We start from the raw sequence: 72,089 nt of genomic DNA on the forward strand, positions 1-72,089 counted from the left end.
ATGAAGCAAAGGAGAAGGTTTTTATTTACCGTAACAATCAAACTAAAAACATAAATGAATCATTTATTAACAAATAGTATTTGAATGGACAGGATAAATTTGACTTTAAATATCTCAGACAATAAAAACAGGTTGCACAAAATCTCAGCATTTCCCCCTCAGCAGATTTGTCTCTAGTTCCAGATTCTCACAACTCTCTGTATTTCCCAAAGGGAGAAAGAGTTTTACTTACAGATGTTGGATAGAAGAGGAAGTTTTGAAGTCTGTGTGCGAAGCTAAAAACCAATGCTGGGCTGTTGATAATCAAACGGAAGGACTGTGAAGAAAATGATGGGAAGACATTTTGCAAAGTCCCCTCCCCCACTCCCTCAGCTGTAGGCCCAGCGCGCAAGCGCAGAAAGAGTTGAGCTCCTTTTTGGACCAGCCAGCCGCCGTCGTGAGAGGCGGGGGAGGGGAGTTCACCAAGTGGTTTCTCGCTCTGACCGGAGCCGGTTGCCGTCATCGCGGAGAACAGTGATTCCTATTGGGTGATCTCGGCAGGGTACCATTGTAACGTCACAATAGGGAAGTTGGACAGTGCAACATCTGGGAGGAAATCAATGTCTCCCCCTTTCCATTTCTCTGCCCATTCTGGGGGAATTGTTCACTTGCAGGAACTGAAGAGGAAGGAAGTGAATCCAGGAAGGGGACAGACTCTGAAAAGGTGACAGACGAACATCGGAATTAGGAGCGGAGTAGGCCGAGGTATCTCGTAGATACATTAACATCCTTTAACTCCCTCAGTTTGACACATTATTTGTCTGGCTGACAGGAATGTTCACAATTAAAGGGATCGTTTTCCAAGTAGATGAATGAGTTTGAAATGAATAGTAAAGTAATACAGTACAGATGGTTAAATGGTACATATTGTATTATTTATGATTTCTAAAGTTCATTATAATTATTTATTGTCTTGAAATATATCGCAGTGTAGCTGCATTGTATTTCCAGTTTTAGAGACATAACAGCACAGCAGGTACACGAGTCCTGCTAACTCTACAGCAATCCAATCAGTCCCATTCCCCCTTTATATCTGTGTTCAGCTGAATAGAATAGAATTGAATCCCAACAGTGCAGAAGCAGGCCATTTGGCCCTTCAACTCTGCGGCAACCCTTGGAAAGAGCATCCTACTTAACCCCACACCTCCACCCAACCACCGTAACCCCACCTAACCTTTTGGACATTTAGGGGCAATTTAACATAGACAATGTACCTAACCTGCACATCTTTGGACTATGGGAGGAAACCAGAGCACCCAGAGGAAACCCACACAGACAAAAGGAGAAAGTGTAAACTCCACACAGACACTCACAAGAATTGAACCTGGGTCCCTGGTGCTGTGAGACACTATTGCTAAACACTGTGCCGCCTGAAAGGTTATTTCCTTCAAGCATCTGTCCAATTTCATTTTGAAATCATTGATCATCTCTGCTTCACCCTCATTGACAGTGAATTCCAGGTATTGACCACTCACTGCCGAAATAAAGTTTTTTCTCGCTGCTCCTATCTCTCTAATCACGTAATAGAGCACTGCATATTGCAACTTTAATAATCCACATGCAAACATACATTTGGGTCATTCAATCCATTATGTCTGTATAGGCTCTCCAAATGAGCATTATGATTTAGTACCAGTCTCCTGTCTTTTCTTTCTCTCTGAGAAATACAGGGAGTTGTGAAACTCTGTAACTGCATTTACTGCTTGTTCGCTTCCCACACCAAGTGGTGCATTAAGGCAGATTTCCATCTTTTTCTAAAGCTAGTAATTCCTGGGCAGCATGGTAGCATTGTGGATAGCACAATTGCTTCACAGCTCCAGGGTCCCAGGTTCAATTCCGGCTTGGGTCACTGTCTGTGCGGAGTCTGCACATCCTCCCCGTGTGTGCGTGGGTTTCCAAGGGTGCTCCGGTTTCCTCCCACAGTCCAAAGATGTGCAGGTTAGGTGGATTGGCCATGATAAATTGCCCTTAGTGTCCAAACTTGCCCTTAGTGTTGGGTGGGGTTACTGGGTTATGGGGATAGGTTGGAGGTGTTGACCTTGGGTAGGGTGATCTTTCCAAGAGCCGGTGCAGACTCGATGGGCCGGATGACCTCCTTCTGCACTGTAAATTCTATGAAAAGGTTGTGAGTCTGTCACAGGGAATGTCAACATGGCTGACCAGGAATCTCTCCCATTCTTACCGCCAGCCATTGGTGAGTCTGGAAGGATTTCCATGTTGATCCACTCAATCTGCTTGACTGCTCCCTGTACCCACTTCCCTCGACCATCAATTTCCGGGGTGGGACACGAACCCGAAGCTTCCTGCTCAGTGGCAGGGCACTAGTCACTGCATCTAGTGCCTAGTATGTGGAGAGGGAAAGTGCTTGTGATTTTGTGGAGCTATTTAAAGTCAAATTTATCCTGTCTATTCAAACACTATTTGTCACTGAATTCAGTGATTTTTAAAAAATAAATTTAGATTACCCAATTATTATTTTTTCAACTAAGGGGAATTCAGTGTGGCCAATGCACCCACCCTGCGGGGGTGAAACCCACGCAGACAGGGGAAGAATGTGGACAGGGGAAGAATGTGCAAACTCCACACGGACAGCGACCCAGGTCCTCAGCGCCGCAGTCCCAGTGCTAACCACTGCGCCACCGTGCTGCCCCATAATTCAATAATGTTGATTTTAGTTTGATTGTTACTGTAAAAAATTTAAACACGTGAAACCCCGTCCATCTTTTCCTTGGAGTCTGGAATTTGTTTATTTTACGGTTATGGTTTTCCAGGGGACTCAGCAACAGAGATATATCCAACGTTGTTTTATAGAACATATTAAGTATAATATTTATGTTTCAGTTATAGAATTTATTTATTTATATTCTTGTAATCTAGTATTGTCGCTATGTTATAGATTTCCAGTCCTAGACATTATAGTTCAGAAATAATCCATTTGGAAATTTGAGTCCATGTCAAATCTCTGCATTCCAATCCACTCAGTCCCATTTCCCCCTCTATATGCCCTTAGCCCCACTTGTTAATTTCCTTCCAAATGCCCATCCAATTTCATTTTGAAACCATTTGTCGTCTCTTCCATCATCCTCAGACAGTGAGTTCCAGATTATGACCCACTCGCTGTCTAAATAAACTTCTTCCTCACATCCCCCACCCACTGTCATAAACTAGAATTGCCTGTACTAAATGTTTATCCTGACAACTTTTGTCAAATCCTTTTCCAGAATATCAGAAGCGGAGGATTTGCAGACAGAAATCTCAAATCAAATGTCAAATGGAGAATTGACAGTCGCTCGATTGTCCGGACCTGAATATCATTGGCTTTTGAATCGAGAAGGAGAAATGTTTGTCTGTTCTGTAAACTTCAGAACATTTTAAACATCAGTGCGACTGAAAAAGCACCAAGACATCTACATGAGAGTGTTTCGGTGTGGTAAAGATATTTAACCAGTTCCACAGCCTGAAGAACCATCAAACCATTCACAGCCAAGAAAGACCATAACCGTGCTGTGTGTGAGGACACGTCTGCTGATCAGTGAACCTCGAAAGGGACAAGGACACCAACACCATGGAGAAACCGTGGAAATGTGGGGACTGTGGGAATGGATTCAGTTCCCCGTCTCAGCTGGAGATCCACCGACGCAGGCACACTGGGGAGAAACCATTCACCTGCTCTGAGTGTGGAAGGGGATTTACTAATTCATCTGACCTGCTGACACACCAGCGAGTTCACACTGGAGAGAGGCCATTCACCTGCTCTGATTGTGGGAAAGGATTCTGTCGCTCCTCCACCCTGCGGACACACCAGCGAGTTCACACCGGGGAGAAGCCATTCACCTGCTCTGATTGTGGGAAAGGATTCTCTCGGTCTTCCCATCTCCTGGTACACAAGCGAGTTCACACCGGGGAAAGGCCGTTCACCTGCGTTGAATGTGAGAAGGGATTCATTAATTCCTCCAAACTGCGGATACACCAGAGAGTTCACACTGGAGAGTGGCCGTTCACCTGCTTTGAGTGTGGGAAGCGATTCACTGATCTATCAAATCTGCGGATACACCAGCGAGTTCACACTGGGGAGAGACCATTCAAATGCTCAGAGTGTGTGAAGAGATTCAGTCATTCATCCAGCCTGCGGATACACCAGCGAGTTCACACAGGGGAAAAGATGTTCGTCTGTTCGGATTGTGGGAAGGAATTCTATCGCTCTGCCACCCTGCGGATACACCAGCGAATTCACGCTGGGGTGAGGCCATTCACCTGCTCTCAGTGTGGGAGGGGCTTCAGTCGGTCAGCCCACCTGCAGACCCACCAGCTCGTTCACACTGGGGAGAGACCATTCCTCTGCTCCGAGTGTGGGAAGGGATTTACTCGGTTATCCATCCTGAAGACACACCAGCGGATTCACACCGGAGAGAGGCCATTCACCTGCTCTGAGTGTGGGAAGGGATTCATTGATTCATCCACCCTGCTGACACACCAGCGAGTTCACACTGGGGAGAGACCGTTCAGCTGCTCTGAGTGTGGGAAGGGATTCACTCAGTCATCCACCCTGAAGACACATCAGCGAATTCACAAGTAATTACGGGGGTTGGATTCTGCTATTATTGCTGCTGTTAATCACATCCAGAACTGAACCATGTTCATTCTGACATTTGAGGCCGTGTTCATTCTGACAGTTGAGTGGTAGGGTCGGAGGGTTTCTTTCAGCTGGACTGGCCAGTCTCATGACTCTGCTTCCAGTGGGCTGATGTTCATTGAGCCTGGGAGAGCACATTTCCATGGAAATGACCCACAAAAGCTGATGAAGGACATTTTTATTCTGGACAGCAAATAGTGTTATTCCTGCCACTCCAATTAGATCTAAAATATATACGTTTGTCTCTGTTGCATTGAGTCTACAGCACAGGGTCAGGTCGGTTGGATCAATTGGTCTGTATCAGTATTTATGCTCCACATGAACCTCCACTCACCCCTCTTCATCTCCCCCATCAGCATCTCCTTCTATTCCTTTTTCCCTCATGTATGTATCTAGCTTTACGTTCAATGGATTCATGCTGTTCACCTCAACCACTCGCTGTGGGAGTGAGTTCCACATTCTCACCACTTGCTCGGTAAAGAGGTTTCTACTGAAATTCCTATTGGATTATTGAACCTCTGCATAATATAAAGACTTCCATCAGGTCACCCATCAGTCTTCTCTTTTTAGAAAAAAGCAACCCTGGTCTTTCCTCTCAGTTCTGGTGTTACTCTCATTGGGTAAAGCAGGGTCTCATTACCCTGTTCTGTCCCTTTACCCTTTCAGGTTTATTTCCCTCAAGTGTCCATCCATTTTCCTTGTTAAATCTTTCATTGTCTCTGCTCCCACCAGCCTCATAGGCAGCAGGTTCCAGCTCATTACCACTCATTGCGTTAAACACTTCTCCCTCAGATCCCCCAGCATCTGACCAGAAGACACAAATCTGTGCACCCTCATCTTTGTACCATCAGCTAATCGGAACAGCTTTTCTTTTTTCACCTCATCTAAAGCTGCCATAAACTTGTCCACCTCTATCACATCTCCACTCACCCTACTGTGCTCCAAGGTGAACAACCCCAGTTTCCCCACCCTAACCTTGTGGATAAAATTCCTCCTCCCTGGAAGCATTCTCCAAATCTCTTCTATACCCTCTCAATGGTAAGATTCTTGGTAGTGAGCAGAGAGATCTCTGTGTCCATGCACATAGATCCCTGAAAGTTGCCACCCAGGTTGAGAGGGTTGTTAAGAAGGCGTACGGTGTGTTAGCTTTTATTGGTAGAGGGATTGAGTTTCGGAGCCATGAGGTCATGTTGCAGTTGTACAAAACTCTGGTGCGGTCGCATTTGGAGTATTGCGTGCAGTTCTGGTCGCCACATTATAGGAAGGATGTGGAAGCATTGGAAGGGGTACAGAGGAGATTTACAAGGATGTTGCCTGGTATGGAGGGAAGATCTTATGAGGAAAGCTGAAGGACTTGAGGCTGTTTTCGTTAGAGAGAAGAAGGTTAAGAGGTGACTTAATTGAGGCATACAAGATGATCAGAGGATTAGATAGGGTGGACATTGAGAGCCTTTTTCCTCGGATGGTGATGACCAGCACGTGGGGACATAGCTTTAAATTGAGGGGAGATAGATATAGGACAGATGTCAGAGGTAGGTTCATTACTCAGAGTAGTAAGGGCATGGAATGCCCTGCCTGCAACAGTAGTGGACTCGCCAACACTAAACGCATTCAAATGGTCACTGGATAGGCATATGGACAATAAGGGAATAGTGTAGAGGGACTTTAGAGGGGTTTCACAGGACGGCGCAACATCGAGGGCTGAAGGGCCTGTACTGCGCTGTAATGTTCTATGTTCAAGGAGCCTCACATCCTTCCTAAAGTGTGGAAGAAGATTTTGACCAGTGAAGGAACAGGTTGGCGCAAAAAGAAGCCATTTCGAACTTTCTGTCTCAAAAAGAGAATCCAGAATGTTTGATTCTGAGAAATGAATTAAAAAATTAAGATCCACCTACAACTGAGTAAGAAGAGTTTTTTCAAAACCCCTCCCGCCGCACTGGCCGGATCAGGCAAGCCCCGTGTTGGAGGCAGCTACCACATCCTCGCTACCCTCTTGCATCCCCCCCCCCCCCCCCCCCCCCCCCACCCCCACTCCACTCCCCGCACCCCCCTTCCCGCACTACTCGGATGTAAAGTTTTCATTTTGTTTTACAATTCTCGTCTTTGTTTCAAATCACTCCTCAAATGTTTTGTCGTGAATGTAAACCTAATGTGCTTCTGTTAAAAGGTGTTTCTACTGTCTTCTGGATGTTGTTTGGGAAGTTATTAAGGATTACTTAATGTTATGTTCTTTGGGGGTTGTATTTAAATTGATGGTTGCGAAGATGTTCACTGTATGTTTTAAAAAGGTTAACTTGAGTTCATAGAATAAACATTGTTTTGCTTTAAAAAATACTTTGCCATTTCTGCTGTACCTGTAGAGTGGGCCGTGTGCTCCCTATACCACAATCTATTAAAAGTTGTGGGTCAGGTGAACTCCATGATACACTTTGGGGTTCTCTAAACCCTGGCCCATAACACCCCTTGTAAGAAATGTCTCCTGTAAGAAGTAGCTGTGTAATGCCCTTAAAAAACAAACTGAAGATGCCATGAGTCCGGTGGTGGCGGCTACCCTCAAGATTTGGGGGCAGTGGAGGCGACATAGGGGAGAAGTGGGGGGCTCGATGGAGGCTCCGTTAAGGGGGAACCATAGGTTCGTCCCGGGGAACATTGATGGGGGATTTCAGGGTTGGCACAGAGCGGGCATCAGACAGCTGAGGGACCTGTTTATTGATGGGAGGTTTGCGAGCCTGGGGGATTCGGAGGAGAAATTTGGGCTCCCCCCGGGGAACATGTTCAGGTATCTGCAGGTAAAGGCATTTGCTAGGCGGCAGGTGGAGGGATTCCCTTCGCTTCCCGCCAGGGGGGTGAGCGACAGGGTGCTTTCGGGGGTTTGGGTCGGAGAGGGGAAGATATCTGATATCTACAAGGTTATGCAGGAGGCGGAGGAGGCGTCAGTAGAGGAGCTGAAAGCTAAGTGGGAGGGGGAACTGGGGGAACAGATCGAAGACGGGACATGGGCTGATGCCCTGGAGAGGGTTAATTCTTCCTCCTCGTGTGCGCGGCTTAGCCTCATCCAATTCAAGGTGCTGCACCGGGCCCACATGACTGGGATGAGGATGAGTAGGTTCTTTGGGGGTGAAGACAGGTGTGTCAGGTGCTCGGGGAGTCCAGCGAACCATGCCCATATGTTCTGGGCATGCCCGGCACTGGAGGAGTTCTGGAAGGGGGTAGCGAGGACGGTGTCGAGGGTGGTGGGATCCAGGGTCAAGCCAGGATGGGGACTCGCGATTTTTGGGGTTGGGGTGGAGCCGGGAGTGCAGGAGGCGAAAGAGGCCGGTGTGCTGGCCTTTGCGTCCCTAGTAGCCCGGCGAAGGATCTTGCTACAATGGAAGGATGCGAGGCCCCCAAGCGTGGAGACCTGGATCAATGACATGGCGGGTTTCATTAAGCTAGAGAAGGTCAAATTCGCCCTGAGAGGGTCGGTACAAGGGTTCTTTAGGCGGTGGCAACCTTTTCTCGACTTTCTGGCTCAACGATAAGGTACGGGGGCAGTAGCAACCCGGGGGGGGGAGCGGACAATGACTATGTTACGAGTGGCGTACCACAAGGATCTGTTCTGGGGCCGTTGCTGTTTGTCATTTTTATAAATGACCTAGAGGAGGGCGCAGAAGGATGGGTGAGTAAATTTGCAGACGACACTAAAGTCGGTGGAGTTGTAGACAGTGCGGAAGGATGTTGCAGGTTACAGAGGGACATAGATAAGCTGCAGAGCTGGGCTGAGAGGTGGCAAATGGAGTTTAATGTGGAGAAGTGTGAGGTGATTCACTTTGGAAAGAATAACAGGAATGCGGAATATTTGGCTAATGGTAAAATTCTTGGTAGTGTGGATGAGCAGAGGGATCTCGGTGTCCATGTACATAGATCCCTGAAAGTTGCCACCCAGGTTGATAGGGTTGTGAAGAAGGCCTATGGTGTGTTGGCCTTTATTGGTAGAGGGATTGAGTTCCGGAGCCATGAGGTCATGTTGCAGTTGTACAAAACTCTAGTACGGCCGCATTTGGAGTATTGCGTACAGTTCTGGTCGCCTCATTATAGGAAGGACGTGGAAGCTTTGGAACGGGTGCAGAGGAGATTTACCAGGATGTTGCCTGGTATGGAGGGAAAATCTTATGAGGAAAGGCTGATGGACTTGAGGTTGTTTTCGTTAGAGAGAAGAAGGTTAAGAGGTGACTTAATAGAGGCATACAAAATGATCAGAGGGTTAGATAGGGTGGACAGCGAGAGCCTTCTCCCGCGGATGGAGGTGGCTAGCACGAGGGGACATAGCCTTAAATTGAGGGGTAATAGATATAGGACAGAGGTCAGAGGTGGGTTTTTTACGCAAAGAGTGGTGAGGCCGTGGAATGCCCTACCTGCAACAGTAGTGAACATGCCAACATTGAGGGCATTTAAAAATTTATTGGATAAGCATATGGATGATAAGGGCATAGTGTAGGTTAGATGGCCTTTAGATTTTTTCCATGTCGGTGCAACATCGAGGGCCGAAGGGCCTGTACTGCGCTGTATCGTTCTATGTTCTATGTTTGTTTATTTAATTTTAGTTTATTTTTAAGTTCTTTTGTTGTTCATTGAGGTTGGGGGGATGTGATACATACGGTCTGGGGGTGTTACAGTTATTATGGGTTATTTTGTTGCATTTCATTGTTTGTCGTTATGTTTTATATTTTCTGTAAAAAATTCCAATAAAAATTATATTTAAAAAAAAACAAACTGAAGAAATTAATTGAATGTTATAGAAGTGGCTGATTTTGTGGAAATGACTGGAATCTTTTCTGTGGATTGAAACAACGGAGAAACTACAAACGTGGAAGAAAATAAAGTCCAAAAGGTGAACTGTGAACCGTTCTACAAACTGAACTTAAAAATTCACATCTGAACTGCAATGTGGACTATCCTCTCGCAGAAAGAATGTTGGATAATAACTATTGTATGAAATAAAACTTTCACAAACACAGCAGCAGTAATATTCCTTCTTCAGTGGACAGTGATTCCTGGACATGGAATTCAGCTATTATCAAGCTGGTCTTGTGAACATGAGATGGATATTATGTGTATTTCAGGTTCAAAGTCAGTTAAACAAAAGGAAATATAGGACTTAGGAACAAGAGTAGGCCATTTGGCCCTGCGAGCCTTCTCCACCATTCAATAAGTTCACAAGCTATTGTTAAGATATACATGCTATGCATTGGTAAGACTGGGGAAGGTATTTAAAATGCAGACCACAGCTATTTTGGAGGATTACGGAATCATGGATTTTGTGAAATATAGAATCCATAGGATCCCTACAGTACAGGAGGCCATTCGGCCCATTGAATCTGCACTGGCCCTCCGAAAGAGCATCATCCCTTTTTTCCAAATAAGAGGCAATTTAGCATGGCCAATCCACCTACTCTGCACATCTTTTTGGGTTGTGGGGGTGAGACCCAGGCAGAAACGGGGAGAATGTGCAAACTGCACAGACTGTGACCCAGGCTGGGATCAAACCTGGGTCCATGGCGCCCTGAGGCAGCAGTGCTATCCACTGCACTACTGTGTTGCCCTAAGAGCACCATCCCAAAGCCCATTCCCCCAACCCGTCACCACAACGAACTGCACATCTTTGGACACTAAGGGGCAATTTAATTTGGCCAATCCAGCCAGCCTGCACATCTTTGGACTGTGACGAAACCAGATCACCCGGAGGAAATCCACGCAGACACGGGGAGAATGTGCAAACTTCATGCAGACAATCACCCAAGGCTGGAATCGTACCAGGTCCCTGTGAGGCAGCAGTCTTAACCACTGGGGTGCTGGAGTAACATTACTGTCCAATTTAATATTCACATAATATATTTGTAGATCAGAGACTGAAGGACAGGAACTTGTAATCAGTTTGGAAATAACTCCAATATCTCCTGTTCTCAAACACTTTGTCTTGAAAGTTAACAAATGGGATGACGCCACATCTTAAAAAGGCAAAGTCTTTAGTTCAAATCGTCACCGTGCTGTCAGTGGAAAGGGTTAACTTCTCTGCCCCAAAGGTGTTAGAACAAATATTCTCAAATGCGCACAACTGTGTTGACTTTGTGTAACTTTATTTTCAGATAAAAGAAGAACCAAACACCATTTTAAACTTTTTGTCTTGAATTGAAAATCGCTTATTGTCACGAGTAGGCTTCAATGAAGTTACTGTGAAAAGCCCCTACTCGCCACATTCCGGCGCCTGACCGGGGAGGCTGGTACAGGAATCTTCAATTCTTTGGGCATTTTTCTCAGCTTTGCCCAAATGTGTTTTTCCCTCTTTCTTCAGGCACCTTTCCATTGATTCAAATAAAAAGAAAGAAAAATAAAAGTTAAACAATCAGCTTTCACAGAGAACCAAAAGCTTCAACATTCTTCCACCCAAAGAAGTTAGAGATGCTGGAGCTTCCAAAGCTTGTGAGATCCAAAGCACAACGTTAAGGCTAAAGTTTAACTTCAGATAATCTAACTTTTCACTGCCTTTTACAATTGTACAAATAAATTGCAATTCATACTTCAAGATTTACTTTCACTCAGTAATAACGTCCCTATTTCAGCAGACTCCAGATCAAATCCCAATTGTTCTCTTCCCTTGTTGCTGGTGTGTGGAGAAGATCATGTTCACCGTAGATCTGTCAGCACAGAAACCGCACTGTGCTTCTGGATAAACTCAATCTGCAAGTAGATGAATCTTTTAAACATCACCCAAGTCCAAAGATGTGCGGGTTAGGTGGATTGGCCATGATAAATTGCCCTTAGTGTCCAAAATTGCCCTTAGTGTTGGGTGGGCTTACTGAGTTATGGGGATAGGGTGGAGGTGTTGACCTTGGTAGGGGTAGGGTGCTCTTCCCAAGAGCCGGTGCAGACTCGATGGGCCGAATGGCCTCCTTCTGCACTGTAAATTCTATGTAATCTATGTAAAGTGAAGGTCTCCCCCTGACTCTAAGGAGTGAGATGTCCCTGTAGTTGATGCTGTCTCCTCTGTCACTGCTGTTTTTATTACATCTATTACATGTTCCGTGGACCAGTCTCACAGTCCAAAAGGGGAGAGCAGCAAGATGTGACAGTCGATGGGACTTTCTCTGTGTGAGCAGTTCAGCCGGGCACCTTACAGCTTGCTCAGCAATCAATTGCCTTTTCCAGTTCAAATGATGAGGGTTCCTTGTCCAACTCAACCATGACAGGAAGCTGGAGGAGAGTCAAACAGAGACTGGGAGATGCCCGTCTCACAGGGGTACAGCTCACTGTTGTGTTCAACCCAGCACCTCCTCACTCTCTCACCATGACTTACACTGAGCATGCTCAGAGCACACAACCACCCTGCAGTTGCGCACTGGCCTCGTACACTCACTGATAGGGAAATGTCTGCAGCGTGGGGGATTCTGGGTAACACAGCCGCCATAGAGCAATTAGTAAACAGGAAGATTCTATTTCCCAGATAGCAAAATAGAAGATCCACAGTTAGGCAAGATGCTGGGCATGAAGCACAATGAGAGGTTTGGATACTTTATCTAATACAGAAGCACATTATTCTGATAAAATATCACTGAAACATGGGCAGCAAGCAGGCTGATCTACAGTATGTACAGTATTTACAACACCTGGGACACGGAAAATCATCTCATCAAACCAGTGATAGGTTTGTTTACTGTTCATAAATGTGACTGGGTCACACTCACGATTCATGCAAAATGCAACTCCCCAGGTTCACTGACCCACTCCCTCCAGACCTGTTTTCACTCCAAGGGTCTTGATATCTGCCTCAGTCTTTATCCAGCCATGTATGTTCAGCTCACACTGCCCAACAACCAGCTTCTCCTGCACTGGGGCACAGGGTATCCATCACCAAAAATCTGTCCTGGTCCACCCATATCGACGCTACCACCAAGAAAGCACAACAGCGCCTATACTTCTTCAGGAAACTAAGGAAATTTGGCATGTCCACACTGACTCTTCCCAACTTTTACAGATGGACTACAGAAAGCATTCCTATCTGGATGCATCACAGCCTGGTATGGCAACTGCTCGGCCCAAGACCGCAAGAAACTTCAGAGAGTAATGAACACCGCCCAGTCCATCACACAGACCTGCCTCCCATCCATTGACTCGATCCACACCTCCCGCTGCCTTGAGAAAGCGGGCAGCATAATCTCAGACCCCTCCCACCCAGCTTACTCACTCTTCCAACTTCTTCCATCGGGTAGGAGATACAAAAGTCTGAGAACACGCACGAACAGATTGAAAACAGCTTCTTCCCCGCTATTACCAGAGTCCTAAATGACCCTCTTATGGACTGACCTGATTAATACTCCACTCTTGTCTGCTTCACTCAATGCCTTTGTCTATATATCAACATTGTGTACCTTGTGTTGCCCTATTATGTATTTTCTTTTTAGTTTCCTTTCTTTTTATGTACAAAATTATCTGTTTGAGCTGCTCGCAGAATAATACTTTCCACTGTACCTCGGTACATGTGACAATAAACAAATCCAATCCAATCCAAATCGAGGGAGCAATCTGCCTCTCTTGCATTGGTGCACTGCATTTCCCCCATAACACAGTGGCATAGAAAGGTGACAGCACAAAACAAAGGCACTCAACAAATTGTATCTGTGCCAACTTTCTGCAACAGTCACAATCCCCTGTCATTGGCCCTGAACTCTGCAGATATTTTTCTCCTCAAAAGATACGAACAGATGAGCAAGGAGCTGGAGTTGGCTATTCGGCCCAGTCTGCTCCACCATTTAATATGGTCATGGCTGATCTGATAGTAACAGATAGTTGTCCAATTCTCTTTTCAAGGCATCAATTGAATCTGCCTCCACCACATTTCCGAGCAGTGCATTCATGATCCCACATGCAGCACAGAATGTTTTTCTTCACATCATAAGACATAGGAGCAGAATTAGGCCACTCGGCCCATCGAATCTGCTCCGCCATTCAATCATGGCTGATATTTTTCTCATCTCCATTCTCCTGCCTTCTCCCCATGACCCCTGATCCCCTTAATAATCAAGAACCTATCTATCTTTATCTTAAAGACACTCAGTGATTTGGCCTCCATGGCTTTCTGTGGCAAAGAGTCCAACAGATTCATCACCCTCTGGCTGAAGAAATTCCTCCTCATCTGTTTTAATTTCTCCTCATCACCTGCGGAAGGAACTGTGCCCTGAAAGCTAGTGAGTAGAAACAAACCTGTTGGACTTTAACCTGGTGTTGTAAGACTTCTTACTCTGTTTTAAAGGATCATCCATTAGTCTGAGATTTTGTCCTCTGCTTCTAGTTTTACCTACAAGTGGAAACATCTTCTCCATGTCCACTCTACCCAGGCCTCGCAGTATCCTGTAAGTTTTAATAAGATCCCCCCATATCCTTCTAAACTCCATCGAGTACAGACCCAGAGTCCTCAACCATTCCTCATATGACAAGCTCTTCATTCCAGGGATCATTCTTGTAAACCTCCTCTGGACCCTTTCCAAGGCCAACACTGCCTTCGTTAGATACGGGGCCCAAAACTGCTCTTAGTACTCCAAATGGGGTCTGATTAGAGCCCTATATAGCCTCGGACGTATATCCCTGGTCTTGTATTCCAGCCCTCCCGACATGAATACATTGCATTTCCCTTCCTTACTTCCTACTGAACCTGCACATTAACCTTTTTAAAACATTTTTTAAAAATTGAATTACCCAATTCATTTTTTCCAATTAAGGGGCAATTTAGTGTGGCCAATCCACCTACCCTGCATATCTTTGGGTTGTGGGGGAGAAACACACACAAAGACGGGGAGAATGTGTAAACTCCACACGGACTGTGACCCAGAGCCAGGATCGAACCTGGGACCTTGAGGCTGCAGTGCACCTCCACGTTAACCTGAAGAGAATCTTGAACAAGGTCTCCCAAGTCCCTTTGTGCTTGTGATTTCCTCAGCATTTTCCCATTTAGAAAATAGTCTATGCCCCCATTTCTCCTTCCAAAGTGCATAACCTCACAGTTTTCCACATTGTATTCCATCTGCCACTTCTTTGCCCACTCTCCTAGCCTTGCTCAGCATTGCTTCTTATTCTAATCACTTTAAATGAATGCCCTTTTTATAATCTTGCCCTAAATATGGCTTGCTCGATCAAACATCTATTGCAGATCCTTAGTTTTAATGTGGTCAAGTGCCTTTCCATTTGAGAACTGTTCAATAAAGATATTAGAATTATTTGTAGCTAGGGCAGCAGGTAGATCAGTGGTTAGCAATGGAACTACTGCGCTGAGGACCCGGGTTTGAATCCCGACCCTGGGTGGAGTTTGTACATTCTCCACGTGTCTGCATGGGTTTCACCCCCAAAACCTAAAGATTTGCAGGTTGGGTGGATTGGCCAGGCTAAACTGCCCCTTAGTTGGAAAATAAATATAATAATTGGGTACTCTGAATTTTATTTTTTTTAAAAAGGATCATTTGTAGCTTCCCCACCAATCAGTTTTTTCCATTATCCTGAAGTGACCTTACTTTTATCGGGAATTAACTGAAGTGTGTTCCTAACCTCTCATTATCTAAATTTCCATTCACCACTTTTCTGTCCACCTGACCCAGTCCATGGCTTTCTCCCTCATTGTCTAAAACACATCAACAACTTTTGTATAATCCTGGTGCATACATTTCAGTCTAAATCATTGATATATACCGGAAACTGTGGAGCCCCACTGGAAACAGACGTCCAGGCATCATTCTGTCCCGGATGTGACTAACAGCAGCAACAACAGCTGAATCCAAACCCTGCTGCTGTCTGTGAACTTGCTGATATCTGTTCAGGTTGTTTGACTGAGTGAATCTCCTCCCACACACGGAGCAGTTAAACAGCCTCTCCCCAGGACCACTCCCACATGTGGGCGACGCAGCAGCACAGTGGTTAACACTGTTGCTTCACAGCACCAGGGCCCCAGATTTGATTCCCGGCTTGGGTCACTGTCTGTGCGGAGTCTGCGCGTTGTCCCCAGTGTCTGCGTGGGTTTCCTCCGGGTGCTCCGGTTTCCCCCAACAGTCCAGGTTAGATGGATTGGCCATGCTAAATTGCCATTTGTGTCTTAAAAGGTTAGGTGGGGTTATGGGTTAGGTTGGAGGTAGGGGCTTAAGTAAGGTGCTCTTTGCAAGGGCCGGTGCACTCGATGGGCCGAACGCCGTCCTTCTGCACTGTAAATTCTATGATTCTGTTTCAGTGTGAACTCGCTGGTGTTTCCGCAGATTCTGTTTACTTTTAAATCTCTTCACAATCAGAACATTTAAAAGGTTTCTGATCAGTGTGAACAAGTTGGTGTGAAGTCAATTGGGATGACAGAGTAAATTTCTTCTCACACATGGGTCAAGTGCATGGTCTCTGTCCAGTGTGAACTCGCTGGTGTTGCAGAAGCTGGGATGAACATGTGAATCTCTTCACTCACACGGAGCAGGTGAATGGCCTCTCCCCAGTGTGAGTGCGTTGGTGTCTCAGTAAATTCTTTTTACTTTTAAAACTCTTCTCACAGTCAGCACATTTAAAAGGTCTCTGATCAGTATGAACAAGTTGGTGTCTCAGGAGAAGTGATGACTGAGTGAATCCCTTCCCACACAGGGAGCAGGTGAATGGCCTTTCCCCAGTGTGAGTGCGTTGATGTGTCAGTAAATGCTTTCTGCGTCTAAAGCTCTTTTCACAGTCAGCACATTTAAACGGTCTCTGGTCAGAGTGAACCTGACGGTGAGCCCGGAGGTTTGACGAATCATTAAATCCCTTCCCACATTCCAAACAGGTGAATGGCCTTTCCCCAGTGTGAGTGCGTTGATGGAACAGTAAATCCTTTCTGCTTTTGAAGCTCTTTCCACAGTCAGCACATTTAAAAGGTCTCTCATCAGTATGAACAAGTTGGTGTGTCAGGCAGTGGGATGACAGAGTGAATCCCTTCCCACACACGGAGCAGGTGAATGGCCTCTCCCCAGTGTGAATACGTTGGTGTGTCAGTAAATCCTTTCTGCTTTTAAAGCTCTTCTCACAGTCAGCACATTTAAACGGTCTCTGATCAGTATGAACAAGTTGGTGTCTCAGGAGGTATGATGACCGAGTGAATCCCTTCCCACACACGGAGCAGGTGAACGGCCTGTCCCCACTGTGAATACGTTGATGGGTTTCCAATTCAGATGGGTAATTGAATCCTTTCCCACAGTCCCCACATTTCCACGGTTTCATCATAGTTATCAACAAGTTATCAGGTGTAGGTGGGATGCTGATTTGAGGTCACTATCAGATCATCCGTGATGTTATTAAATGGTGGAACAGGCTCACGAGTCTGAATGTCCTATTGCTGCTTCTTGATTCCTTTGGTGCGAATGTCCATATGTCTCTCCAACTTGGATCATCAGTTGAAGCCTGAGTACGGTGTCTCCCTGATGTAAATGCTGCAATTTTGTTTCATGCTATGTGATTGGTTAAAGCTCAGTTCCTGCTAACTGTGGGAAATTACTTAGATGTCTGTGTCTCGATGCTTTTTCAATCACAGTGATTTTTGAAATTATTTCCAAAAGACAAAACAGACAAACATTTTTCCTTCCACGTTGAAAGACCGGTCCTGATGAATCAAGTGACTCTGTCAGATCTCGACATGATGTTTACATCTGCAAATATTCTGTAAAAGGAGATTATATTGAAATATTGTGAATATAAGACACAAACAGGCCATTTTGTCACAGATTCTGCGGCTGTCAATACTCGGCATACATCTCCGACTGTCACACCGATCAAACCTCAGCCTTTCAGATGATTTTCAATTCCATTTTCTCTCGTGCTTGTCCTGTTTCCTTTTGAAAACATCTCAGCACTTTCCTCAACTCCTTTCCATGGTAATGAGCCGCACATTCTGAACCTGTGATAAATAATTTTGTCCGTATTGTCCCTTTGGATTTATTCGTAGCTATCTTGTATTTATGACTTGTTGTTTATTGATGGTCACTCTCTCACATCGCCCCTCTCCAAACTACTGATATTTTAAAAGATTTATAGCAGGTCACTGCTTAATTTGTTGTTGTCGATAGAAGAAGGCCCCACTCCATTTAATCTTTCCTGAGAGCTGTAATCTCTCATGTTCCAAAATTCATCACTGTTAATGCAGGATAGAATTCACAAAGACACAAACCTTCCTGTTGGGTTCAGTTTGTTGTGTGCAAATTCTACAATTCTAACCCCCTGTAAATTCTGAACAGGCAATTCTAGTTTCTCTGGAACATTTTTTCCTCTCATGTTCTCCCAAAGCTGTAAATCCCCGTCCCCCACACACACTCCTTCCTGGGCTAAAATCCAAATCCATCTCACCATCTGCACCATTTCGTTCTTCCACTCCCAGTTTTCTCCCTCCCTCTCTTTTGCCTGGGTTCAGTTCTCCAGCTCCTGTCTGCAGACTGACAATAAAACCAATGGGTCTTATTGGGGGTTTGGGTCCTCCAGCGGGTGTTTGTGAATCCTCCCCGCCCACCTGCCAGGGTTTCCTTCCTTGCCAGAGATCAGAGTCCTCATTGATTTGAGTGCAAAGTGTCAGCCCTTATTTATTATTCCCCCCCCCCTTCCTCTTCCTTTGATGTGAACCACCCTCCAGTGTGTGAAGCAGGATGGTGCCCGTTAACCTGGGCCTGTTTAGGGGCTGGTTTAGCTCACCAGGCTAAATCACTGGCTTTTAAGGCAGACCAAGCAGGCCAGCAGCACGGTTCAATTCCCGTACCAGCCTCCCCGGACAGGCGCCGGAATGTGGCGACTAGGGGCTTTTCACAGTAACTTCATTGAAGCCTACTCGTGACAATAAGCGATTTTCATTTTCATTCATTTCCCGGGAGGGAGCGAGAAGCTCCGCAGCTGCAAACCAGGGAGCTGACAATGATGGTGACGGGTTTGCTCCAGCTCACAATGCCCGGGGACTGATTGACGGTGGGTTCGGACCAATAGGAAGAGGGGGCAGAACTGGAGGACCGAAGAGCTGCTGGTCCTCCAGGCAATCAGAGTGAATGGGAGGCGGAGCAAAGCCGGGGCTCTCCCTCCCTCCGCATCCACCCGGCCACCCGGGCCTGTCTCGGAGAAAAGCCCGAGCAGCTTTCATCGGTTCAGTTGCTGTTTCCAAGCTTCGTCGTCGGGGCTTGGGCTACACACGGAGTGTTTATGAAGCCTCCCGACCCACCCACCGGCTCCATCCCTCCCTCATGATTCACCCAACCGAATTTGATCAGCTAACGATTTCCGCCCAACCGCCTGAATCCAGAGTTGTCATCGGTACTGCGCATGCTCCAGCTCACGTGAGAGAGCGGGCTAGCCCCGCCCCTCATTCACTCCGATTGGTTGGAGGACCCGCAGCAACCACTCGGTCCTTCAGGCCCGCCCCCCTCTTCCTATTGGTCCCGAGCTGCCGTCAAACCTAATGCGCAGTGCCGATGCTGGGCTCGGCCGGGAGGTTTCAGTGAAACCCGGTGCAGGAAGATGTTTGCGGGCCCGGGTTTGCATCGAGAGCTGCGGCCTGCTCCCGGTGACAGGCCTGAGCAAACCCGCAGGGGGCAAAATATCAGAGATAGATCAATGGGATATTGTAAAACAGGAGGTCAGGGTTACAGTCAACAACAACAACTTCTATTTATATAACACCTTTAACATCATAAATCATCCCAGTCAACTTCACAGCAACATTATAAAACAAAGTGAGACACCCAGACACAAAAGGAGATATTAGGACTGGTGACCAAAAACTTGGTCAAAGATGTGAGTTTTAAAGAGAGTCTGAAAGGAGGTAAGTGAGGTGGAGACGGGGAGGTTTAGGGAGGGAATTCAGTGCTTGGGGCTGAGGGAACTTAAAATCATGGCATAGTAATTAGAATCGATGATGTGGAGATGCCGGCGTTGGACTGGGGTGAGCACAGTAAGAAGTCTTACAACTTCTGTGAATTCACCTGAGGAAGGAGCTGCGCTCCGAAAGCTCGTGTTTGAATCAAACCTGTTGGACTTTAACCTGGTGTTGTAAGACTAATTAGAATCGAGAGAGTGCAAGAGTCCAGGATCAGATCTGTGCAGATATCTCAGGGGGTTGTGGAGCTGGAGGAGATGACAGGGAGAGGTGAGGCCATGGAGGGATTTGAAAACAAGGGTGAGAAATGACTGGGAGTGAATGCAAGTCTTGGAACACAGGGATCATAGGGGAAAGGAACTTGCTGTGAATTAAGACATGGGGAGCAGACTTTTGGATCGCTTGACGTTTTCAGAGGTAGAATGTGGGAGAGCAGACAGATGTGTGATGGAATTGTCAAATCAGGAGGTGACGATGACATAGAACAGTACAGCACAGAACAGGCCCTTCGGCCCTCGATGTTATGCCGAGCAATGATCACCCTACTCAAACCCACGTGTCCACCCTATACCCGTAACCCAACAACCCCCCCCCCCCCCTTAACCTTACTTTTTAGGACACCGGGCAATTTAGCATGGCCAATCCACCTAACCCGCACATCTTTGGACTGTGGGAGGAAATCGGAGCACCCGGAGGAAACCCACACACACACGGGGAGGACGTGCACACTCCGCACAGACAGTGACCCAGCCGGGAATCGAACCTGGGACCCTGGAGCTTGAAGCATTTATGCTAACTACCGTGCTGCCCCATGACCGAGGTTTCAGCCCCATGCGCACAGAGACAGAGAGAGGTCGGATAATGTAATTCAGTGGAAACAGGCGGTACAGATGGTACAAACATGAGTCCAAAGATGTGCAGGTTAGGTGGATTGGCCATGCTATTTTGCACCTTAGAGGGCAAAGATGTGCAGGTTAGGTGGATTGGCCATGCTATTTTGCCCCTTAGAGGGCAAAGATGTGCAGGTTAGGCGGATTGGCCATGCTAAATTGCCTTAGTGTCCAAAAAGGTTAGGTGAGGTTACGGGGATAGGGAGGGGTGTGGGCTTAGGTAGGGTGCTCTTTCCAAGGGCCGTTGCAGACTCAATGGGCCAAATGGCCTCCTTCTGCACTGTAAATCCTATGAGGTCAGAAGCTCATATTGAGATCAAATGTGAAACCAAGTTTACAAAGAGACTTGTGAATTCTCAGACTGTTGCCATGGAGAGGGATGGAGTCGGTATGTCTGGAATGGAGATTGGAGCAGGGACCGAACTGTGGATTCAGTCTTCTCCATATTTGATTGAAGTTATTTAGTCAGCAGGAAGAGAACCAGAATGGACCCTGAGTCTGATATCCGGTATAACTTAGTTCGAGAGGGAGAGGAAGAACAAAGGAAACCCTGGAAGATTTGGAGAAATGACCCTTGCGATTGTTCATCAAATCTCCACACAGTCAGTTCTGGACACAAGGTTAACATCTGTTATTCTGTCTGCTCAGTCAGGGTCATTCAGATTAATGTCTGTCACAAGTCATGAATGAAGTGACTTATAAAGCATATTCTTACCTCTAATTATATAACTTTGGTAAAAGGAAACAGAAATGATGATCCAATACTTTATTTGGATTTCAGCCTAGGGAGGAGGGAGATTGTGTGGGACGGGGATTTACAGCTTTGGGGAAAGAAGAGAGAAAAAATGTTCCGCAGGAACTGGAATTATCTGTTCTGAGTTTCTATCCTGTACTGATAGTGTGACCTTTGTGATGTGACCATCAATTCAGAAGACATGTGGTTGGGAGCGAACAGTGGTTTTAATAGTCTTGCAACAGAGCCTGCCTGCGACGAGATGAACTGGCAGGCAGGTTCACGACTGCAAAGCTTTATACTTCCAGTTATTGGGAGGAGCCATGGACGGAACCATGGGCGGAGCCAAGGGTGGAGCCCAGTACAAACTCCTCATCTCCCTCTACGGGCAGAGCCGCCCAACTGCTCGTATGCCGAGCTTACATAGATACAACACATCATATAACGACTGTGTGAATTACGAGGAGTGTGATTCACCACATTCACCCCCTGTAAAAAATCAAGTCCAGCGGGGGTGATGTGTTTACGGCCGAGTCGTCCCCTGAGATTGACGAAGCACCGGGGTTGCTGCCTTTGCTGGTGGCTGGGTGGTGGCGGTCGGCGAGGGAACCATGGCGGACTCCGGGGGTGATTCGGTCAGAGCTTCGTATCCGACTGTTTGGACTGGTGACGGGGAGCGCCGGAAACCCAAAGGCGCGGGGGCGCGGAGCACGGGCAGCGAACCTGCAGGCGTGGGGGCGCAGGGCACGGGGGTTGGGAGGGGTACCTCGGCGGATGTAGTGTCAGAGTTGAATCCTGCAGACGCCAGGTCCCGGAGGGAAACAGTGTCCTGACGGCCGCCAGGGTACTCAATGAATGCGTAGTGTGGGTTCGAATGGAGTAGGAGCACTCTCTCTATGAGTGGGTCAGTTTTGTGGGTCTCGACGTGCTTCCAGAGGAGAACCAGGCCCGGTGTCTTCAGCCATGCTGGGAGCGAAACCCCCGTGGTAGTGCCCCTGGAAAAAACAAATAGCCGCTCGTGAGGGGTCTGGTTTAAAAAGATGAAAAAATGAAAATTGCTTATTGTCACGAGTAGGCTTCAATGAAGTTACTGTGAAAAGCCCCTAGTCACCACATTCCGGCGCCTGTCCGGGGAGGCTGGTTGGTGGCCGTACATAGGAGGGACCTAATAGCATGGAGCACGTCGGGGAGGACTTCCTGCCAATGGGAGGTCAGGAGCTTCCTGGACCGGAGGGTCAGTAGGACGGTCTTCCAGACCGTCACGTTCTCCCTCTCCACCTGTCCGTTCCCCCTGGGGTTATAGCTGGTAGTCCTGCTCGAGGCGATGCCCTTTTCGAGCAGGTACTGACGCAGCTCGTCGCTCATAAAGGACAAACCCCTGTCGCTGTGTACATAGCTGGGGAAACCAAACAGGGTGAAGATGCTGTGCAGGGCCCTAATGACTGTGTGGGAGGTCATATCGGGGCACGGGATTTCAAAGGGGAAGCGGGAGAACTTGTCTATTACGTTCAGGAAGTACACTTTCCTATTGGTCGAGGGGACTGGCCCTTTGAAATTGATGCTCAGGCGTTCAAAGGGCCGGGAGGCCTTGACCAGGTGGGCCCTGTCTGGTCTATAAAGTGTGGTTTGCACTCCGCACAGATCGGGCAGTCCCTGCTGATGGCTTTTACCTCCTCGGTGGAGAAAGGCAGATTTCGGGCTTTGACGTAGTGGGCGAGCCGGGTGACCCCGGGTGGCAGAGGTCATTGTGGATAGCTTTCAGGCGGTCGTCTTGCGCGCTGGTGCACGTGCCGCGGGACAGGGCATCTGGAGGCTCGTTGAACTTCCCCGGTCGGTATATTTTTTTAAAATAAATTTAGATTACCCAATTATTTTTTCTATTAAGGGGCAATTTAGAGTGGCCAATCCACCTACTCTGCACATTTTTGGGTTGTGGGGGCGAAACCCACGCAGACACGGGGAGAATGTGCAAACTCCACACAGACAGTGACCCAGAGCCGGGATCGAACCTGGGACCTCAGCGCCGTGAGGCGGTTGTGCTAACCACTAGGCCACCGTGCTGCCCTTCCCCGGTCGGTATATGATATCGTACTTGTAGGTGGAGAGTTCGATCCTCCACCGTAGGATCTTATCACTTTTAATTTTGCCCCTTTGTGAGTTGTGAAACATAAAGGCAACCGATCTTTGGTCAATGATGAGGGTAGTGCGAGGTACCTGCGAGGTAGTGCCTCCAGTGACGTATAGCTTCCACGATGGCTTGTGCTTCCTTTTCGACCGAGTAGTGTCGAAGTTCCGAAGAGGAGAGGGTTCGGGAGAAAAAGGCCACTGGTCTCCCTGCCTGATTCAGTGTGGCTGCGAGAGCTACCTCTGAGGCATCACTCTCTACCTGGAAAGGGATGGATTCATCCACCGCCCGCATGGCTGCTTTGGCGATGTCCTCCTTGATACGAGTGAAGGCCTGACGAGCCTCATCCGATAGAGGAAAGAGTGTGGCCTTAAATAGTGGGTGGGCTTTGTCCGCATACTGAGGGACCCACTGGGCATATTATGAGAAAAACCCCAGGCACCTTTTGAGGGCCCTGGGACAATGAGAGCGAGGGAGTTGCAATGAGGGACCCGGAGCTGGTCCGGGTCGGGGCCCAGGACTCCGTTTTCCATGACACCGAGACCCCATTCGTGACGCCAAAGGGAACCCGGAGGAAGTGGAAGAGGTGGCTGTCGGCCTCAAACGCCATGAAGTGGCGGTCCTCCGGGCGGATTGGGAGCTGGTGGTATACAGACTTCAGATCCACGGTGGAGAAGATGCGATAGTGGGCGATCTGATTCACCTTGTCTGCAATCCTGAGGAAGGGGTACGTATCAAGGAGCGTGAACTGATTAATGGTTTGGCTTTTGTCCACTACCATCGGAATTTCCCCCCGGTCTTGATGACCACCACCTGAGCTCTCCAGGGGCTATAACTGGCCTCTATGATCCCCTCACGTAGAAGCCTATGGACCTCGGTTCTGATAAACACCCTGTCCTGCAGGCTGTATCGCCTGCTGCGAGTGGCTACGGGTTTGCAGTCCGGCGTGAGATTGGCAAAGAGTGGAGGGGGGGTCGATTTTTAGTGTAGCGAGGCTGCCGATAGTGAGCAGGGGCAAGGGCCCGCCGAAGCTGAGTGTGAGGCTTTTCAGGTTGCACTGGAAATTGAGTCCCAGTAGGAGTGGGGCGCAGAGTTCAGGGAGCACGTACAGCTGGAAGTTCGAGTAGCTAGTGCCCTGGATCTTTAGGGTCGCGACGGTGCACCCTTGGAGGTGAACAGAGTGAGAGCCCGAAGCGAGGGACATAGTTTGCCGTGCAGGGAAGATAGGGAGCGAACAGCGTCTTACCAGATCTGGGTGTACAAAGCTCTCGGTGCTCCCGGTGTCGAAGAGGCATGGTGTCCTTTACCCGTTGATTTGAACGGTCATCATAGAGTTGCGGAGGTGTTTCGGACGTGACTGGTCCAACGTCACCGCGCTGAGTTGTCGGGTAGTCGACGGCTCAATCAGCTGTGCTGGAGTGGCCCCGTGATGACTGCCCTCTGAATTCGTAGTTTTCGAGGCGATTTTCTGAGTTGGAAGAGGAAGGATCCCAAGATGGCCGCCCCGTGGATCGCATGTGGTGGGCAGCGAGGAAGATGGCGCCAAGATGGCGGCCCCCATGAGTCGCACGTGTCGTTTGGGGGTGGAGTCGGAGTACAGGCCGCAGTATTCCGGGGCCTGCGGGCCTGTGGAGTTTGAAAACGAGTGCTCTGGGCTGCGGGAGAGTTAGGAGATGGGGCCTGCTTTGTCAGGCAGACCTGGGCATAGTGACCCCTGCGGCCGCAGCTGCTGCAGGTCACGTTACGGGCCGGGCAGTACTGCCGCGGGTGCTGGGGCTGTCCGCAGAAATGGCACACTGGAGCTGCGTGATGGGTGGGTGGCCGCACGGCGCAGACCTGGGGGAGTCGCCTGTCGCTAGCCCACGATGGGGTCGCTTGGTCCGCGGGGAACGAGGTGAGGCTGCGGAACGAGACCTCCATGGTGGTAGCCAATTCTACCGTGTCCTCTAGATTCTGGGCCCCTTTTTCGAGCAACCGCTGGCGCACATAGTTTGACCTGAGCCCTGCCAAGTACACATCTCTGACGGCGTGCTCCATGTGCTGTTTGGCTGATACAGCCTAGTAATTACAGTCCCGAGCTAAAGTCTTTCATTTCCGCAGGAATTCGTCCAATTACTCCGCGAGGCGCTGGCGGCGGGTCGTAAAAATATGGCGCGCTAGACCTCGTTGATGGGCCTCAGGTACATTCGATCTAGCATGGCAAGGGCTCCCGTATACGAGTTGGTACTATTGAGTTGAGTAGAGATACGGTGGCTCACCCTTGCGTGCAGTAGACTGAGTTTCTCTCCTCTGTAGTTTCTGGAGTACTTGATTCAGCCAGGTAGACCTTAAAACATCTGAGCCAGTGTTGAAAGATTTCTCTTGCCTCTGCAGCCTGCGGGTCGAGTTCCAGTCGATCAGGTTTGAGGGCTGATTCCATAGTCATTTTCTTCAAGTTTCCAAAACTATTAAATTGATGTGACCATCAATTCACAAGACACGTGGTTGGAAGCGAACAGTGGTTTTAATAGTCTTACAACAGAGCCTGCCTGCGACGAGATGAACTGGCAGGCAGGCTCACGACTGCAAACCTATATACTTCCGGTTAGTGGGAGGAGCCATGGGCGGAACCATGGGCGGAGCCCAGTACAAACTCATCATCTCCCCCTACAGGCAGAGCCGCGCAATTGCTCATATGCCGAGCTTACATAGATACAACACATCATATAACGACAGTGTGAATTACGAGGAGTGTGATTACCACACTCTGTGACCTCATTTTACAGGGCATGACGGAGGATTTTCAGACAGGAAACACAAACCAAACACAAACATTAAGATCTGACAGTGTTACTTAATTGATCAGGACCTGAATATCCTTAGACTATGAATGTGGAATGAAAAATGTTTGTTCTGTTTGTGGGAAAATATTTCAAACATCAGTGTGACTGGAAAAGCACTGAGACACAAACGCACCCTAGTGAGTCTGTTCCAGTGAACTGACTGCGGAAAGAGCTTTAACCAGTTGCAGCCTGAAAAAACACACCACTCACTAAGGGGAGAAACCATACACGTGTTCTGTGTGAGGACCAAGCTTCACTTGATTGTCTAAAGAGGAAACGGACAAAGACACTGACTCCATGGAGATACTGTGGAAATGTGGAGATTGTGGAAGTTGGATGTTCAACAGTTTAGTGAGAATCGGGTCAAAGGAGCAAAGGGTAAGTCTTACAGACAAGGTGAGCTCTGAGAGGGCATGATGGGAGACAGCAGGAAAAGAGGAGAAAGATGTGAGTTCAGAATTTGGACAAGAAAGCTCTTCGAGGCAGTTTTACTGCGTGGTTGAGTGGAAGAAGAGCTGTAGAAGTTGCTGATCGGATTGTTTCAATGGGTGGGGTGTTCCAGACCTTCCTGCTGGCTGGATCTTCCAGTCCCACAGATCGCTCGGTCTGCTGTTCCGGTTCATTGGTTGTCTCATTGGGTTCACTGTGGGTCTCTTGGGGTCTGTGGAAGAACACCCTGAGACTCATTCGTCTGATGAATTCCCTGGAGTGGAGAAACTCGGATATAATTTTCACAGCCTTGAACACATCATCAATGAAGACGAACATCTTGTCAAAGGTATCCCCACACCCCCACTACTTGCCTTCAAACAACCGGGCAACCTCAAACACCATTGTTTGCAGCAAACTATCCACCCTTCAGGAGAACAGCAACCACGACACCACACAACCCTGCCATGGCAACCTCTGCAAGATGTGCCAGATCGACATGGGTACCACCATTACACGTGAGATCACCACCCACCAGGAACGTGGTACATACGCGTGCGACTCGGCCAACGTTGTCTACTTCATATTCTGCAGGAAAGGATGTCCCGAGGCATGGTACATTGGCGAGACCATGCGACAATGGATGGACTGACATTGCGCGACAAGCACGAGGCAGGAATGTTCCCTTCCAGATGGGAACACTTCCGTCAGTCAAGCGCATTCAGCCTCTGATCTCCGGGTTAATGTTCTCCAAGGCAGCCTTTAGGACGCACGACAACGCAGAATCATCGAGCAGAAACTGATAGCCACATTCCGCACACGAGTACGGCCTCAACCAGGACCTTGGATTCATGTTGCATTACATTCAGCCCCCCACCATCTGCCTGGGCTTGCAAAATCCTACAAACTGGCTTGGCATGAGACTATTCACACCTCCTTAACCTGTGATTATCCATCTCTCCTGTCGCACCATCTGGACCTTTAAAGACTTAATTACCTGCAAAGACTCGCATTCAAAGTACCATCTCGCATCATTGAATTTTTCTATGTATGTGTTTGTGGAATCCACCTCTTCATTAACCTGAGGAAGGAGCTGTGCTCCGTAAGCTAGGGATTCAAAACAAACTTGTTGGACTTTAACCTGGTGTTATAAGACTTCTTATTGTGCCCACCCCAGTCCACATCATAAATGAGAAGCATTTAATGCTTCAGCCAGTTTCAAACCAGGCACCTTTAATACGTTAGGTGAATGTGGTAAATGCTACACTACAGAAACATCTGGAAGCACAGTATCCAATGGCCCTGTGCAACATTCAACTGCAGAGTCTTGCTGCAGCTTTCAATGGTTCGGCTGGGAGGCCACGTCCCTGATTACATGAAGACAGCTGTTCCTTTAAATCAGATGTCTCAACTTGTAAGACCATAAGATTTAGAACTTATATTGAACTTTAGCATTTGTTCAGCATTGTGGATAGCACAATAGCTTCACAGCTCCAGGGTCCCAGGTTCGATTCTGGCTTGGGTCACTGTCTGTGCGGAGTCTGCACATCCTCCCCGTGTGTGCGTGGGTTTCCTCCGGGTGCTCCGGTTTCCTCCCCCAGTCCAAAGATGTGCAAGTTAGGTGGATTGGACATGATAAATTGCCCTTAGTGTCAAAAATTGCCCTTAGTGTTGGGTGGGGTTGCTCGGTTGTGGGGATAGAGTGGAGGTGTTAACCTTGGGCAGGGTGCTCTTTCCAGGAGCCGGTGCAGACTCGATGGGCCGAATGGCCTCCTTCTGCACTGTAAATTCTATTTTTTAATTTTTAAAAAAATCTCTAACGGAACAATGCTGTTCAATCGTTAATGCATCACAGGGCAGCACGGTGGCGCAGTGGGTTAGCATTGCTGTCTCACGGCGCCGAGGTCCCAGGTTCAATCCCGGCTCTGGATCACTGTTTGTGTGGAGTTTGCACATTCTCCCCGTTTTTGCATGGCTTTCGCCCCCACAACCCAAAGATGTGCAGATTAGGTGGATTGGACACGCTAAATTGCCCTTTAATTGTAAAAAATGAATTGGGTACTCTAAATGTATTTTTTTTAAAGGCATTAATGCATTATTCTTATCTTCCAACAGAAAATTTCCACCAATTTTACTCATTATGTTTCTTTATTCCATGTTGAACCTCAATATATTTATTTGTTATACATGACTTCATTTTGAATTGAATAGCTCTTGAGTCTTCACTCTTAATAACTCTGAAATATACACCATTGAATTCATTGCAAACATGACTGACCAAGAAAAGAAAGTGTTTCACTGGGTCACAGAAATCCCATGAATCTTTGTTCAGTTTGATCATAGTCAGCTTTTAAACAAAGTGAAATATCGTTAAATGGAACAGAATTGAGAATTATGTGTTGCTTATATTTGACCCCTCTGTGTTTTGGTGGGAAACATTCTGCAGCCTAAGTCCCGTTCATGTTAACGAAAGGAGGGGTGACAGCAAATCCGCTCTGAGCCTGGATTTCCTCATCTCCCTGAGTGGCTTTTCCTGTTTCTCCATCATTAAGGCTAAATTTTTCAAAAAAGTGGTTCAGTTAAATCTCTAATTTCCTCCAATTCAGTTCTGTCTAGATGAGCACACATTACCATTAGATATGTTTCGGATGGTGATTAAAATGTCAATAAATTATTTAGTGAACTGAGCAAACTGCCAAGATCCGCACTTTGTTTTTTCATGTATGGAATGATCTGTCTGGACTGTAGAACAATACCTTTCACTGTACCTCATTAATAAATCAAATCCAATCAAAGAGACAGTTTCTTACTTATCTTCAAATTGAAAAGTGTCTTCTTAAAACTTATTTATTCATGGGAGGTGGGCGTCACTGGCTGGACCAGCATTTACTGCTCATTCCAATTGCCTTTGAACTGCATGTCTTGTGAGGCTATTTCAGGGGGCACATTCAAGTCAACCACGACATTGCCGTGGATCTGGAGTCACATGTGGGCCAGGACACGTACGGAGAGCAGATTTCCTAAAGTAATTTGTGACCCAGACAGGTTTTTCAAACAATCATGAGACTTTTAATTTGAGACTTTTATTCAATTTCAATATCTTTCATAGGCAGATTCGATCCCAGATCCCCAGAGCATTAACCTGGGTCTCTGGATTACTAGCCCAGTAACAATACCATTACTCCACTGCCCAGCCCACACAGTCTTGGCAGAATATGATGTCTTGTAACTTCTCAAAATTATAAAGTAATTTATTTTTTCCATTTATTTTTTCAAACAAATTCTAATAGTTCTGCAGTTTCTGGAAACATTTTGGTTGATCGTGTTTATTTTGTAAAATAAAGATAGAGTCTTTGCAATATAACCTCATACACCAATTCACTAATGATAATCAATGTTCACTACTGAATAATCATTAGTTAATTTATTTTTGCCATGAAATCAATACATAGTTAATATAGAAAAGGTACAGAAGGTGAAGTGGCTGCAGGAAGCCACATGTTAGAGGTATAAAAAGGCTTCCTTGACCTTGTTACGAATAACAGTGATTACACTATGTAAAATCAATTTTTAAACTAAATGTGATTACATATGCGACTTACAGCTTCCTACATTACAGCAGTGAATATGTTTCAAAAGTACTCCATTGGCTTTAAAACACTTTAGGAGGTCCAGTGGTCATGAGAGGTTTTATAGAAATGTACATTTGTACTAATTGTCCACAAACTCAGATACATTACACTCGGTGTCCTCACCAAAATCATTGAGAAAGATTCAGTCTTAATGTTGTGTAATAACCACAGCGCTGATACCATTTTGCAGACTGTGAACCTCCAGATACACTATATCCACAATTATCGGTTGTAAAACACAGCGAGTTGTTGTGATTTGGTATGCACTGTCCATAAATGGTGCTGGAATCTCATTGGACTGTAACTTCCAAAAGGAAATTTGGTATAGTCTGAAAAAAACAATAGTCGAACTATGGGATTAAATGGGTCATGGTACAATGCTAGCATGGAACAAAAGGGCCAAATAGACTCCTCTGTGCTCCACGAGCCTTGTATACATGTAAAGCGAGTGGTAACGACCTGGAAGCTACACCTATGAGGGCAGGAGATGCAGAGATGACAGAAGGATTGCAATAGGAAATTGGACAGGCATTGAGAGAAATAAACCCACAGCGATTCGGGGATAGAACGGGGCAATGGACAGACTGGCTTCCTCCACAGGGAGCCGACATGGTCTCAAAGGGCTGAATGGCCCCATTCCCCACCCTCCAGATGCTGTGATCTCAGGAGAGAAATTCAGCTACTCCAGTCACTCCAACTAACTGGAATCTCTCATCTCTGGTGCCATTCTCGCAAATGTTCTCTACACCGTCTCTAAGAACTTCACATCTTTCCTAAGGTGTGGGGCCCATATATAGGGTTCCATTGCAGAGGGAGAGAATTGAAAAGCGGAGGAAATGTTCAACTGGGGTAAGACTACACCGGGAGGACTGTCAACATTGGTGATCTCCATTTAGAAAAAGGAAATAGAGGCACTGGATAATGTGCAACAAAAATTCATAATATGCAGAACTGAGAGCATTTAACACTCAGGAAAGGCCGGGGCTGCTTTTTTCGGGAAAAGAGAAGACTGATGGGTGACCTGCTGGAAATCTTTAACATTATGAAGAAGCTCAATAATCCAATAGGAATTTCAGTAGAAACCTCTTTACCCAGCGAGTGGTGAGAATGTGAAACTCGCTACCACAGCGAGTGGTTGAGGTGAACAGCATGAATACATTGAACGTAACGATAGATACATACATGACGGAAAAAGGAATAGAAGGAGATGCTGATGGGGAGATGTAGAGGGGTGGGTGGATGATCACGTGGAGCATAAATACTAACACAGACCATGGCTACCCTCAGCCAGTATGGGAATTTAACCTGTGCTGTTGGTGTCACTCAGCACAAACCAGCCATCCAGCCAACTGAGCTAACCAATCCCCGTGTAAATCTGTAATAATTCCTTAAATATTAGCGATTGCCTGCCTCCCACCATACTATTTAATGTACTTTTCCAGTGCACCTCAGATAACTTGCCCCTCATACCCTAATAAATTTCTTCTGTGAGAAGCACTGAGATAAATTAAAGAAAAGAACCATGTAACCACCACAGCCCATTTTCATGGCAATGTGGCATGATGTTTGGAGTTTCCAAACAGAAATGGTAATGAAACATCTTGTGGTAATGAAACCTCCAAACACCCTTTCATTCTTTGATCCTTGTGAAATGTGAAACCAGATATTCGCAAGAAGGCTCAGAGAGAATCAGCCCACTGGAGACGAAGCCGTGAGACCGGCCAGTCCAGCAGAAAGAAACCCTCTGACCATCCCCAATGACCAACAGAATGAACAAAATGTAGTCCTGGATGTAATTGAGAACAGAAACAATAACAGCAGAATCCAATCCCTGTAATCAGTTGTGAACTTGTTGGTGTCTCAGAAAGTGCGATGAATTACAAAATCCCTTTGCACATTGAGAGCAGGTGAACGGCCCCTCCCCAGTATGGGTTCCCTGCAGATGGCATAACCGAGTTAATTGAGCAAATAGACATAAACGGGTGCAATATAATCGGGATTATTGAGACATGCCTGCATGGTGATCAGGGATGGGAATTGAATATATTCAGTATTTAGGAAGGACAGACAAAAAGGAAGTGGCAATGCTGGTTAAAGAGGAAATTAATGCAATAGTGAGGAAGGATATTAGCTCCGACAATGTGGAATCTGTATGGGTAAAGCTGAGAATCAGCAAGGGGCAAAACAAAAATAATGGGCATCGTATATCGACCCCCAAACTGCAGTGGTGATGTTGGGATTAGCACAAACAGGAAATTAGGCTGATTGTAAAAATTTCTATAGGTATGTGAAGAGAAAATGATTGATGAAGATAAATGCATCTTCCTTACAGTCAGAAATAAGGGAATGTATACTAGGGGACAAAGAAACGGCTAGGTAAATAAATACATAATTTGGTTCTGTCTTCACAAATGAGGGCACATATCAGATACCAGAAATGTGGGGGAACGCAGGATTACTGAGAGGGAGATCAATATTAGTAAAGAAATGGTGTTGGGAAAATTGATGGGATTGGAGGCTAATAAATCTCCAGGGCCTCAAAATCTGCATCCCAAAGTACTTAAGGATGTGGCTCCAGAAATAGTGGATGCATTGGTGTCATCTTCCAGGATTCTATACTCTGGAACAATTCCTGCAGATTGGAGGGTGGATTATGTAACTCCACTATTTAAAAAGGGATCTAGAGAGAAAACGGAATTATAGACCAGTAAGCCTGACATCGGCAGTGGGGAAATATCAAGAATTCTTTGTCAAAGATTTTATAGCAAAGCACTTAGAAACCAGTGGCAGGATCAGACAGTCAGCATGGATTGATGAAGGGGAAATCATGCTTGACAAATCTACTGGAATTCTTCGGGGTGTAACTGGTAGAGTTGATGAGGGGCAGCCAGTGGATGTGGTATATTTGGACTTTCAGATGGCTTTTGACCAAAGTCCCGCATAAGATATTAGAACATAGAACAGAACAGCACAGAACAGGCCCTTCGGTCCTCGATGTTGTGCTGAGCAATGATCACCCTACTCAAACCCACGTATCCACCCTATACCCGTAACCCAACAACCCTCCCCCCCTTAACCTTACTTTTTTTTTAGGACACTACGGGCAATTTAGCATGGCCAATCCACCTAACCCGCCCATCTTTGGACTGTGGGAGGAAACCGGAGCACCCGGAGGAAACCCACGCACACACGGGGAGGACGTGCAGACTCCACACAGACAGTGACCCAGCCGGGAATCGAACCTGGGACCCTGGAGCTGTGAAGCATTTATGCTAACCACCATGCTACCGTGCTGCCCCATTATTGTGTAAAATTAAAGCACATGGGATTAGGGGCAGTATATTGAGATGGATAGAAAACTGGTTGGCAGGCAGGAAACAAAGAGTAGGAATTAATGGTATTTTTCAAATTGGCAGGCAGTGACTAGTGGGGTACCGCAGGGATCCCTCCTGGAAGCCCAGTATTCACAAGATATATTGATGATTAAAAAACTTTTTTTTTTTAAAGTAACCAATTCCTATTTTCCAATTAAGGGGCAATTTAGTGTGGCCAATTCACCTACCCTGCACATCTTTGGGTTGTGAGGGTGGGACCCCTGGAGACAGGGGGAGAACTTGTCTCCACACAGTGACCCGGGGCAGGTTTGAACACTGGTCCTCAGCACCGTGAGGCAGCTGTGCTAAACACTGTGTCACTCTATATATTAATGATTTAGATGAGGGAACAAAAAGCAATATCTCCAAATTTGCAGATGACACAAAGCTGGGTGGAGGGTGAGCTGAGAGGAGGATGCAAAGATGCTTCAGTGTGATTTGGACAAGTTGAGTGAGAGGGCAAATGAATGTCAGATGCAGTATAATTTGCAGAAATGCGAGGTTGTCCACTTTGGGATCAAAAATGAGAAGGCAGACTATTAGCTGAATGGCCATAGATTAGGAGAGGGGACTATGCAATGAGACCTGGGTATCCTCATACACCAGTCACTGAAGGTAAGCATGCAGCTACAGCAGGCGGTAAAGAAGGCAAATGGTATGCTAGCAGATTTGAGTACAGGAGCAGAGTTATCTTGCTGCAATTATACTCATTATACTCATAGAATTATTCTGAGATAGGGTCTATGCACATTTGGAAATGAATGATCTTATTAGTGCCAGACAGCATGGTTTTGTACGAGGGATGTCATGTCTCACTAATTTGATTGAATTATTTGAAGAGGTGACAAAAATGATTGATGAGGGAAGGCCTCTGTATGTTGTCTACGTGGACTTCAGTAAAGCATTTGATAAGGTCCCTCATGGCAGGCTGGTGCAAAAGATTAGATCACCTGGGGTCAGGGGTGAACTAGCCGGATGGATCCAGAACTGGCTTGCCCACAGAAGACAGAGGGTAGCAGTGGAAGGGTGCTTTTCCAAATGGAGGTCTGTAATTAGTGGATTCCTCAGGGATCAGTTCTGGGACCTCTGTTCTTTGTAATATATATAAATGACTTGGAAGAAAACATAGCAGATCTGATCAGCAAGTTTGCGGATGATACTAAGATTGCAGGAGTTGCGGACAGTGGTGAAGATTGTCAGAGAATACAACAGGATATAGATAGGCTGCAAAATTGGGCAGAGAAATGGCAGATGGAATTTAACCCGGACAAATGCTAGGTGATGCATTTTGGTAGATCCAATGCAGGTGGGAGCTATAAAATAAATGGCAAAACCATCAGGAGCAGTGATACCGAGAGATCTGGGCGTGCAGGTCCACAGATACGTAAAAGTGGCAGCACAGGTGGAAATGGTGGTGAAGAAAGCAGATAGCATGCTTGCCTTCATAGGACGGGGTATCGATTATAAAAGCTCGAAAATTATGTTACAATTACATAGAATCTTGGTTCGGCCACATTTGGAATACTGTGTCCCAATTCTGGTCACTGCACTACCAGAAGGACGTGGAGGCTTTGGGGAGAGTTCAGAAAAGGTTTACCAGGATGTTGCCTGGTATGGAGAGTATTAGCTATGAGGGAAGATTGAACAAACGGGATTGTTTTCCCTACAGAGACCTGATAAAAGTCTCTGAGGGGCGACCTGATAAAAGTTTATAAGATTTTTAGGGGTATAGATAGAGTGAACAATTGGAGGCTTTTTCCCAGTGCGGAAATGACAATTACAAGAGGGCACAAATTCAAAGTGAGGGGGAAAAAGGTTCAGTGGAGATGTGCGGGGGAAGCTTTTTACACAAAGGGTGGTGGTGGCTTGGAATGCACTGCCAAGTGAGGTGGTTGAGGCAGATATGTTAGCGACATTTAAGACTAATCTGGATAGGCACATGAACAGATGGGTTCTAGAAGGATGCAGGCGGTTGGTCTAGATAGGACACGTGACCAGTACAGGCTTGGAGGGCCGAAGGGACTGTTCCTGTGCTGTATTGTTCTTTGCTCTATGCAGGGCCTTGGTGAGGCTGTACCTGGAATAATGTGAGCAGTTTTGGTCTCCTTGTCTGAGGAAGGGAGTGCTCTAGAGGGAGTGCAGCGAAGGTTTACCAGACTGATTCCTGGGATGGTGGGACTGACATATGAGAGATTGAATTCGTTGGGAATGTTTTCGCTGGAGTTCAGAAGAATGGGGATCTTATAGAAACCTATAATATTCTAACAGGACTTGACAGGGTAGATGAAGGAAAGATTTTTGCGATGGTGGGAGTGTACAGAACCAGAGGTCGCAGTCTGAGGATACGGGGTGGACCATTTCGGACAGAGATCAGGAGAAATTTCTTCAACCAGAGAGTGGTGAGCATGTGGGATTTGTTACCATAGGAAATAGTTGAGGCCAATACATTGTATGTTTTCAGGAAGCAGTTAGATATAGCACTGAGGGCGAAGGGGATCAAAGGATATGGAGGGGAAATCGGGATTAAGCTGTTGAGTTGGATGATAAGCCATGATCATAATGAATGGCAGAGCAGGCGCAAAGGGCCAAATGGCCTCTTCCTGCTCCTATTTTTTATGTTTCTATGTAATCTCTTCCCACACTAAGAGCAGGTGAATGGTCTCTCCCCAGTGTGAACTCGCTGGTGTGTCTGCAGACTGGCTAACTGTGCGAATCCATTCCCACATAGGGAGCAGGCAAAGGGCTTCTCCCCAGTGTGAACTCGCTGATGTCTCTGCAGGATGGATGGATCAATAAATCCCTTCCCACACTGAGAGCAGGTGAATGGCTTCTCCCCAGTGTGAATTCGCTGGTGTGTCTGCAGGGTGGATAAATCACTGAATCTCTCCCCACATTGAGAGCAGGTGAATGACGTCTCCCCAATGTGAACTCGCTTATGGCTCCGCAGACTGGCTAACCAAGTGAATTCCTTCCCACACTGAGAGCAGGTGAATGGCTTTTCCCCAGTGTGAAGTCGCTGGTGTGTCTGCAGGATGGATAACGAAGTGAATCCCTTCCCACACTGCGAGCAGGTGAATGGCTTTTCCCCAGTGTGAATTCGCTGATGTGTCTGCAGGATAGATAACGAAGTGAATCCCTTCCCACACTGTGAGCAGGTGAATGGCTTTTCCCCAGTGTGAATTCGCTGATGTGTCTGCAGGATAGATAACGAAGTGAATCCCTTCCCACACTGAGAGCAGGTGAATGGTCTCTCCCCAGTGTGCACTTGCTGGTGTGTCTGCAGGCTGGATAACTGTGCGAATCCATTCCCACAGAGAGAGCAGGTGAACGGCTTCTCCCCAGTGTGAACTCGCTGATGTCTCTGCAGGATGGATGAATCAATAAATCCCTTTCCACACTTAGAGCAGGTAAATGGCCTCTCCCCTGTGTGCCTGCGTCGATGAATCTCCAGCCTCGATGGGAATCTGAATCCCTTCCCACAGTCCCCACAATTCCACGGTTTCTCCATGTTTTGGGTCTCGTGTCTCTCCAGATTGGACAATCAGTGGAAGCCTTGTCTATACACAGAACGTGTTCACTCTCTCTCCTCACTGTGGATGTTGTGATGATTTTTCAGGCCGTGTAACTGGTTAAAGCTCTTTCCACAGTCAGTTCACTGGAACACTCTCACTCGGGTGTGTGTTGTGTGGGTCTCGGTGCTTTTCCAGTCACACTGATGTTTCCACAGTCAGTTCACTGGAATACTCTCACTCGGGTGTGTGTTGTGTGGGTCTCGGTGCTTTTCCAGTCACACTGATGTTTCCACAGTCAGTTCACTGGAACTCTCTCACTCGGGTGTGTGTTGTGTGGGTCTCGGTGCTTTTCCAGTCACACTGATGTTTCCACAGTCAGTTCACTGGAACTCTCTCACGCGGGTGTGTGTTGTGTGGGTCTCGGTGCTTTTCCAGTCACGCTCACATTTAAAATCTTTTGAAGCCGACAGATCGGACAAACATTTCCCCTTCTCACCGATGATATTCAGATCAGAAGGAATCGAGTGAATTTGTCACATCGAAACATGATGTTTGAGATTCCTCCTCTTCCAATATCCTTTAAAAACAATTTACAAAAGTCATCATTGTTAGTACTGGATAGAAATTCAGAACAGACAATTCTAGTTCCTGTGGGACATTATTTCCTATCTCATTCTCCAAAAGCTATAAATCTCAATCCCACACACTCTCCCTCCATTCTCACTCTGCTGTATCTAATATCATCCTCCCAATTCTCCTGAAGGTGCTGATTCAGGCTGATTGACAGATCCAAGCTCAGCTCACTGCTTCCTGACCAGGACACAGAGATTATAATAGGAGCAAGAGTTGGCCATTCGGCCCACCGAGTCTGCTCAACCATTCAATGAGATCCTTGGCCGATCTACCTCAGCATCATTTTCCTACACGATCCCCATGTCCCTCGATATCTTCAATATCTAGAAACCTATCAATATTTTTCTTGAACATACTTGATGACTGAGGCTGCACATTCTTCTGGGGTAGAGAATTCCAAAGCATCACCACATTCTTGAGTGAAGAAATTCCTCCTCATCTCAGCTTTCTCTCTATTTTTCTACCTGTTCCCCATAACCCTTAACTCATTGTCAATAAAATATCTGTCAAACTTGTGCTTCAATATATTCAATGACCCAGATACAACTGGTCCCTGTGGAAGAGAAATCCAAAGACTAACAACCCTCTGAGGGAAGAGATGACTGGAAATATATAACGTAGCTACAGTCTTATATTACAGGACGAGAAATAATAATACATTTACTTTATTACAAATGGTAAATAATATATCTAACCTGTACCATGTAACAACACGAGACATATCTCTGTCCATTATTAATTTAATGTCCCCTGAAATGTCAGCCAGCTCCTGGGGGAACCCACCCCTTTAATTGTGAACATTACGAAAGAGACAATCCTTTTTTGAACTAAATTTAGAGTAATCAATTATTTTATTTTACCCTGCACATCTTTGGGTTTTGGGGGTGAGACCCACGCAGACACGGGGAGAATGTGCAAACTCCACACGGACAGTGACCCAGGGCCGGGATTCGAACCCGGGTCCTCAGAGTCATAGGCAGCAAAGGTAATCACTGTGCCGTGTGCCTCCCCAGAGAAACTAGAATTGTCTGTTCAAAATTTCTATCCTGGATTGACAGTGATTACTTTTTTTTTTAAATTACAAAAAAATTACATTTAGACTATCCAAGTCTTTTCTTCCCCCCGATTAAGGAGTAATTTTAGCTTGGCCAATTCACCTGCCCTGCACATCTTTTTGGATTGTGGGGGCCAGTCCAACACAGAGAGAATGTGCAAACTCCTTACAGACAGTGACCTGGGCCGAGATCAAACCCGGGTCCTCGGCTAACCACTGAGCCACCGTACCTGCCCCTAATGATGACTTTTATAAACTCCTTTTACAGGATATTACAAGGGCAGGATTTACAGATGGAAACTCAAATCAAACTTCATATCAAGATTTAACAGTCACTCCATTCATCGGGACCTGAATATCATTGGCCTATGAATGTGGAAGAAGAAATGTTTGTCTGTTCTGTCTGTAGGAAATAATTTTCAAGATCAGTGTGACTAAAAAACCCGTTATACACATGACTCGAGTGAGAGTGTTCCAGTGAACTGACTGTGGAAAGAGCTTTCACCTGTTACACAGTCTGAAAAAACATCACTCCATTCAGAGTGGGGAGAGACCGTAGACATGCTCTCTGTGGAGACAAGACTTCAACTGATCGTCAAACGTGTAAAGCAACAAGGACACCAGCAACATCCTGAAACCATGGAAATATGGGGACTGTGGGAAGGGATTCAGATCCCCATGTGAGCTGGAGACTGATCACCACAGTCATACCGGCGACAGACCATTCACCTGTTCTGAGTGTGGGAAGGGATTCACTCAGTTATCCTGGTGAGGATTTATCCTCGAGGTGGGCAATATCATCGTTCTTTTTCTTTTTGTTCTGAGAGGGGTTGCCCCACCAGAAGTGAGCTGGTGAATGAGAGTAAGATGGGGGCTGCAGTTGTTGAACCAGTTTTGGCTGGTTTTGTCTGGGTCGGGTCCTGGGGAGGGGGGGGGCGTTGGTTTCAATTTGTGTATCTGGGTGGGGCGTTGGCAGGAAATGGGGGTGGGAGAGAGGGGTTAGCTTGCTGGTGATGACTATAGAACTGTTTTTATTTTACTCTCAGGGTGTGTGTGGCAGCCATCTTGTGTGGGCCCTTGGCCTGTACTTTTTGAAGATTTACTCGATCGTCCCTTACGGTGGAAACGGCTGATTCCATGATGGGGAAGTGGGGGTGGGAGACCCCGGATTCGGCTGGTCACCTAGAATGTAAGGGATTGGGTGGAACAGTGAAGGGGTCGAGTGTTTTCACTCACTGAAATAATCTAAATGCTGCTGTGGTGTTCTTGCAGGAGACTCACTTGCGGGTTAGAGATCAGACCAGGGTGGCATGGTGGCACAGTGGTTAGCTCTGCTGCCTCATGGCGCTGAGGTCCCAGGTTCGATACTGGCCCCTCATCATTGGCTGTGTGGAGTTTGCTCATTCCTCCCATGTCAGCATGGCTTCGCCCCACAACCCAAAGCTGTGCAGGTTAGGTGGATTGGCCACATGAAATTGCCCCTGAGTTGGAAAAAAAAATAATTGGGTACTCTAAATATATCGGAAAAAAATAGAGATCAGACCAGACTGCAGAGGGGTGAGCCAAGTGTTTCACTCGGGTTTGACAAAGGGCTCGAGCTGCTGCAATTCTAATCAATAAACAGATCCCTCTTTCAGTCACTGGACTCGTTGCGGACACTAATGGCAGATACTTGGTGGTCAGTGGGTGACTGGCAGGTACATTGGTGGTGCTGGTGTATGTCTATGACCCTAACTGGGCGGCACGGCATCCCAGTTGTTAGCACTGTTGCTTCACAGTGCCAGGGACCCAGGGTGCAATTCCTGGCTTGTGTCACTGTCTGTGCAGAGTTTACACGTTCTCTCCGTGTCAACGTGGGTTTCCTCCGGGTGTTCCGATTTCTTCCCACAGTTCCAAAAGACGTGCTATTAGGTCATTTGAACATTCTGAATTCTCCCTCCGTGTACCTGAACAGGCGCTGGAATAGGTAACCAAGGGATTTTCACAGTAACTTCATTGCAGTGTTAATAATAAAGAATGTGGCAATAATAAAGATTATTATTATGTGGCATTTGTGAAAAAATTGTTGGGATCCATCCCAGACCTGGATACAGATCAATTATATCTTGGAGGGGACTTCAATTGTGTTCTGGATCCTAAATGGACTGGTCCAAGCTGATTCAACCACAACAAAAACATGAAAAAGGAATTAAACCAGACAGACACCCAGCATCAACAATAGCAAACGCAGCAAAAGATTTTTTTTAAAGTGTTCCCATCAGCAGATTGTAAAAGGATTACAGGACACAGATTTAAGATTGTGAACAAGATCTATAGGAGAGATAGGAGGTAGTCATTTTATACAGTAAGTGATAATGATCTGAACTCAATGCTTACACACAAAGGTCAATAATCTCCAGGTGCTGATAACCCGAATGGTGCTGTCAGAATTTGATGTGAGGATTGGTTGTGAGTTTACTGTCTACAAATCCCTTTCTAATCCCCCGTGAAAGAAGTTTACAAAGGCACCACTGTCAGTCCAGAAATGTAATTCAGGAAAAATAACTATTTCTCCTGGTTTGCATTTGCTCTGTGTAAATCCTCCCCTACTAATCCCCTGTAAAAACAGTTTCCAAAATAAATCACTGTCAGTCCAAGATAGAAATTCACAACATTCGCTCCTCGTGCTCCCTGATCCAGGATGACCGCTCACGCCACCCGCTGCACACTGACCCGCTTTTCCATCAGCAGTCCCCTGATTTGAGGGTGATGTTGACTCAGGGTTGCGAGTTTCCGCCCTGGGGCTTCATGTGGCTGAACAGAGCCGCAGAGCTTTGGACACATGGGACAGAATGTCTAATAAGACATTGAAATCCGGCGAGCAGGATTGGCTTCCTTTTCTTTCCATCTCTGCCACCGCTTTGCATCATCAATAAGACATTGGGACTGAAAGACGAATCCAGTTTGATGGACAAGTTGTCTCCATTCTGAACAATGGGGAACAAGCCCCTCCCACTCATTGAAACATCGCCCCGACAAAGATGAGAAACGCGCATGCGCCCTGCTGCGCATCCAATAAAGATGGCGGCCGTTAACCTGAGCCGAAAATGAGGAGCTGCAGCTCCGCTCGGTACAAATTGGGACCCGTAAACTTTTCCAAGGTTTGCAATTGCACCAAATTTACACAACGTTTCCGCCCACCCCCGCGATCTCTCGCTCCCTCCATATTGTTAAACGCCATTTACCAATTACGGATATGAAGACACAGCACTTCTCCTTCGCCATTACCCACACTGCGCATGTTTCAATCACAGCAGGCCCCGCCCCTCATTCACTCCGATTGGTTGGAGAACCAGCCGCTCTCGGTCGGTCCTCCAGTCCCGCCGCTCCTCTTCCTATTGGTCCGGAGCTGCCGTCAATCACCCGGGCATTGTGACGGTCCCAGATGGTGAGAGCGGCCACAGGCTCAGGCTGACTCGCTGATTGTCCAATAATAACAGTGAGAGTCTCAGTGGGACAATCAGACAATAATAGTGGAGATGGGGCCCAGAGGGGACACAGCAAAGGATTCACTCACTTTGAGAGTAACAAATTCTATTCCCATAATCAGAGTCAGGCTTCAGTGTGAGGGAACATATAGGATCCAATGTAGAATCACAAGAGTCCTGCAGTGCAGAAGGAGGCCATTCGGCCCATCTAATATTCACCGCCCTATGAAATATCACCCGACCTGGGCCAATCTGGAACGTCATGGTAGCACAGTGGGTAGCACTGTTGCTTATCAGATCCAGGGTCCCAGGTGACAACTCTGTCACTGTTATTATTGGATAATAACCTGCCTCTCATTCCAATTCTGGTGTGCATTACTCTGTCACTGTTTTCAGTAGACAGTAATAGGAGGGCAAGATGCAAGGTAGCAATGTTAATTTGATGTTTCTGTGTTATAGTCAGTGTCACTGGGAGGTGTGTGATAAAATAGGAATGGAAACATCATGACAGAGGCACGTGTGACTGACTCCACCTGATTGAGAGCTGTTCTACCCAAGGTGAGAGAAATGAGGACATGGAGAACTCCAGAGATTTCTGGTATCTGAGGTGCATCCGTAGAGGAACTGAAATCATTCTAGTGGTTCTTGATTTATAGTCACACAGGAAATATATCTGACAGCTAAAACCAAAGTTTCAATCTTCTCTTTGAGACACATTGTGATTGAAAAGATCAAATGTTAAAACATCAGGAGAGGAAAATTCAGACTGTCACAAAGGGCATCATTGCTGCCTCACAGCACCATGGACCCTGGTTCAATTCCGGCCTTGGGTGACTTTCTCCCAGTATCTGCATGGGTTTTCCTACCTATCAGCTGCAAGATTTGCAGCTCAGGTGGATTGGCCATGATCAACTTCCCCTTAGTGTCCAAAAATGTATTGGTTAGGTGGGGCTACAGGGATAGGGTGGGGGTGGGCCTAGGTATAGTGCCAACTGAATGGGCCGAATGACCTCCTTTTGCACTGTAGAGATTCTATGAGTGAACTGTCGAATTCATTTGATTCACCATAATACTGCCAATTTATCCTCTACAAGTGTTACTCCCTTTGAAAGTTACTGTAAATCTGCTTCCAGCAGGCTGTCAGTGTGAATTCCAGATCACATCACATCACTGTGTAAAAACCATTCTCCTCATCATCATTGTTGTCAAATATCTTAAATCTCTGTGTCTTCTGGTTACAAAACCTCCTGCTCTTGGGAAACAGTATCACCCCATCAACACTATCACAAATACTTCATTTTAAACACCTCTATTAAATCTCCTCTTCACCTTCCCTGATATCAGAGGGACAATCCCGGTTTCTCCTGCTCTGAGTCAGAGGGACTCGAAACGTTAACTCTGTTTCTCTCGGTACCGATGCTGCCAACACTGCTGAGTTTTTCCAACATTTACTGTTTCGCTCCCTCTTTTTCCTCCTTCAATCTATCAAACACTTCATGATGTTGAACACCTCAATTAAATAGGAATAGGAGAGAAATATAGATGAAAGGAGAAAGAAAGACTGAGATTTTAAAAAACAGAAAGGTGAGGTAGCGAGAATAAAAGCTGAGTAATAGAGGAATCAAGGAACACAGAAAGAATGATATAAAATATAAGGGAGCAGGTTATCAGCTCCCAGCTACAGAGAGCAGAATGAACCATGGAAGAGAGAGATTGGGACACATTTCTTACACGCCTCAGGATTAACCCACACGGGGACTTTACTGTCAGTGAAGAGAGATGAGAAAGACCCAAGTGTGATTTGTCCCTCTCAGTGTGACCCTGAAAGACTGTGTCCAGGTTGAAGTTCTGTTCCTGCTGTATGATACTTCCCCAGATTGTCCTTTCTGAGCTCCAGACAGGTGATGTTAAACACTCAGGAGGGAAAGATAAAAATCTGCATCAACGTTTCAAACAAAGTTGATTTATTTCACATTTATTCAGAATAATAAACCTCATCAGCAGATTAAGACTGTCAGAATAAACATTATTGAGTCCTGTACATGACTAACAACATCAATAAGGGTATAATCTAAACCTTGTAGTCGCTTGTGAACTCACTGGTGTGTTAGCAGGTGGGATGAATGAGTAAATCTCTTTCCACAGACATTACAGTTGAATGGCCTCTCCCCAGTGTGAACTCGATGGTGTTTCAGAAGATAAGATAAATGAGAAAATTCCTTCCCACATCTGGAGCAGGTAAATGGCCTCTCCCCAGTGTGAACTCTCTGGTGTGTCAGCAGGTTAGATGACTGACTGAATCCCTTCCCACACACAGAGCAGGTGAATGGCCTCTCCCCAGTGTGGACTCGCTGGTGATTCAATAGGTTGGATGAACGAGTGAATCCATTCCCACATACTGAGCAAGTGAATGGCCTTTCCTCACTGTGAACCTGCTGATGTGTCAGAAGGTTGTATGAACATGGAAATCCCTTCCCACATGCAGAGCAGGTGAACGGTCTATCCCCTGTATGAAGTTGCTGGTGCATCAGAAGGTTGGATGAATTAATGAATCCCTTCCCACAGTCAGAGCAGGTAAATGGCCTCTCCCCGGTGTGAATTCTCTGGTGGTTCAGTAGGGCAGATGGACGGTTGAATCCTTTCCCAGACACAGAGCAGGTGAATGGCCTCTCCCCAGTGTGAGCATATTGATGTTAGTAAATTCTTTTTGTTTTTAACACTTTTCTCACAGTCAGGACAATTAAAAAGTTTGTTATCAGACTGAACAAGTTGATGTGTCTGCAGGTGGGATGACTGAATACATTGATGTGTCAGCAGATCCTTTTTACATTTAAAACTCTTCTCACAGTCAGGACATATAAATGGTCTCTTATCAGTGTGAACAAGCTGATGAGTCACAATGTGGGATGACCGAGTGAATCACGTTCCACACACCAGGCAGGTGAATGGCCTCTCCTCAGTGTGAACTCGCTGGTGTGTCAGAAGGTTGTATGAATGGTTGAATCCATTCCCACAAATGAAGCAGATGAACGGCCTCTCCCCAGTGTGATTGTGACGATGAACTTCCAGTTGCGATTGGTAACTGAATCCCTTCCGACAGTCCGCACATTTCCACAGTTTCTCCATGGTGAGGAGTCTTTATGTCTCTCCTGGTTGAAGCTTTGTCCACACACAAATAAGCATTTTATTTCTCCCTGCAGTGAATGATGTAATACTTTTTTGAGGCTGTGTAACTGGTTAAAACTCTCTCCAGTCCGTGAACTGAAAACTCTCATTGGGGGTGGGTCTCTGTGCTTTTGGAGTCACCCTGCTGAAACAGAACAAACACTTCTTCCAAATTCAAAGACTGAAGATATTGAGCTCTTAATGAATTGAGCGATTTTGATGTGATGTTTGGTTTTGAGTTTTCTGTCAGCCAATTCTCCACTTCCAATATCCTGTAAAAGGACTTTACAAAAGCCATCAGTCAGTCTAGAATAGAAATTCTGAACAGACAATTCCAGTTTCTCTGGAACATTTTTTCCTCTCTTGTTCCCCCAAAGCTGTAAATCCCCATCCCACACACTCTCCCTCCTCCCTGGGCTGAAATCCAAACCCATCTCACCATCTCTTTCCTCCACTCCCAGTTTTCTCCCTCCCTCTCCTCTGCCTGGGTTCAGTTCTCCAGCTCCTGTCTGCAGACTGACAATAAAACCAATGGGTCTTATTGGGGGGGTTTGGGTTCTCACCATTGTCCCCGCTCGCGGCGGCTCTCATTCAGCTTCTGGGAGCCGCACACACTCTCACTGCGGCTGCGCTCAGCCCAGAGCAGCACCGCGCATGCTCCCCACAGTGAGACGACTTCCGGGGGCGGCTGCGCGTTCCGACTCCTGTGATGGAGATAGGGCGTACTTATCACCGCCGTGCATTCGGGGTACACTTATCCGCCATTATTCCATTACATTCCTCAGGGTGGTAAATTGGTTCCGGCACGTTTGATACAATTCGGTGTTAGTACCGAATGGGGCGGCTGCATCGGTGTTTTTCCCTCTGATCGGCCCCTGTGAACGGCTGTCATCTGTTTCGGGGTCGATATGCCGCAGGGCGCCTGCGCGGCCGCCATCTTTCTCAGGTGGAGCACGGCGCATGCGCGGCCGTCGTTGACCCGGAAGCCGGAAAAGAGAATCTTGTGAATTTCCCTCCTGGACAGATAGTGAAATTTCTTTTGAAACTCCTTTAGAAAGAGGAGGATTTGCCAACGAGAACTTGAAACCAAACATCACATCATCCTCTGATTGAGTTACTCGATTCATCAGGACCTGAATATCATTGGGAGGTAAAATGGTTTGTCTGTTCTGTCTGAGGACAAAGGTTTCAGATATCAGAGTGACTGGGAAACTTTTAATGACTATTCCAGGTTCAATTTGAGACGAATTACACCGATCACATTGGGGAAGTTAAATAATTTGCTGTTGTACTCTTATGTAGGCAGGTAAATTTCAAAATTACCATATTAGCATACTTGGCAGCTAAACTGGGCAAACGGTGACCTTGTTAGTAGTGAGAGTTACTATCCGGGATTTTATTAAAGTTTGTTGTTCCTGTTGCATTTCATTCAGCTCATCGTGGCTGCAAAGTACGTATTCAGCCTCATCTCAATTTCCAGATTGTGGTCTGTAGCGTTTTAAGATACGTCAATTCAGATGTCTATCTAAATACTTTTTACATGTTATGAGGGTTTCTGCCATCATTTCAGGCAGCATGTCACAGATCCTCACCACCCTCTAAACCTCCTAGTCCTTCCCTAAATCTCTGCCCCCTTTTTTATGTATCCCTCAACCAAAGGGAATAGGACCTTCCTATCCAATCTATTTAGTTCCACCAAATTTTGAAAAAATATAAATTTATATTTTTTTCCAATTAAGGGGCAATTTAATTTTGCCAAGCCACCTAACCTGCACATATTTGGGATGTGGGAGTGAAACCCACAGACAATGGGAGAATGTGCAAACCCCTTACAGACTGTGACCCAGGGACAGGATCGAACCTGGGTCTCCAGCACGCAGGCACACAACCACTGTGCCACCACGATTCCCAGAATTTTATACATTTAGAATAATCTTTATTATTGTCATAAGTAGGCTTACATTAGCACTGCAATGAGGTTACTGTGAAAATCCCCTAGTAGCCACACTCCGGCACCTATTCGGGTACACAGAGGGAGAATTCAGAATGTCCAATTCACCTAACAAGCGCGTCTTTCGGGATTTGTGGGAGGAAACCCATACAGACACTGGGAGAACGTGCAGACTCTGGGCAGACAGTGTCCCAAGTGGGAATTGAATCCCGATACCTTTGCGTGTGAAGCAGCAGTGCTAACCACTGTGCTGCCGTGTCACCCATAAAATAGTTCAGCTCCATGCTCTCAGATTAAAGAAGCTGAAGCTTGGTCTTGATCCCACGGCCCTGGGATGAAGAGTCCCATGCTCTACCAACTCAGCTAGCCAGGTTGTTTTTTATAATTTCATTTCGGTCTCCCCTCAGTCTTTTCTGTTCCAAAGAAAACAGCCCCAGTTTATCCAAACTTTCCCTAGAGTTTCCATTGTCAATTTCTGGCTGATGTTGTTAAAAACCCCTCTCTGCTCTCTCTAGTGCAATCTTCCTGTGCACAGGAATCTAGCTCTGGCCTAACTAATCCTGTCCTGCCATTTATCATGTAATCCTTTGCATTGTTTTCCCTCAGCTTACTTCCTCACTATCAAGTGTTTAATCATTTTTGTGTCAAAGGAAATTTCTTATCCATGTTCCTACATTTACTTTCAAATCAATGATGTAAACCAGGAGTGAAGGGCCCAGAACTGATTCCTTTGAAATTGGCACTGGAAACAGCCCTTTGATTTTCTCTGTTCTTTATGGGATGTGAGTGTCACGGGCAAACCAGCTTGGTTGCCCATTCCTAATTGCCGTTAAACTGAGTGGTTTGCTTGGCAATTTCAGAGTACAATTCAGAATTAACCACATTTCAGTGGGTTGGCCAGATCAGGTAATGCCGGTGCTGACTCGATGGGCTGAATGGTCTCCTTCTGCAATGTAGATTCTATGATTAACTCTGACCTTGGGTCACTGTCTGTGTGTAGTTTCTACATTCTTCCTGTGTCTGCGTGGATTTCATCTGGGTGCTCTGGTTTCCTCCCACAGTCCAAAGATGTGCAGGTTAGCTGGATTGGCTGCGTTAGATTGTCACTGGGAGGGGTTGTGGGGATAGGATGGGGAATTTGACAAGGTAGGATGCTCTTTCAGAGGGTTGTTGCAGACTCAATGGGCCGAATGGCCCCCTGCACTGAGGGGATTCCATGATTCTACATTGGATCCAATGATGTGTTCACTCACACACTGCCTGACTCTTATTATGGGAACAGACACTGTGTTACTCTCAAAGTGAGTGAATCCTTTGCTGTTTCTCCTCTGGGCCCCATCTCCACTATTATTGTCTGATTGTCCCACTGAGACTCTCACTTATTATTGGACAATCAGCGAGTCAGCCTGAGCCTGTGGGTGCTCCGGTTTCCTCCCACAGCCCAAAGATGTGCAGGTTTGGTGGATTGACCATGCTAAATTGCCCTTAGTGTCCAAAGGGTTTGGGTGGGGTTGCTGGGTTGAGGGAACGGGTTACAAATGTGGCTTTAAATGGGGTGCTCTTTCCAAGGGCCGGTGCAGACTCGATGGGCCGAATGGCCTCCTTCTGCACTGTAAATACAAGATTAATTGGACATCCTGTCCCATGTGTCCAAAGCTCTGCGGCTCTGTTCAGCCACATGAAGACCCAGGGCAGAAATTCACAACCCTGAGTCAACATCACCCTCAAATCGAGGGACTGCTGATGACGAGGGTCAGTGTGCGGCGGGGGAGGGGGGGGGGGGGGGGGCATGAGTGGTCATCCTGGACCAGGGAGCAGGAGAGGAGAATGTTGTGAATTTCTATCCTGGACTGACAGTGATTAATTTTGGAAACTCCTTTTACAGGGGGTTAGTAGGGGAGGATTTACACACAGCAAATTCAAACCAGGATAAATGTTTATCTTTCCTGAATTACTATTCTGGACTGACAGTGATGCCTTTGTAACCTTCTTTCACAGGGGCTTAGAAAGGGATTCGCAGACAGGAAACTCACAACCAATCCTCACATCAAATTCTGACAGCACCATTCGGGTTATCAGGACCTGGAGATTATCGACCTTTGTGTGTCGGCATTGAGTTCAGATCATGACCACTCACTGTGTAACATCTCCCCTGCAGATCTTGCTCCCAATCTTAAATCTGTGTCCCATAATCCTTTTACAATCTGCTAATGAACAGCTTTTCTTTATCTTTTGCCGGGTTTGCTGTTGTTGTTTCCGGTGCCTGGGTCGCTGCCGGGTGGTCCGTCCGGTTTCATTCCCTTTTCCTGTTTGTGTGGCGGTTGAATGGGCTTGGACCAGTCCATTTAGGATCCAGTACACAATTAAAATTTGCTCCCAGAATCAACCGATGTGTATCCAGGTCTGGGATGGATCCCAACAATTTTTCATACAAATGCCTCATCGTCCCAGTTAGGGGCTTAGCCATTCACCAGCACCCAACGACCCACTGACCACCTCGTATCTCCCATTAGTGTCCGCAATGATCCTAGTGACCGAAGGAGGGGTCTGTTTATTGATTAGAATTGCAGCACCTCACGGGCAGCACAGTGGCGCACTGGTTAGCACTGCTGCCTCACAGTGCCGAGGTCCCAGATTCGATCCCGGCCCTGGGTCACTGCCTGTGTGGAGTTTGCACATTTTCCCCGTGTTTGCGTGGGTTTCACCCCCACAACCCACAGATGTGCAGGGTAGGTGAATTGGCCACGCTAAATTGCCCCGTAATTTGAAAAAATGAATTGGGTATTCTACATTTAGCAGCACATCGAGCCCTTCTATCAAAGCCCGAGTGAAACACTTTGCTCACCCCTCCGCAGTCTGGTCTGATCTCTAACCTGCAAGTGAGACTCCTGCAAGAACCGTACATCAGCATTTAGATTCTTTAGGTGAGCGAAAACCCTCAACCTCTACATTGGTCCATCCAATGCCTTTACGTTCCAGGTGACCAGCTAAATCAGGGGTCTCCCCCACCCCCCATCACGGAATCTATCCAGTAAATGTTCAACATGTGCAGGACAAGAGTCCACCCAAGATGGCCGCCACATGTACCCATACACTCACAGAGTAAAACAAAAACAATTCTGTAGTCATCAGGTAGCTAACCTGACTCCCTCCCACCCCCTATATATCTACATTGTGCTTCATAAAGAAGAAACCATCTCTTTCCTCCCTTCATTCAGAACAGAAAAACAGATTTTATCAGAAAATATCAAAACTAAAGGGGGCAGCAGGGTAGCATTGTGGATAGCACAATCGCTTCACAGCTCCAGGGTCCCAGGTTCGATTCCGGCTTGGGTCACTGTCTGCGCAGAGTCTGCACATCCTCCCCGTGTGTGCGTGGGTTTCCTCCGGGTGCTCCGGTTTCCTCCCACAGTCCAAAGATGTGCGGGTTAGGTGGATTGGCCGTGATAAACTGACCTTACTGTCCAAAATTGCCCTTCGTGTAGGGTGGGGTTACTGGGTTATGGGTATAGGGTGGAAATGTTGACCTTGGGTAGGATGCTCTTTCCAAGAGCCAGTGCAGACTCGATGGGCCGAATGGCCTCCTTCTGCATTGTAAATTCTATGATCTATATAGAGGTTATCATAACACCCATCCCACCCCACAGGGAACGTAGATCTTGTCCAATACAGATAACTGGACCCCAGTCCATGCTTTACAATGTTCGCCTCCTCTGGTTTCTCAAAATGGAAGTCTTTGGACTTGTATGTGAGCTGCAGCTTTGCTGGGTATACCACCCCAACTCCTTCCTCACCAGCTCGGCTCCCACATCTTGGTAAATCATCACTCGGATAACTGAGTAAATCCCTTCCCACATTCAGAAGAGGTGAATGGTCTGTTGCCGGTGTGACTACGGTGATGAATCTCCAGCTCATTGGGAGATCTGAATCCCTTCCCACAGTCCCCACATTTCCATGGTTTCAGCATGCTGCTGGTGTCCTTGTCCCTCTCCACGTTTGACGATCAGTTGAAGTCTTGTCCCCGCAGAGAGCATGTGTACGATCTGTCCCCGCTCTGAATGGTGTGATGTTTTTTCAGACGTGCAACTGGTTAAAGCTCTTTCTACAGTCAGTTCACTGGAACACTCTCACGCGAGTCATGCGTGTCTCGGGTTTCTTTCAGTCACACTGATCTTGAAAATCATTTTCTACAGACAGACCAGACAAACATTTCTTCTTCCACGTTCACAGGCCAATGATATTCAGGTCCTGATGAATGGAGTGACTGTTAAATCTTTTTTTTTTAATGTTTTATTTTAGAGTGCCCAATTTATTTTTTCCAATAAAGGGACAATTTAGCGTGGCCAATCCACGTGCTCTGCGCATTTTTGGTTTGTGGGGGCGAAAGTCACGCAGACACAGGTAGAATGTGCAAACTCCACACGGACAGTGACCCAGAGCCGGGATCGAACCTGGGACCTCAGCGCCATGAGGCAGCTGTGCTAACCACTAGGCCACCGTGCTACCCGACTCTGTTAAATCTTGATGTGAAGTTTGATTTGAGTTTCCATCTGTAAATCCTCCCCTTGTAATATCCTGTAAAAGGAGTTGATAAAAGTCATCACGAGGGGCAGGCACAGTGACTCAGTGATTAGCCGAGGACCCGGATTTGATCCTGGTTCTGGGTCACTGTCCGTATGGAGTTTGCACATTCTCCCCCTGTCTGTATGGGTGTCACCCTCACAATCCAAAAAGATTTGCAGGGCAGGTGAATTGGCCATGCTAAAATTACTCCTTAATTGGAAAAAAAGAGGAATTGGGTACTCTAAATTGACTTTTTTGTAATTAAAACAAACAAAAGCCATCACTGTCAGTCCAGGATAGAAATTCTGAACAGACAATTCTAGTTTCTCTGGAACATTTTTTCCTCTCTTGTTCCCCCAAAGCTGTAAATCCCTGTCCCACACACACTCCCTCCTCCCTGGGCTGAAATCCAAACCCATTTCACCATTTCTTTCCTCCACTCCCAGTTTTCTCCCTCCCTCTCCTCTCCCTGGGTTCAGTTCTCCAGCTCCTGTCTGCAGACTAACAATAAAACCAATGGGTCTTAGTGGGTGTTTGGGAATCCTCCCCGCCCACCCCCAGGGTTTCCTTCCTTCCCAGAGATAATTGTCCTCATTGATGATTTGAGCTGAACCTGGAACCACGCTAAATTGCCCCTTAATTGGGAGAAAACAAATGAAGGTTAGCGGCTCCAGAAAGTGTTTCCAAATCCTCCCACCCATCTCCTTAACAGGTTGACAGATTTATTTGTCTGACTAAAAGAATGGTTTTTGGTGGCACAGCGATTAGCACTGCTGCCTCACGGCGCCGAGGCCCCGGGTTTGATCTCGGCCTCGGTCACTGTCCGTGTGGAGTTTGCACATTCTCCATTTGGAGTTTGCACATTCTCCCTGTGTCTACATGGGTATCATCCCCACAACCCAAAGATGTGCAGGGTAGGTGGATTGGCCACGCTAAATTGCACCTTAATTGGAAAAACAATAATTGGTTACTCTAAATTTATTTTTAAAAGGGTGTCTCTTTCCTAATGTTCACAATTAAATGGGGTGGGTTCCCCAGGAGATGGCTGACATTTCAGGGGACACTAAATTAATAATGGACAGAGATATGTCTCGTATTGTTACATGGTACAGATTGGATATATTATTTATGGTTTAGTAATGAAGTAAATGAATTATTATTTCTCTTCTTGTAATATCAGACTGTAGCTACGTTATAGATTTCCAAACATCTCTTCCCTCAGAGGGTTGTTAGTTTTTGGATTTCTCTTCCACAGGGACCAGTTGTATCTGGGGGTCATTGAATATATTGCAGCACAAGTTCAATAGATATTTTATTGACAATGGAATGAAGGGTTAGAACATAGAACAGTACAGCACAGAACAGGCCCTTCGGCCCTCGATGTTGTGCCGAGCAATGATCACCCTACTCAAACCCACGTATCCACCCTATACCCGTAACCCAACAACCCCCCCATTAACCTTACTTTTTAGGACACTACGGACAATTTAGCATGGCCAATCCACCTAACCCGCACATCTTTGGACTGTGGGAGGAAACCGGAGCACCTGGAGGAAACACACGCACACACGGGGAGGACGTGCAGACTCCGCACAGACAGTGACCCAGCCGGGAATCGAACCTGGGACCCTGGAGCTGTGAAGCATTTATGCTAACCACCGTGCTGCCCCTTATGGGGTTATGGGTAACAGGTAGAAAAATAGAGAGAAAGCTGAGATGAGGAAGGATTTCTTGACTCGGGGATGTGGTGAAGCTTTGGAATTCTCTATCCCAGAGGAATGTGGAGCCTCAGTCATCAGGTATGATCAAGGCAAAAATTGATAGGTTTCTATGTATTGAAGATATCGAGGGATATGGGATTGTGTGGGAAAATGGTGCTGAAGTAGATCGGCCAAGGATCTCATTGAACGGTTGAGCAGACTTGGTGGGCCGAATGGCCTACTCTTGCTCCTATTATAATCTCTGTCCTGGTCAGGAAGCAGTGAGCTGAGCTTAGATCTGTCAATCAACATGAATCAGCACCTTCAGGCGAATTGGGAGGATGAATATTTGATACAGCAGAGTGAGAATGGAGGGAGATTGTGGGGGATGGAGATTTACAGCTTTTGGAGAACTATAGAGAAATAATGTTCCACAGGAACTTGAATTGTCTGTTCTGAATTTCTATCTGTACTAACAACAATGACTTTTATAAATTGCTTTAAAAGGAAATTGGACGAGGAGGAATTATAGGCAGAAATCTCAAACACCACGTCTCGATGTGACAAACTCACTCGATTCCTTCTGATCTAAATATCACTGGGTTCTGAATATCATCGGCGAGAAGGAGTTTGTCCGATCTACCAGCTTCAAAAGATTTTAAACGTGAATGTGACTGGAAAAGCACCGAAACCCACACAACACACACCCGAGTGAGAGTGTTCCAGTGAACTGACTGTGGAAAGAGCTTCAACCAGATACACAGCCTGAAAAAACATCACACCATTCACAGTGAGGAGAGACAGTGCACATATTCCGTGTACAGACAAGGCTTCCACTGATTGTCCAATCTGGAGAAACACGAGGAGAGCCAAAACATGGAAAAACCGTGGAAATGTGGGGACTGTGGGAAGGGATACAGATTCCCATGTGAGCTGGAGTCTCATCGACGTAGTCACACTGGGGAGAGGCCGTTCACCTGCTCTCAGTGTGGGAAGGTATTCATTGATTCAGCCACCCTGCTGAAGCATCAGCGAGTTCACAATGGGGAGAAGCCATTCACCTGCTCCCTGTGTGGGAATGGATTCACTCAGTTATCCAGTCTGCAGACACACCAGCGAGTTCACACTGGGGAGAAGCCATTCACCTGCTCTCAGTGTGGGAAGGGATTTCTTGATTCATCCATCCTGCAGAGACATCAGCGAGTTCACACTGGGGAGAAGCCATTCACCTGCTCCCTCTGTGGGAATGGATTCACACAGTTATCCAGTCTGCAGGCACACCAGCAAGTTCACACTGGGGAGAGTCCATCGACCTACTCTTAAGTGTGGGAAGAGATTAGATAGAAACATAGAAAATAGGAGCAGAAAGAGACCATTTGGCCCTTTGCACCTGGTCTGCCATTCATTATGATCGTGGTTTATCATCCAACTCAATAGCCTAATCCCGCTTCCCCCCCCCCCCCCCGCCATATCCTATGATCCCCTTCGCCCTAAGTGCAATATGCACCTGCTTCTTGAAAGCATTCATTGCATTGGCCTCAACTATTTCCTGTGGTAACAAATTCCACAAGCTCACCACTCTCTGAAGAAATTACTCCTCGTCTCTGTCTAAATGGTCTATCCCGTATCCTCAGACTGCGACCTTGGTTCGGTACCCTCCCACCATCGGGGAAATCTCTCCTCCATCTTCCCTGTCAAGTCCCAACATCACCATTGCAGTTTGGGGATCTATATACGATGCCCACTAATGTTTTTGCCCCTTGCTGTTTCTCAGCTCTACCCACACAGATTCCACACTGTCGGAGCTAATATCCTTCCTCACTATTGTTTATTTTCCTCTTTAACCATGGGTAACACAGTGGTTAGAACTGTTGCTTCACAACGCCAGGGTCCCAGGTTCGATTCCCGGCTTGGGTCACTGTCTGTGCAGAGTTTACACATTCTCACCGTGTCTGCTGGTTTTCCTCTGGGTGCTCCGGTTTTCTCCCACAAGTCCCGAAAGATGTGCTCTTGGGTGAACTGGATATCCTGAATTCTCCCTCAATATACTTGAACAGGTGTTGGAATGTGGCGACTAGGGGATTTTTACAGTAACTTCATTGTTGTGTTAATGACTTGTGACAAGAATAAAGATTATTATTATCATTAACCAGCACTGCCACTCCGCTGCCTTTTCCTTTTTGTCTGTCCTTCCTAAACACAGAATATATTCAGTTGCCATCCCTGGTCATCCTGCAGCCATGTCTCCATTCTCCGATGACATTAGATTCGTTCACGTCTATTTGCGTGATTCACTCGGTTATGCCGTCTGCAGTCACACCAGGAAGTTCACACTGTAAAGAGGCCATTCTCCTGCTCTCAATGTGCGAAGGAATTTTGTAATTCACCGCACTTCCGGAGACACCAACAAGTTCACAACCGATTACAGGGATTGGATTCTGCTGTTCTTGCTTCTGTTCTCAATTACATCCAGGACTGCATTTTGTTCATTCTGTTGGTCAATGGGGATGATCAGAGAGTTTCTTTCTGCTGGACTGGCCGGTCTCACGGCTTCGTCTCCAGTGGGCTGATTCTCTCTGAGCCTTCTTGCGAATATCTGGTTTCACATTTCACAAGGAACAAAGAGTGAAAGGGTGTTTGGAGGTTACAAGATGTTTCATGACCATTTCTGTTTGGAAACACCCAAAATCATGCCACATTGCCATGAAGATAGGCTGTAGTGGTTACATGGTTCTTTTGTTTAATTTATCTTGGTGCTTCTCACAGAAGAAATTTATTAGGGTATGAGGGGCAAGTTATATGAGGGGCACTGGGAAACTACATTAAATAGTATGGTGGGAGACAGGCAATCACTAATATTTAAGGAATTATTACAGATTTACACAGGGATTGGTTAGCTCAGTTGACTGGATGGCTGGTTTGTGCTGAGTGACACCAACAGCACAGGTTAAATTCCCACACTGGCTGAGATTAGGCATGGTCTGCATCAGTATTTATGCTCCACATGATCCTCCATCCACCCGTCTACATCTCCCCACATCCCCCAATCAGCATCTCCTATTCCTTTTTCCCTCATGTATGTATCTAACTTTACGTTCAATGGATTCATGCTCTTCATCTCAACCACTCGCTGTGGTAACGAGTTCCACATTCTCACCACTCGCTGGGTAAAGAGGTGTCTCTTGAAATTCCTATTGGATTATTGAATCCATTCATAATCTGAAAGATGTCCATCAGGTTACCCATCAGTCTTCTCTTTTCCAGAAAAAAAGCAGCCCCAGCCTTTTTTGAGTTAAATGCTCTCAGTTTGTATATTATGAATCTTTGTTGCATCTTCTCCAGTGCCTCTATTTCCTTTATCGAAATAGAGATCACCAATGTTGACAGAGCTCCCAGTGTCGTTGAACCATCGTTTTAAACAAGTTGAACATTTCCTCCGTGCTTTTCAATTCTATCCCTCTAGAATGGAACCCTATATATGGGCCCCACACTTTAGGAAAGATGTGAAGTTCTGAGAGAGGGTGTAAAGGACATTTACGGGAATGGCACCAGAGATGAGGGACTCCAGTTAGTTGGAGTGACTGGAGCAGCTGAATTTCTCTCCTGAGATCACAGCATCTGGAGGATGGCGAATGGGGCCATTCAGCCCTTTGGGACTGTGTCGGCTCCCTGTGGAGGAAGCCAGTCTGCCCATTGCCCCATTTTTTCCCCGAATCCCTGTGTGTTATTTCTCTCAGTGCCTGTCCAATTTCCTATTGAAATCCTTCCGTCATCTCTGCATCTCCTACCCTCATAGGCAGTAGGTCCAGGTCATTACCACTCCCTTTACATGTACACAAGGCTGCTAGAGCACAGAAGAGACTATTTGGCCCATTTCTCCTATGCCAGCTCTTTGTACAGTGACCCATTTAATCCCAGAGTTTGACTATTTTGTTTTCTTTTTCAGAATGTACCAAATTCCCTTTTGCAAGTTACAGTCCAATGAGATTCCAGCGCCATTTATAGCCAGCGCATTCCAAATCACAACAACTCGCTGTATTTTACAACAAATAATTGTGCATATGGTGTGTCTGGAGTTTCACAGAGTATTCAAAATGGTGTCAACGCCGTGGTTATTACACAAAAAAGTGTTTTAAAGCCAATGGAGTACTTTTGAAACATATTCACTGTTGTAATGTAGGAAGCTGTAAGTACGTATGTGTAATCACATTTAATTTCAAAATTGTTACTGTCGTTAGTAACAAGGTCAAGGAAGCCCTTTTATACCTCAAACATGTGGCTTCCTGCAGCCATTTCACCTTCTGTACCTTTTCTATATTAGCCATATATTGATTTCATAGCAAAAAGCAATAATTAAATTAGATTATTCAGTAGTGAACATAGATCGTCATACATGAATTGGTGTGTGAGGTAGTTATCTTGTAAAGACTAGTTCTTTATTTTAAAAAATAACACTGCCAACCAAAATGTTTCCAGAAACTGTAGAGCTATTAGAAAGTGTTTGAAAGGGGCAGCACGGTGGCGCAGTGGGTTAGCCCTGTTACCTCACGGCGCCGAGGTCCCAGGTTCGATCCCGGCTCTGGGTCACTGACTGTGTGGAGTTTGCACATTCTCCCCGTGTTTGCATGGGTTTCGCCCCCACAACCCAAAGATGTGCAGAGTAGGTGGATTGGCCATGCTAAATTGCCCCTTAATTGGAAAAAATTAATTGGGTACTCTAAATTTAAAAAAAAAAGAATGTTTGAAAAAATAAATTGCTTTATAATTTTGAGAAGTTACAAGACATCATATTCTGCCAATACTATGTGGGCTGGGCAGTGGAGTAATGGTATTGTTACTGGGCTAGTAATCCAGAGACCCAGGTTAATGCTCTGGGGATCTGGCATCGAACCTGCCTCTGACAGATGCTGAAATTGAATAAAAGTCTTGAATTAAATGTCTAATGATAACACCCTTGATTGTTGTGAAAACTCACCTGGTTCACTAATGTCCTTCAAGAAATCTGCTCTCGTTATGTGGCCTGGCCTACACGTGACTCCAGATCCACAGCAATGTTATGGTTGATTTGTAAGTGCCCTCTGAAATAGCCTCACAAGACACACAGTTCAAGGGCAATTGGAATGAGCAGTAAATGCTGGTCCAGCCAGTGACACCCACCTCCCATGAATGAATAATTTTTAAGGCGGCTCATTGTTCAATCTGAAGATTAGTAAGAAACTGTCTCTTTGATTGGATTTGATTTATTGTCACGTGTACCGAGGTACAGTGAAAAGTATTGTTCTGCGTACAGTCCAGACAGATCGTTCCATACATGAAAAAACAAAGTGCGGATCTTGGCAGTTTGCTCAGTTCACAAAAGAATTTAGTGGCTTTGTAGACGCAGATTAATATGTTAATCACCATCCGAAACATACCTAATAGTAATGTATGCTCATATATATAGTCACAAACGATACTGTAACTGAATTAGAGGAAATGGCAGATTTAGCTGAACCATATTTTTGAAAGATTCGGCCTTAATGATGGAGAAACAGGAAAAGCCATTCAGGGAGATGAGGAAATCCAGGCTCAGTGCGGATTTGCTGTCACCCCTCCTTTCTTATCATGAACGGTATTTAGGCTGCAGAACGTTTCACACCAAAACACAGAGGGGTCAAATATAAGCAACACATAATTCTCAATTCACTTCCATTTAACTATATTTGACTTTGTTTAAAAGCTGACTGTGGTCAAACTGAACAAAGATTCATGGGATTTCTGTTACCCAGAGAAAAGCTTTCTTTTCTTGGTCAGTCATGTTTGCAATTCAATGATATATATTTCAGAGTTGTTCAGAGCGAAGACTCGAGAGCTATTCAATTCAAAATGAAGTCATATATAACAAATAAATATACTGAGGTTCAACATTAAATAATGAAACAAATATTGAGTAAAATTTTCTGGAGGAAGATAAGAATGATGCACTAATGAGTGGACAGAGAGCATTGTTCCATTAGATAATAACTGAACAAATGCTAAAGTTCAATATAAGTTCTAGATCTTACGGTCTTACAAGTTGAGACATCAGTTTTAAAGGAACAGCTGTCTTAATGTAATCAGTGACCTGGCCTCCCAGCCGAACCATTGAAATCTGCAGCAAGGCTGTGCAGTTGAACGTTGCACAGGTCCATTGGGTACTGCCAGCTGGTTCTGTAGTGTAGCATTTATCACATTCACCTAACGTGCGAAAGGTGTCTGATTCAAAATCGGCAGAAGCATTTAATGTTTCTCATTTATGATGTTGAGATGCTGCCATTCGACTGGGATGGGCACAGTAAGAATTCTGACAACACCAGGTTAAAGTCCAACAGGTTTGTTTAGAATCACTGGCTTTCAGATGAATGAAGAGGTAGTTTACACAAACATATATACAGAAAAATTCAATGATGCAAGATGGTATTTTGAATGCGAGTCTTTGCAGGGGATGGTGCGAATGGAGAGAGGGATAATCACAGGTTAAAGAGGTGTGAATTGTCTCAAGCCAGGACAGTTGGTACGATTTTGCTAGCCCAGTCAGATGTTGGGGGGGGTGAATGTAATGCAACATGAATCCACGGTCCCGGTTGAGTCCATACTCGAGTGTGGAACTTGGCTCTCAGTTTCTGCTGAGCGATTCTGCGTTGTGGCGTGTCCTGAAGGTCACATTCGCTTACACGAAGATCAGAGGCTGAATGACCTTGACTGCTGAAGTGTTCCCCGACTGGAAAGGAACATTCCTGCCTGGCGATTGTGGCACGATGTCCGTTTGTCCGTTGTTGCAGTGTCTGCATGGTCTCCCCAATATACAGCGCTTCGGGACATCCTTTCCTGCAGCGTATGAGGTAGACAATGTTGGCCAAGTCGCACGAGTATGTACCACATACCTGGTGCGTGGTGTTCTCACATGTAATGGTGATCCCTATGTTGATGATCTGGCACGACATGCAGAGGTTGCCATGGCAGGGTTGTGTGGTGTGGTCGCTGTTCTTCGAAAGGCTGTGTTGCTGCAAACAATTGTCTGTTTGAGGCTGTGCGATTGTTTGAAGGCAGGAGGGGTGTGGGGATGGCCTTGGCAAGATGTTCATCTTCATCGATGACGTGTCGAAGGCTGCGAAGATGTTGTAGTTTCTCCACTCCAGGAAATTCATCAGGCAAATGAGGTTCCGGGAGTTCTTCCACAGACCCCAAGAGGCCGACAGCGAACCCAATGAAACACCCAATGAACCGGAACAGCAGACTGAGAGGCTGGAAGATCCAACCAGCAGGAAGGACTGGAAAACCTCGGCCATTGAAACAATCCGATCAGCTGATTCTACAGCTCCTCTTCCACTAAACCACTCAGTAAAACTGCGTCGAAGACCTTTCTTGTCCAAATTCTGAACTCACAACTTTCTCTCTTTTCCTGTTGTCTCCCATCATGCTCTCTCAGACTCATCCTGTCTCTGATACTTACCTTTTGCGCCTTTGGCTCGATTCTCATTCAACTGTTGAACCCAATTTCCACAATCTCCACGTTGCCATGGTATTTCCATGGAGTCAGTGTATTTGAGCGTTTCCTCTTTCGACAATCAAGTGAAGCTTGATCCTCACACAGAACACGTGTATGGTTTCTTCCCTTCATGAATAGTGTGGTGTTTTTTCAGGCTGTAACTGGATAAAGCTCTTTCCACAGTCAGTTCACTGGAACACACTCACTCGGGTGCGTGTGTCTCTCGGTGCTTTTCCAGTCACACTGATATTTGAAATACTTTCCCACAGTTCCCATGTACACAATTTCTACATTCATAGTCTCAGGTTATTTAGGTCCTGATTAATTAAGTGACACTGTCAGATCTTAATCTGATGTTTGATTTGTTTCCTGTCTGAAAATCCTCTCCTAATGCCCTGCAAGAGGAGTTTACAAAGGCCACACTATCAGTCCAGGTTAGAAATTCAGAACAGATAATTCCAGTTTCTGGGGAACATTTTTTCTCTTTCCCCAAATCTGTAAATCCCCGTCCCACCCACCCTCCCTCCTCCCTGGGAGGAGGGATAAAGTATTAGATAATTATTTCTGTATCCTTTTATATAATTAGAGGTCAGATATGTTTTATAAATAACTTCATTCATGACTTGTGACAGACATTAATCAATCACCCTGACTGAGCAGACAGAATAACAGATGTTAACCTTGTGTCCAGAACTGACTCTGTGGAGATTTCATGAGCAATCACGAAGGTCATTTCTCAAAATCTTCCAGGGTTTCCTTTGTTCTTCCTCTCCCTCTCGAACTAAGTTATACCGGATATCAGACTTAGGGCCCATTCTGGTTCTCTTCCTGCTGACTAAATAACTTCAATCAAATATGGAGAAGACTGAATCCACTGTGTGGTCCCTGCTCCAATCTCCATTCCTGACATACTGACTCTATCCCTCTCCCTGGCAACAGTTTGAGACTTATCCGGTCTCTTTGTAAACTTGGTTTAATGGTTAATACTTGATCCAATATGAGCTTCTGACCTCATAGAATTTACAGTGCAAAGGAGGCTATTCGGCCCATTGAGTCTGTACCAGCCCTTGGAAAGAGCACCCTAGCTAAGCCCATACCTCCACCCTATCCCCTTAACCCACCCACCTTTTTAGATACTGAGGCAATTTACCATTGTCACCTCCCGATTCAACAATTCAACAAACCTGGCTGCTCTCCCACAGGCTACCTCTGGAAACTTAAAGCCATCCAAAAGTCTGCTACCCATGTCTTAATTCACAGCCAGGTCCTTTCCTCTATGATCCCTGTGCTCCGAGACTTGCATTCGCTCCCAGTCAATTCTCACCCTTGTTTTCAAACCCCTCCATGGCCTCGTCTCTCCCTGTGTCCGTCATCTCCTCCAGCTCCACAACCCCCTGAAATATCTGCACAGCTCTGATACTGGGCTCTTGTACACCCCCGATTCTAATTACTCCGCCATGGTTTTAAGTTCCTTCGGCCCCACTGAATTCCCTCCCTAAACCTCCCCGTCTCCACCTTACTTACCTCCTTTCAGACTCTTTAAAACTCACCTCTTTGGCCAAGTTTTTGGTCACCTTCCCTAACATCGCCTTTTAAATAGAAGTTGTTGTTGTTGACTATAACCCTGACCTCCTGTTTTACAATATCCCATTGGTTTCACAACAAACTCTATGATGTTTACAAATTTATGATGTTTTTCCCCCTGCGGGTTTGCAGCCTCTATAAAGGCGGCGGCTGTTAACTCAGGCCTGTCACCGGGAGCAGGCCGCAGCTGTTTGCTCGATGCAAACCCGGGCCCGGAAACTTCTTATTGGGGTTTGGAACCTCCACCGGGTTTCAGTGAAACCTCCCGGTCGAGTCCAGCATGGGCACTGCGCATGCTCCAGTTCACAATGCCCCGTGAGTGATTGACGGCAGCTCTGGACCAATAGGAAAAGCGGGACGGGCCTGGAGGACAACGTAACGGCTGCTCCACCATTCAATCGGAGTGAATGACGGGCGGGGCTGAGCCCCGATGTATCCCACGTGAGCTGGAGCATGCGCAGTGTCGATGACAGCTGAAAAGTCTGGCGGTCGGGTGGAAATCGTCTGCTGGGCAGATCCCGCTCGGTGAGTCATGAGGGAGGGATGGAGCCGGCGGATGGGTCGGGAAGCTTCATAAACACTCCGTGTAGCCCAAGCTCCGAATATGAAGCTCGGACACAGCAGTTAAACCAGTGAAAGCTGCTCAGGCTTTTCACCGAGACAGGCCCGGGTGGCCGGGCGCATGCGGAGGGAGCGAGAGTCCCGGCTTTGCTCCGCCTCCCATTCACTCTGATTGGCTGGAGGACCAGCCCAGCCGTTCTTGCTCGATCTTTCAGCCCCGCCCACTCTTTCTATTGGTCCGAACCCGCCGTCAATCAGTCCCCGGGCATTGTGAGCTGGAGCAAACCCTTCACCATCATTGATGTGGAGATGCCGGCGTTGGATTGGGGTGAGCACAGTAAGAAGTCTTACAACACCAGGTTAAAGTCCAACAGGTTTGTTTCAAACACGAGCTTTCGGAGCACGGCTCCTTCTTCAGGTGAATGAAGGCCCATTCACCTGAAGAAGGAGCCGTGCTCCGAAAGCTCGTGTTTGAAACAAACCTGTTGGACTTTAACCTGGTGTTGTAAGACTTCTTACTGTGTTCACCATCATTGTCAGCTCCCTGGTTTGCAGCTGCGGAGCTTCTCCCTCCCTCCCGGGAACAGGCCCAGGTTAACGGGCACAATCCTGCTTCACACACTGGAGGGTGGTTGACATCACAGGATGGGGGAGGGGGGATAATAAATAAGAGCTGACACTTCGCACTCAAATCAGTGAGGACTCTGATCTCTGGCAAGGAAGGAAACCCTGGCAGGTGGGCGGGGAGGATTCACAAACACCAGCTGGAGGCCCCAAACCCCCAAAAAGACCCATTGGTTTTATTATCAGTCTGCAGACAGGAGCTGGAGAACTGAACCCAGGCAGAGGGAGGGAGAAAACTGGGAGTGGAGGAAATAAATGGTGAGATGGGTTTGGATTTCAGCCCAGGGAGGAGGGAGAGTGTGTGGGACGGGGATTTACAGCTTTGAGGGAACAAGAGAGGAAAAAAATGTTCCAGAGAAACTAGAATGGTCTGTTCAGAATTTCTATCCTGGACTGACAGTGATGGCTTTTGTAAACTCCTTTTACAGGGGGTTAGAATTGGAGAATTTGCACACAACAAACTGAACCCAACAGAAAGGTTTGTCTCTTTGTGAATTCTATCCTGCATTGACAGTGATGACTTTTGGAACATGAGAGATTACAGCTCTCAGGAAAGATTAAATGGAGTGGGGCCTTTTTCTATCGACAACAACAAATTAAGCAGTGACCTGCTATAAATCTTTTAAATTATCAGTAGTTTTGAGAGGGGCGATGTGAGAGAGTGACCATCAATAAACAACAAGTCATAAATACAAGATAGTTACGAATAAATCCAAGTGAATAATACAGACAAAATTATTTATCACAGGTTAAGTATGTGCAACTCATTACCATGGAAAGGAGTTGAAGAAAGTGCTGAGATGTTTTCGAATGGAAACGGGACCAGCACATGAGAGAAAATGGAATCAAAAATCAGCAGAAAGGCTGAGATTTGATCGGTGTGACAGTCGGAGATATGTGCCGAGTATTGACAGCAGTAGAATCTGTAACAGAATGGCCAGGTTGTATCTTATATATTCACAGTAATTCAATGTAATCTCCTTTTACAGAATATTTGCAGTTGCAAACATCATGTTGAGATCTGACAGAGTCACTTGATTCATCAGGACTGGCCTTTCAACGTGGAAGGAGAAGTGTTTGTTCACAGACATCGATGTAATTTCCCACAGTTAGCTGGAACTGAGCTTTAACCAATCACACAGCATGAAGTTAAATTGCAGCATTTACATCAGGGAGGCACCGTACTCTGGCTTCAACTGATAATCCAAGTTGGAGAGACACAAGGACATTCGGACCAAAGGAATCAAGAAGCAGCAATTGGATATTCAGCCCCGTGAGCCTGTTCTACCATTTAATAACATCACGGCTGATCTGATAGTGACGTCAAATCTGCATCCCACCTACACGTGATAACCTGTCAATAACCATGGAGAAACCGTGGAAATGTGGGGACTGTGGTATGGGATTCAATTACCCGTCTGAATTGGAAACTCATCAACGCATTCACACTGGGGAGAGGCCGTTCACCTGCTCTGTGTGTGGGAAGGGATTCACTCTGTCATCCCACCTCCTGAGACACCAACTTGTTCATACTGATCAGAGACCATTTAAATGTGCTGACTGTGAGAAGAGCTTTAAAAGCAGAATTAATTTACTGATACATCAACGAACTCACACTGGGGAGAGGCCGTTCACCTGCTCTGTGTGTGGGAAGGGATTCACTCAGTCAAACCACCTCCTGAAACATCAACTTGTTCATAACGATGAGAGACCGTTTAATTGTGCTGACTGTGAAAAGAGCTATAAAAACAGATATGATTTACTGACACATCAACGCACTCACACTGGGGAGAGGCCATTCACCTGCTCCGTGTGTGGGAAGGGATTCACTCGGTCATCCCACCTCCTGAAACATCAACTTGTTCATACTGATCAGAGACCTTTTAAATGTGCTGACTGTGAAAAGAGCTATAAACGCAGAATGGATTTACTGAGACATCAACGTACTCACACTGGGGAGAGGCCATTCACCTGTCTGGAATGTGGGAAGGGATTTTATGATTTGTCAAACCTCCGGGCTCACCATCAGGTCCACTCTGACCAGAGACCATTTAAATGTGCTGACTGTGAGAAGAGCTTTGAAAAAGCTGTTTACTGATACACGAACGCACTCACCCTGGGGAGAGGCCATTCACCTGCTCCATGTGTGAGAAGAGATTCACATGTTCATCCTACCTTCTGATACACCAGCGAGTTCACACTGGGGAGAGACCGTACACTTGCCCTGTGTGTGAGAAGAAATTCACTCGGTCATCCTACCTGACTTCACACCAGCTTGTTCATATTGATCAGAAACCTTTCAAATGTTCTGATTGTGAAAAGAGATTTAAAAGTAAATCGAACCTGCTGAAACACCAGCGAGTTCACACTGAAACAGAATCATAGAATTTACAGTGCAGATGGAGGACATTCGGCCCATCGAGTGCACCGACCCTTGTAAAGAGCACCTTACTTCAGCCCATACCTCCAACCTAACCCATAACCCCACCTAACCTTTTTGGACACGAATGGCAATTTAGCATGGCCAATCCACCTGACCTGGACTGTGGGGGGGAAACCGGAGCACCCGGAGGAAACCCACACAGACGCTGGGACAACGCGCAGTCTCCGCACAGACAGTGACCCAAGCCGGGAATCAAACCTTGGACCCTGGTGCTGTGAAGCAACAGTGTTAACCACTGCTGCTGTGTCACCCACATGTGGGAGCGGTCCTGCGGAGAGGCTGTTTAACTGCTCTGCGTGTGGGAGGAGATTCACTCAGTCAAACAACCTGAACAGATATCAGCAATTTCACAGGCAGCAGCAGGGTTTGGATTCAGCTGTTGTTGCTGCTGTTAGTCACATCCAGGACTGAATGATGCCTGGACGTCTGTTTCCAGTGGGGCTCCACAGTTTCCGGTATATATCAATGATTTAGACTGAAATGTACACACCAGGATTATACAAAATTTGCTGATGTGTTTTAGACAATGAGGGAGAAAGCCATGGACTGGGTCAGGTGGACAGAAAAGTGGTAAATGGAAATTTAGATAATGAGAGGTTATGAACTCACTTCAATTAACTCCCGATAAAAATAAGGTCACTTCAGGATAATGGAAAAAACTGATTGGTGGGGAAGCTACAAATAATCCTTTAAAAAAAAATTTTTTTTAATTCAGAGTACCCAATTATTATTATTTTCTTTTTCCAATTAAGGGGCAATTTAGCCTGGCCAATCCACCTAACCTGCACATCTTTGGGTTGTGGGGGTGAAACCCATGCAGACACGTGGAGAATGTGCAAACTCCACACGGACAGTGACCCAGGGCCGGGATTCAAACTCGGGTCCTCAGCGCTGCAGTCCCACTTCCCACTGCTAACCACTGCTCCACGTGCTGCCCTAGCTACAAATAATTCTAATAACTTGATTGAACAGTTCTCAAATGGAAAGACACTTGACCACATTAAAACTAAGAATCTACAATAGATGTTTGATCCAGCAAGTCATATTTAGGGCAAGACTATAAACAGAGGGCATTCATTTAAAGTGATTAGAAAAAGAAGCAATGCTGAGCAAGGTTAGGAGAGTGGGCAAAGAAGTGGCAGATGGAATAAAATGTGGAAAAGTGTGAGGTTATGCACTTTGGAAGGAGAAATGGAGGAATAGACTATTCTCTAAATGGGAAAATGCTGAGCAAATCACAAGCACAAAGGGACTTGGGAGACCTTGTTCAAGATTCTCTTCAGGTTAAAGTGCAGGTGCACTGCAGCCTCACGGCGCTGAGGTCCCAGGTTCGATCCTGGCTCTGGGTCACTGTCCGTGTGGAGTTTGCACATTCTCCCCGTGTTTGCGTGGGTTTCACCCCCACAGCCCAAAGATGTGCAGGGTAGGTGGGTTGTCCGAATTAATTTCTCCTTAATTGGAAAAAATGAATTGGGTACTCTAAATTTAAAAAAATGTAAAAACAAAAGGTTAATGTGCAGGTTCAGTCGGCAGTTAGGAAGTCAAATGCAATCTATTCATGTCAGGAGGGCTAGAATACAAGACCAGGGATGTACTTCTGAGGCTACATAAGGCCCTGATCAGACCCCATTTGGAGTATTATGAGCAGTTTTGGGCCCCGTATCGAAGGAAGGATGTGTTGGCCTTGGAAAGGGTCCAGAGGAAGTTTGCAAGAATGATCCCTGGAATGAAGAGTTTGTCGTATGAGGAACAGTTGAGGACTCTGGGTCTTTACTCGTTGGAGTTTAGACGGATATGGGGGAATCTTATTAAAACTTACAGAATACTGCAAGGCCTGGGTAGAGTAGACATGGAGAAGATGTTTCCACTTGTAGGAAAAACTAGAAGCAGAGGACACAATCTCAGACTACAGTTGCAATCCTTTATAAAACAGAGTAAGAAGTCTTACAACACCAGGTTAAAGTCCAACAGGTTTGTTTCGACTCACTAACTTTCGGGGCACAGTTCCTTCCTCAGGTGATGAAGAGGAATTAAAACACATGAGGAGGAATTTCTTCAGCCAGAGGGTGGTGAATCTGTGGAAGTCTTTGCCACAGAATGCCGTGGAGGCCAAATCACTTGCGTGTCTTTAAGATAGAGATAGATAGGCTCTTGATTAATCAGGGGATCAGAGGTTATGGGAAGGAGAATGGAGATGAGAAAAATATCAGCCATGATTGAATGGCGTAGCAGATTCAATGGGCCGAGTGGCCTAATTCTGCTACTATGTCTTATGATGTGAAGAAAAACATTCTGTGCTGCATGTGGAATCATGAATGCACTGCTCGAAAATGTGGTGGAGGCAGATTCAATTGATGCCTTGAAAAGAGAATTGGACAACTATCTGTTACTGTCAGATCAGCCATGACATTATTAAATGGTGGAGCAGGCTGGGCTGAATAGCCAACTCCAGCTCCTTGGCCATCTGTTCATATCCTTTGAGGAGAAAACTATCTGCAGAGTTCAGGGCCAATGACAGGGGATTGTGACTGTTGCAGAAAGTTGGCACAGATACAATTTGTTGAGTGCCTTTGTTTTGTGCTGTCACCTTTCTATGCCTCTGTGTTAGGGAAATGCAGTGCACCAATGCAAGAGAGGCAGATTGCTCCCTCGATTTGGATTAGATTTTATTGTCACGTGTACCGAGGTACAGTGAAAATGATTATTCTGCGAGCAGCTCAAACAGATCATTTTGTACATGAAAAGAAAGTAAACTAAAAAGAAAATACATAATAGGGCAACACAAGGTACACAATGTTGATATATAGACAAAGGCATTGAGTGAAGCATATAGGAGTGTAGTATTAATCAGGTCAGTCCATAAGAGGGTTGTTTCGGAGTCTGGTAATAACGGAGAAGCTGTTTTGAATCTGTTCGTGCATGTTCTCAGACTTTTGTATCTCCTGCCCGATGGAAGAAGTTGGAAGAGTGAGTAAGCTGGGTGGGAGGGGTCTTTGATTATGCTGCCCACTTTCCCCAAGCAGCGGGAGATGTGGATAGAGTCAATGGATGGGAGGCAGGTTTGTGTGATGGACTGGGCTGTGTTCACTTCTCTCTGAAGTTTCTTGTGGTCTTGGGCCGAGCAGTTGCCATACCAGGCTGTGATGCAGCCAGATAGGATGCTTTCTATGGAGCATCTGTAAAATTTGGTAAGAGTCAGTATGGACATGCCAAATTTCCTTAGTTTCCTGAAGAAGTAGAGGCGCTGTTGTGCTTTCTTGGTGGTAGCATGGATGTGCGTAGACCAGGACAGATTTATGGTGATGGAAACCCTGTGTCCCAGTGCAGGAGAGGCTGGTTGTTGGGCAATGTGAGCTGAACAGACATGGCTGGGTAAAAACTAAGGCAGATGTCAAGACCCTTGGCGTGAAAACAGGTCTGGAACGAATGGGTCAAAAACCTGGGGAGTTGCATTTTGCATGAATCGTGAGTGTGACCCAGTTACAATTATGAACAGTAAACAAACCTATCACTGGTTTGATGAGATGATATACCGTGTCCCAGGTATTGTAAATACTGTACATACTGTAGATCAGCCTGCTTGCTGCCCATGTCTCAGTGATATCAGAATAATGTGCTTCTGTATTAAATAAAGTATCCAAACCTCTCATTGTGCTTCATGTCCAGCATCTTGCCTAACTGTGGATCTTCTGTTTTGCTAACTAGGAAATAGAACCTCCCTGTTTACTAATTGCTCTATGGCGGCTGTGTTACCCAGAATCCCCCACGCTGCAGGAAGTTCCCTATCAGTGAGTGTCCGAGGCCAGTGCGCAGGTGCAGTGTGGGTGTGTGCTCTGAGCATACTCAGTGTCAGTCATGGTGAGAGAGTGAGGAGGAGCTGGGTTGAACACAACAGTGAGCTGTACCCCTGTGAGACGGGCATCTCCCAGTCTCTGTTTGACTCTCCTGCAGCTTCCTGTCATGGTTGAGTTGGACAAGGAACTCTCATCATTTGAGCTGGAAAAGGCCATTGATTGCTGAGCAAGCAGAAAGGCACCCGGCAAGGATGGAATTCCAGCTGAACTGCTCACACACAGAAAGTCCCATTGACTGTCACACCTGCCCTCCCCTTTTGGGCTGTGAGACTGGTCCATGGAACATGTGTGATGCAATAAAAACAGCAGTGACAGAGGAGACAGCATCAACTACAGGGACATCTCACTCCTTAGAGTCAGGGAAAGACCTTCACTTGGGTGATGTTTAAAAGATTCATCTACTTGCAGACTGAGTTTATCCAGAAGCACAGTGCGGTTTCTGTGCTGACAGATCTACAGTGAACATGATCTTCTCCACACACCATCTACAAGGAAAGTGAACAATTGGGATTTGATCTGAAGTGTTTGTGCTGAGAAAGTGAAATGTTCTAATTACTGAGTGAAAGTAAACCTTTCAGTGTGAATCACAATTTACTGGGACAATTGGAAAAGGCACCAAAATGTTTCAATCTCTGAAGATAAATTTCAGCCTTGAAGTTATGTTTCGGAGCTCACAAGCTGTGGGAAGCTTTGTAAATGTTTCCTCTTCGCTTTGAAAAATGAAATGAAATGAAAACCGCGTATTGTCACGAGTAGGCTTCAAATAAAGTTACTGTGAAAAGCCCCTAGTCGCCACATTCCGGCGCCTGTTCGGGGAGGCTGTTACGGGAATCGATCCGTGCTGCTGGCTTGCCTTGGTCTGCTTTCAAAGCCAGCGATTTAGCCCAGTGAGCTAAACAGCCCCTTTTGTAAACAAGCAGAGAAGTTAACCCTTTCCTCTGACAGCACGGCAACAAATTGAAAGAAAGACTGACTTTTAAAGATTTGGCTTCATCCCATTTGTTGCGGGCGGGATGGAAATTTGCCGGAACATTTTTTTTGATAATCCTAATCTTTATTGTCACAAGTAGTCTTACATTAACACTGCAATGAAATTACTGTGAAAAGCCCCCAGTCAGCACATCCCGGAGCCTGTTCAGGTACAGAGGGAGAATTCAGAATTGTCATGTGAGAGTACCTTTAAGAACTGGGTGTTTATCAAATAGCTGCAGGAAGACAGACAGCCCAGCTCCACCCACACTCTGATATCACTGCAGCTATTTGAGTTTGCATATTCTCCCAGTGCTGTTGAATTAATCTCGCATTTTCTGTTTTTACTCCATGTGACACACCTTTTTAATCCACTAGTTATATTTATCAAACCACTGCACCATCAACTGCCAGGAGCAGTGTGTTGATGTTTCAGCTATTCCAGCCTTGGGTGGCTGTGTGGGTTCCCATCGGGTGCTCCAGTTTTCTCCCACTGTCCAAAGATGTGCAGGTTAGGTGGATTGACCACGCTAAATTGCCCCTTTATAATATAATCTTTATTGTCACAAGAAGGCTTACATTAACACTGCAATGAAGTTACTGTGAAAAGCCCCGAGTCGCCACATACCGGCACCTGTTCGGATACTGAGGGAAAATTCAGAATTTCCAAATTACCTAACAGCACGTCTTTCCTTGTGGGAGGAAACCGGAGCACCCGAAGGAAACCCATGCAGTCACAGGGAGAATGTGCAGACCCGACACAAACAATGACCCAAGCTGGGAATCGAACCTGGGACCCTGGAGCTGTGAAGCAATGGTGCTAACCAATGTGTTACCAAAAATGTTTAAGTGGAGTTACTGGGTTACGGGGATAGGGTGGAGGCATGGGCTTAAGTAACGTGCTCTTTCCAACGGCCGGTGCAGGCTCCAATGCCGAGTGTCCTCCTTTTGCA

General features: G+C 46.2%; 1 protein-coding gene and 1 long non-coding RNA gene across 2 annotated transcripts; one reads left to right on the forward strand and one right to left on the reverse strand.

The window, feature by feature from the left end:
* Positions 1–462: 462 nt before the first annotated feature.
* LOC119961271 (zinc finger protein 239-like) lies at positions 463–4,558 on the forward strand (the record flags this gene model as incomplete). Its single annotated transcript, XM_038788702.1, has 2 exons — positions 463–703; positions 3,261–4,558. A coding segment is annotated over exon 2 (954 nt), but the record flags the coding sequence as incomplete, so codon positions are not given.
* Positions 4,559–10,771: 6,213 nt separating this feature from the next.
* LOC119961269 lies at positions 10,772–19,030 on the reverse strand. The gene is made up of 2 exons (XR_005459633.1): positions 18,922–19,030; positions 10,772–11,007 (listed from the first exon to the last, which is right to left on the reverse strand). It is a non-coding gene; the product is annotated as an uncharacterized LOC119961269 (long non-coding RNA).
* Between the last annotated feature and the right edge of the window lie 53,059 nt (positions 19,031–72,089).

Source organism: Scyliorhinus canicula, unplaced genomic scaffold, assembly GCF_902713615.1.
Source record: "Scyliorhinus canicula unplaced genomic scaffold, sScyCan1.1, whole genome shotgun sequence".
NCBI classification, from domain to species: Eukaryota; Metazoa; Chordata; class Chondrichthyes; order Carcharhiniformes; family Scyliorhinidae; genus Scyliorhinus; species Scyliorhinus canicula.